The sequence below is a fragment of the Dasypus novemcinctus genome, chromosome 16 (assembly GCF_030445035.2).
Source record: "Dasypus novemcinctus isolate mDasNov1 chromosome 16, mDasNov1.1.hap2, whole genome shotgun sequence".
Taxonomy (NCBI): Eukaryota; Metazoa; Chordata; class Mammalia; order Cingulata; family Dasypodidae; genus Dasypus; species Dasypus novemcinctus.
The window spans coordinates 19,680,431-19,752,519 of NC_080688.1; the positions used below are offsets into that span (position 1 = coordinate 19,680,431).

The window sequence follows — 72,089 nt, forward strand, 5'->3', positions numbered from 1 at the left end:
CAACCCAAATGCCCATCAACAAATGAGTGGATCAATAAAATGTGGTATATACATTCAATGGAATACTACTCGGCTTTAAGAACAAATACACTACAAACATACGTGATAACGTGGATGAATCTTGAAAACCTTATGTTGAGTGAAGCAACCCAGGCATTGAAGGACAAATACTACATGACCTCAATGATATGAAATAAGCAAGCTGCCTCAGAGAGCTAGAGACTGGAAGATAGGCTTACAGGAAATCGGGGGGTAGAGGAAGGATGTAAGCTGACATCTACATGGGTGAAATCTATGATAAGCTGGAGGTAAGTATGTGTACAAGGAAGGGATAAAATGGGGGCATAGGATTACTTTTGGGGGGGCTTTGCGGGTTTGAGGGGGGCTAGGGATGGGCGGATGTGTAATATTGCCTAAGAAATTGGGGGGAGATTGGGGCAACATACGAACATAGGAGATTGTTAGGTGTTGGTTGAGAGTATAATGCTGAGAAAACCTTTTGAAAATATAATTAGGAAAGTTACCTGTTTAAGATACTCAAAGGGGATAATCTGACGCAGGTCAGACTCCTAGGGAATATCTCTATGCTCATTTTGACAGAGTGGATTATACCATTGTGTAGAGACCCATATAATGAGAGTGAAGGTAGACCTACATCCTGGGGAGGACTAATACCATCAAATGGAGGGAGCTGTATATCTCAAGAGAAAGGGTGGCTCCCAGGGCATTAGGGCAGTTGAGCAAGTCAAGCCCTCAACACTGTTGCAAGTATCTCTGAACATGGCTCCTCAAGAAATGAAGATTGACTGTCACTGTGGGCCCCAAGGGGAGTGGGAAATAAGTATTGAATAGATGGAACCAATGTAACTGTGTGGGCAATAGAAGTGTTTCACAAGAGTACACAAGGATGGATATAAAACATGTAATATTACAGCCAAAACATATAGGGGACGACAGACTAATAATGTAAACCATAATGTAAAACATAGGATAACTAAAAAATTTTGAAAACTGTATAGCCTAAAGTATAAACCACAATGTAAACACAAATGTTATCTTGTTTGAAAGCTATTGTCTCAATATCCGTACATCAGTTTCAGTAAATATGATGTGAATAAGTTAAAAGATTATCGCTGTGGAAGGGAAAAGGTTTTATAATGGATATGTGGGAGTACTGTATATTGTATATATGAATTTCTGTGATCTAGGGCTCTTGTGAAGAGAAGTTCAATAATTAGGAAAAAAGAAAAGAAAAAGATAGGAAGTAGAATTTTTCCAAATCAATATGTATTCTATATCTAACCTTTAAACTCATTGCTATATTCCATTTTACTATTAAGAGAACCTGGCATTATATTGGGCTTCTCTTTTCAGGACGTTTTGGATCACAGAGTAGTTTAACAGTGGCAGCAGAGGAATACTGGTATGGGGTGTTATTGACAGGGGACATATGGTTGACAGGGAGTTATACAGGGCATGTGTCCAGGGTGCATGGAAATGTTTGGATATACTCATAGTGGAAACAATTAAAAACAACAGCTGGGGGGTACTGGGTTCCTGGCGGGGGGGGACTCTGTCGTGGTCCCTAGGGGAGCAGTGGCAGTCCCCCGGGTGCAACGGCAAGGACCAGGAAAGAATGAGGGTCCAACAGTGAGCCCCTGATACTAATGGCTATGCTTGTGAGCCTATACACCTGAAATAAGAACAAGACCTAGAGCAGCACTGTGCCTAAGAGTTCCCTCGTGACAGCCTCCGTGTTACTCATATGTGGCCAGTCTCAAAGCCAAACTCAGCATGTAAATGCAATACCTTCCCCCCAGCGTGGGACATGACACCCAGGGATGAGTCTCCCTGGCACCGAGGGATCACTACCAAGTACCAGCTGATGACGTAACTAGAAAATGACCTTGAATTAAAGATTCAACGTGGACCAGCAGAATATCCTTGTCTACATATAATAACAGGAGTTAAAAATGTTGTTTGACCTAAATTAAGGGGGAAATGGAAAGGACAAATGAGTTTATATGGCTATGAGTCTCTAAAAAAGAGTCTGGAGGTTGTCAGAAGGATTGCCCTTATGCACACCTGAGCAGAGTCTCAGAGACAGATAAAGTAGATACAACCCCAGGTATTGGTTCTTTTGAGGGCTAAAGAGACCCACAGGTTCTATGGTCATGGCAGATGGAGTTCACTGCCATGTCAGTTGGCCCTTCTTTGGAGTTGATGTTTCTGCGTGATGGACCTGGACTCAGATGTGATCTCTTTTCACAAGCCCTTCATGCTACTTTACTGGAATTGTAGTTGGTGCTGGGGTTTAAGATATATCTAGGGGATTTGAATCTCTGGACTGACAATATGATAGCCAGGCCCTGAGCCTCAACAGACTTCAGCTCCTACACTCTTATTTATTGGACTTACCCCACTCAGCTATCATGGAATTGAAGAATGTCAACCACCATACCACGCAGCCTAGAGTGCCTACAACTGAAAGCAGGAGGATTGCATCCAGTATCCATGTGGAATCTATGCCCCCTCTTGACATAGGTGTGGAATGGACAGAACCAAGCCAAGGTCCACAGGAAGGAGGAATACAGTAAGGATTAGAGTGGACTTAATATTCTATTCATGAACTATTGTGGTTAATAATCGGGAAAATGTGGCATTGGTGTGGAAAAAGTGGCCATGGTTGTTGCTGGGGGTGGGGAATGGGAGGAAGAGATGAGATGTGGAGGCATTCTCAGGACTTGGAGTTGTCCTGGGTGTTGCTGCAGGGACAATTGCTGGACATTGTATGTCCTCCCATGGCCCACTGGATGGAACGTGGGAGAGTGTGGACTATGGTGTGGACCACTGGCCATGGGGTGCAGTGATGTCCAGAGATGTACTCACCAGATGCAGTGGATGTGTCATGATGATGGGGGAGAATGTTACTGTGGGGGGAGTGGTGGGGTGGGGGCGGTGGTGGTGAATGGGGACCTCATGTTTTTTTAATGTAATATTTAAAATAAAATGAATTAAAAAAAGAGAATAGCTGGAAACAGCAGCTATGTACAGTGAGGGAAGCATAGAGACTGAGAGGTGAAGAATTTTCTTGTTTGTTTCTTTGTTTTTTTTTGGTTATTATTAATATGGACATAATGAAAATGTTCTAATAATGATTTAAGTGATGAATGTACAACTATATGATATTGTACACCTTGGAGGAATTATATGCTTTATTAATATGTATCAATAAAATTGATTCAAAATTAAAAAAAAAAAATGTTGAGGAAAGTCAGTGCCCAGGCAGGGCTCACAGTCCTAATGTCACTATGTCCTCATACCTGGGTTGAGTTGTGTGGTGTGATCTGTTCCATGTTCAACAGCTCACAGTCATACTTGGTGACACCTAAGCCTTTTTTCTTTCTGCTGCCTCACATTCACACAGTCATTCAACTGACATTTACAGAATGCCTTCCTTGAATCCACAACATGAAGAGCACGTTGGGAATCCTCCATGTCTTCTTCCAGCTTACAGCTTGGAGAGAGTGGAAATGGTATATCAACAAGGTAAATGCTGACACAGTGATGAAGAGAAGCTCTTTGGGAACTCAGAAAGGCACCATCTCCAGAGAGTGTACAAATCCAAGCAGAGTTCACAGAGGAGGTAATGTTAGTGGTGAGTCACTGTGAATTGAGAACTAGTGGGGCAAACAGTGGGGAGAGCATGCCTGCCTGATTGTCAGCATGAGCAAATGTGTTCTGAACCAGGCCTTAGAAGTTACATGGTGATGATGTACTACAAAGTATAGTGGGGGAGGAGGGTGACTGAAAATATAGAAACAACATGAAGATTAAGATACAGGGGCCCCTTTGCAAGGGGGGTTTCAGGAATTTTTTAAGAGTAATTTTGTATTACATTCATTAAAATGGTACCTCCCACTTAATTAAAGCTTCAGAGACTTCAAAACATTGATATTCCTAGTAAGACTGATACCTGTGTTCTTACAAACTTCTGACCTCTGGCAGCAGGGGCTGAGGTTTCCCAGCTTGGATTCTACCCAATGTGTTTCCAATACTGCTTACCTCTTCTTTTCCAAGCCCCTAAAACTAAGCTTAGACACTTTATATCTTCCAGGTAATGAGAGTAAAATTAAGCTGGTGATAACTGGGATAAGTGTCTAAGCACTTGATTAAGACAACAAGCCAAGCAAAGTAGCATTCAAATCTTTAAGCCTGCTGTGTAAGCAAGAGACTAAATGGAAAAAGCCTTTGTTCCTTCACAGTTTCATTTTCCCCATGGACAGTGCTTGGTGAGGGTCCATCGGATTGATCAGTTCAGGAATCATCTCAATGCTGAAGGATCCCTGAACAAAAGTCTCCTGCCATTTCATGGAATACGGAGGGAAAAGGGGGTAAGAGGAGTGGATGAGAACTGAGTGCTGATTTACAGTTGAGAAAATGTGCCTTCCACCTTCCAGGTTCTCCTCTCCTCTCCCCTCATAAGGAGGTCACGGCTTTACTAGGTATGTTCAGGTGTGGGGTTCTGCCAGTTTTAGGGAGGCAACAGTGTATAACTCTTTCTGCCTTCATCACTTACCATTAGAAAAGGTGAACCTTTCCCAGGGGTGTGGACACAACTCACTAACACCCTGAGCCCCACACTGTCTCTGCCAGCCAGGCAGACGTAATCACAATATGGACCTTGGGCATCCCTTTAGTTTAAGGCTTGTAAGGCTCCCCTCCCACCATCTCTGTCCTGGTCTCACACCTTCACCTGCAAGGATGTGACAGACAGTGGCCTCACAGCAGAGAGGTTAACTCCCATGTGCATTTATTACGCATTCATAGAGGATTAGGGGAAAAAACCCAAACACCTCTCTCCAGCTAATGGTTTCTGCTTTCTTTCCTTCATGTGAGAGTGAAGATAGTCAATTAGCACTTTTCCAGTTTACCAGCTCCCCAAGAGGAGCTTAAGTAAAACCCTAGGCTATTGTTTACCTCTGGAATGTAGAATAAGTTCACCCTCACCGCCACTGCAATTTTGAATATTTGAAAGCCAGTCTGTCTGTATGTCCAGTGACTGGCAGAGCAGACATGAAAATATGAGGTTGACAAAGCCCTGATTAAAGACTGAGTACATAGCCTCTTTATAGAAAATTGCCTGAGATTCCCTTCAAGAGTGGTAGCCGGTGCAAGGGCCAGTGGCTTCACATGGGGTGCAGGTGGACTTGAAACCAGGGAAAGCCTAGCCTTGTCCATTTCAAAGGTGCTTCCAGAGCTCTGAGGGTAGAGCTGGCCATTTGCAGCTTGGGGTCTCACCATTCTCTGGACTCCTCCAATCAAAGGAAGAGGTCTGGATGCCTTTCATATCTGTGCATTAATTGAGGGAGTGGAGGTACTCAAGTGATTGGGTGACTTCCATCCACATGGAAGGTTCAGGTTTGGGTTCAATTGCCAGTGGTTCCTAAAAAAAAGAAAATAAACAGCAGGCAATGAGCATAGACAATGATGGGGAAGGGAGGGAGAAACAAATAAAATTAAAAATAAATCTTAAAAAAAAGACCAACTTTGAGGGCCATATGCAACAAAAGTGTGCACTAAAGTGCAATTTTACACAATCTGAGTAGAGGTGGAGACTGACTAGGACCTTCCAGCATCACCCAAAGGACCCCCTGCCCTGGGAGGCCTGCCTGGGCCTTGCCTGATTTAACCTTTGGTCTCCCCTCCTCCAGCCTGATCTTTCTTAAAGCTTGTCACTGTATGATCCTTGTGTTCTCCTCATGTGTGCACAGCCCTTTACAGTTTACAAAGTCTCTCCCCACCTCATCACATTTCTGTTTGTATTCTCCTGACACACTGTGAGTTCAGCTGGCCATGGTGGGTCCACACCTTTAGTTTATAAAAGTGAGACACTGGTATGGGTCATCACCACTGCAGCGACCTGGCTGCAGTTCTCTGTGTCCATGCACATGGCAGCCCTACTATGCTGTCAGCTACTTAGGCAATGGATGTTATTATCCAGTGTGGACAAGCCCATTATCTTCTGGCTGGGTAGCAGGGACTCCCTTGACACCCCAAGGATACTTGGAGATCACACTATGGAGGCTTGTGAGATTAAATGGATGTAACATGGCTTTCTTCCTGTCAGGGATCAATTGACTGTTGGTTTGTCTGCCCATATGGCCATGTGGCAGCCTCTGATTAAATTGTACATGCTGCCCACCTGCCAACCAAGAATGCCCCACCATAATAGAAGATCTGTGCGTCCAACTGATAGGTGAAAAATGTGAAAACACAGCTGTTCTCATAATGTTAGTACTGGCATGGTACAGCAGAGTAGCCCAGGAGAAAGGCTTCCACCTGGTTTCCCAAGGCCTTCACTTCCACGAGGCTCTGGAACAGATCCCATCAAGGGAGAAGAGGAGGTCCTTTTCCTGGAGCACCCTCTTTGCAATGAACTGTTGACGGTCTCCAAAAGACTTGTAAGTCTCTTCCTCCTGCAAGAATGATTCTGTGTGGGTATGATTCTGAGGATCCCAGAAAGAGCTGAGAGTGATCGTGGGGCCATGAATATATAGTTCTTCTACATCAGGTGTCCTTGATAAGATGTGGGATCATAGGTACAGAGGAGAGCAGAGGGCCAGAGTGCACAGGAGACCATTGAAGGGGTAGACAGAGAGGGCCCTAGACAAAGCTAACTCCTCTCGTCTCCACTTCCCTGTGTATTGGCCAGGTAGCTCCATTTATGTGAGTTTTTATGGGTATTTCTTTTCCTTGAAACTTGCCTGAACTGTGCAGGGGGATCAGAAAGAATGACAAGAGGGCAAGGGTCCTCCTGACAAATGCTCTTGCTGCTCCATCCTCTGAACAGCACCCTTGCCTCCCACTACCTCCTTCCAGGCCAGGACCAAGATCCTCCTATAGCGAGATCCTGTCCCCCACAAGTCCCAACACTTTGGGCGCTCTGCCTTCCCAGCTCCTCAGCACCCGGTTAGTGGCTCCATTGTGCATAACCTTGGTCCCACCTCAAATTCTTTCTCTGAACTGCTGTGTCTCAGGAGGAACCCTCTACTTCACCATCTGCCTGAGAAAACCCTTCCTACAAGGAACACTGAGAGTCCCATAGTCAGGTGCAATGGCTGATACACGTGTCAAACAATGTGCAATGGAAGATTCACTGGAAGACAATCAGAACCAATCAGAGAATGGCTGGTGGTGAGGGGAGGTGGCCCCCATACCATGGACTAAAATGAGGATAAAACGGACTCCTTACTGTACCATGGGCAGAAATGGATTGTCCACCTAAAACAGCAGCTTCATATTGCTGGTAGAAGAGGCAAGAAAGAGACATTGTGCAGGGACTGGGGTCACAGACTCTCAGCACATGGATAATGAGGAAGCTGAGATTAATCTCTAATATGCTCCCATGGGGCAGGAACCCCCAGTCCTGTGTAGACTATCTCTAACGTTCGCCCTATTTCTACCCGCCCAGTAGAGGTGGGCACTGTGCTACTAAATGCGGCATGATCTGTCTATGGTCACTGCCTTGGGGAAGTGGCAGGGCCAAGAATTTAACCTAGTGCCATTTCACTTCAAAGCAGGTGATTTGTCCACCATTTGGATCTGTTGGATCCCAGCTTTAGCTAGAAGGTTGGAAAAGCTGCACTGTCCTGGCATGCTGAGTTCTGCTGATTTCTAACCCAGTGGCTTTGAGTGATTCCTCATTCTCACACCAGCTTTCCACATCTGTTAAATGGTGGCAGGCATTCTTACCCTTTACAGTTGTTGTGTGGGGTGCACACTCCATGCCCAGCTCAAAACCAGAGCTCAGAAAAGCCAGTGTCCTGCTCCTGTTTGGCAGGCAGCTTCTCTTCAGCCTCCCCTAGCTCTAAGGTCAGACTGGGTCAGAGGAAGTGGCTCCCTGGGGAAGGGATGACAGGGCTGTAAGGACAGATGACTAGGCTCACTTGTGGTTCACACCACTACCTGGCCAAGACACCTGGGCACAGACTCAGAGTTCTTGGTTTTAGGTCCCTCATCCTTAAAACAAGGGAAAAAACCCTTCTGCACAGAGTTGATCCCCAGGTGAGCAAACCAAATCTCCTAGAAGGGAAAGTTCTGCCCATGTTCCCTGGTGAGCAGTGCCAGAGCCAGCTCCCAAGAGGACAATGTCCAGGAACCCCAAGCACGGAGTCTTAAGGAACAGTTCTCTGGGAATGGGGAGGTCTGCATGTCAGCCATGAAATTATACTGCATTGATGTTCTGAGGTACCATGAATTTCTCATTTTATTTAATCTCCTTTTATTTATTGACAGAAAAATAAATTTATATTTTGAATTCAGAAATTTGAGAATTTCCAGAAATTTTTTTTGAGGAAAAAGATTGAGGGAAGATTTATATTTCCAGATATTAAAAGAATGCATAAAATGACATTCAATGAAACAACATTGAATTCAGTCATTATAAACCTGTTTGTATTAGTCAGGAAAACAGAATAGGAAATATTTTATGTATGAGATTTTATGAAATTGTCTTATGTCCCTGAAGGGATGCACAAGTCCAAATTCCCTAGAGCAGGTTGAAAGCCATAAACTGATACAGGTCTTCAATAAATTCCCCAGGAGAAACTGACTGGTAGAGATGGAAATTCTTATGGCTGAAATCATCATTTCTCCTATTAAGGAGAGTAGATTTTCTAATTGATTTTCTTACTTTTATAGGATAAGAGTAGTCCGTTGTTCTTAGGAACCAGTGAGAGAGAGTAGAACTCTCTCATTGCTAAAGGCAATCTCCTTAGGTAATTACAGCTGTAATTAGCCATAGATATAATCAACATACTGATGATTTACGTCCACAAAAATGTCCTCTCAGTAACAATTAGGCCAGTGCTTATGTGAACAAGTAACTGGGTACAGTTACCTGATCAAGTTGACACATGAGCTTAACTGTCACTCATGTTTATACAACAGATAAGAGACCTGAGTCAGATGCATGTAAATATTGAAAACTTCACATGATATATGATATTTCAAGTAAATTAAGGAAAGGATAGGCTCAATATTGTTGGGAAGTTAATTAATTGTTGAGAAAAATAAAAGCTAGATTTCCACATCATGCCATACATACATATAATCTTTAAATACTTTCAGGTCTTAAATGGTTAAAAAAAAAAAAGAGGCCATGAAATTATAGTTGAAAATGGAATTGCTTTATATTCTTGGGATGCAAATAATTTGTAAAGAAAATGATTAACACATTCAAATGCAAATTTAAAAATTACTGTATGGAGAAGAAAGGTTGAAATTCTGTGAAAATATTTCCCACTTTTATTATTTAATAATTAAAAAAAATTTTTTAGAAAACTTTAGGTGAGTATAATCTGTAAACAAAAGCAATAATTAAAAAAAAAAGAAGCACTAATCAGTACTGTTTCAAAAACTTAAGTGAATCAATTGCTCTCTAAAGAAACACAAGGTAGGGCAAGATGGCATCTGAGTGAGTGCACCTCATAATCTCTCCTGCAAAAAAGCACCTGAGTAGGGTTGGAGTCCTGCTGGACCAGGCTGTTTCAGGTGTTTGCAGGGCAGGACGTGTCTGGATGTTGATTTGGTGGGACAGTGACAGAGGAGATCCTTGCAAGAGGTAGAATTTTGGGTCTCTTGCACGGAGGTCGGAGGTTGTGGGTGGGACCCTTCCCCCTGGGGGTGGTGGCCCAGCTGTGGCGATTCCCAAAGGCTTTGTTGAGCTGGGGTGTTCCCAAGCCCTGAGCGGGCTGTTTTGGGGGCTTGCAGGGTGGGAGGTGTCTGGAAGTCGATTTGGTGAGACAGTGATGGAGGAGATTCTTGCGAGAGGTGGAATTTTGGGTCTCTGACATGGAAATCAGATGTTGTGGGTTGAGCACCTCCCCCTAGGGTGGGTGGTCTCTCAAGGCTGTGTTGTGCTGTGGTGCTCCCAGGCCCCATATTAATGTATGTGTGGTCTCCAGGTCTGTGTCCCCTAAACCCTGGTGGCCCACACTCCAGAGACTCACACACCTTGAGTCTACAATATCATGGACTTCCCATCCCTGAATCCACCATGAGGTCCATCTGAGGTCCTTGATTACCCTAGCCCTCTGTGTTTGTGTTGTTGTTTTTTTCTCTCTCTCCTTGAGCTTGGAGGAGTGTACCAGCTGACCTGGGGAGAGTCTCGGAAGACAGGAGAGGCGAATCTGCTGAGAAAGACCAATTTACCTAAACATCCTGGGATAGGAAACTTGGTCTGGGAGAAGGTGGAGTCAGAAAATCAATTAGACCTCCCTTAGCACACCTAAGGGGAGGGACTGTAGGATGTGCTATCCAAGCTTTCAATAGCATATTTGGGGTTTCTGGTGAGATGTAGGTGATCTCACGCTGAAAATAAAGAGTTATGGTCTGCTGTGTTGAGTGGGTTCAACAAGGACCTACTTGCATCTCCTACTGGACCTCTCAGGCAGCTTTCCTGCTGCCTTGGGAGAGAAGTGAGGAAGGGAGAAAGGGGGAAGTTCAGATCCCTAAGTGTATTATTTAACTGCAAAGAGGATTCCTAGCTTGAAACGTTGGTTCTTTTTTTTTTTGTTTTTGTCGTGGTTGCTAATAATTGCATTGTCTCCTGGACTTTTAGCCCTTTTTATCCCCCAAGGTTCATTTTCATTTATTTAGTTTTTTTTCTCTTTTTCTTTTTCTTGCTTGTTTCTCCCCCTATTTCTTTGTCCCCTCATTTTCTCTTCTCTTTTTCCTCTTTTTTTATTTTTATTTTCTTTATATAATAGGTGCTGCAGAGAGCACTTCACATTTGCTGTGTTTCCTCATCCTCCATTTCCTCTTTTCTGTGTGTATTGATTTTGGCCACCTACACTATCCCCTTTCCCCTACATCTTTCTACATCTTTCTATCCTCCATCATCTACAGCTTCTCTTACATTCCACCTCCCTTTCTTTGGCCCCCAAGTTGTCTGACTTTTTATTTCTAATACCTTTGTTCTGTTTTCTGTCTTTTATCCACTCTTAATATTATTATCTTTCTTTTCTCTTTCCCTCTCTCATGAAAACACTGGCCTTTTAATTCATACTATAATTCTCCCCATATTCAGTTGACTGTCTCATTATAGGTACTCTACTTACTGCTAGAAGTTTACACAACTTACATGAGTCTAATATCCATTCTCCTAGATCTCACATTATTGCTCTGTTAACATTTATTACCAATACTACTTTATACATTTTCTTTTCTTACTCATTTTGCTTTCCCTGGCCCTAATATTTTCCTTCAAAGTGAACTTAGCCAGCAACAAGAAAATAGAGTAAGAAGAACAAAGTGACAAAGAGTAGACATAACACTTATGCATGAACAACAACTAATTAATCCCCAAGACTAGACAAAGAAGCTAAGGAACTGATTAAGCCCGCCAAGATAAAATGATGAACAGACAGCAACAAAAAACTACAAACCAAACCAATGACCAGGAAAACATGGCAGAATCCAATGAACAAACTAAAAATCAGGAAGAGGAGCAGAACATCGGACAAGTGATTAAAGATATCAAAACATATATTTGAGACCAACTTAATGAAGTAAAGGAAGAGATTAACAATATGAAGAAAACACTTGGAGAGGAAATTGCAGACATGTGCAAAAAGATAACAGATATGATGGAGATGAATACCACAGTTCAAGAAATCAAAAATACACTCTCAGCAAATAGTAGCAGATTAGAAGAAGCAGAGGAGAGAATTAGCGACATGGAAGACAGTACAGCTGAAATCAAACAGATAGAACTGATAGCAAAAATTGATTAACTAACTGCACATTTGGAGGAATTAGTAAAAAAACAACAAAGTAACCCCACAGGAAGAAGAAAGAAAGAAATAACAAAGATAATTGCAGAACTAAAGGAAATAGAAAATAAGAAAGCACTTGAAAAGAGAAACAAAACCAAGAGCTGGTCCTTTGAGAAGATCAATAAAATTGACAAACCCTTAGCTAGACTAATAAAGAAAAAAAAGAGAGAAGATTCAAATACACAAAATAAGAAATGAGAAAGGAAATATCACCACTGACCCCACAGAAATAAAGACTATCACAAGAGGATACTTTGAAAAACTATATTCCAACAAAAATGACAATTCAGAGAAATGGTCAAATTCTTAGAAACACATAAGGAGCCTATATTGATGAAAGAAGAAATTGACGATCTCAACAAACCAATCACAAGTAAAGAGATAGAATCAGTCATTAAAAATCTCCCAACAAAGATGAGCCCAGTGCCAGATGGCTTCACAGGTGAATTCTACAAAACATTCTGGAAAGAATTACCGCTGATCTTGCTGAAACTCTTCCAAAAAATCAAAACAGAAGGAACATTACCTAACTCATTCTATGATGCCAACATTACCCTAGTATCAAAGCCAAACAAAGACAACACAGGAAAGGAAAATTACGGACCAATTTCTCTAATGAACCTAGATGAAAAATCCTCAGCAAAATACTTGTTAACCGTATTCAACAACACATTAAATGAATTATACACCATGACCAAGTGGGATTCATTCCAGGTATGCAAGGATGGTTCAACATAAGAAAATCAATCAATGTAATACACCATATAAACAGATTGAAGGAAAAAAATCACATGATCATATCTATAGATGCAGAAAAAGCATTTGACAAAATACAGCACACTTTCTTGATAAAAACACTCCAAAAGATTGGAATACAAGGAAATTTTTTGAACATGATAAAGAGTATATGTGAAAAACCCACAACCAACATTGTTTACAATGGTGAAATCCTAAAATCCTTCCCTCTAAGATCAGGAACAAGACAAGGATGCCCAAGATCACCTCTTCTATTTAACATTGTCTTAGAAGTACTTGCTCAAGCACTGAGGCAAGAACCAGATATAAAAGGCATTCAAATTGGAAAGGAAGAAGTTAAATTTTCATTATTTGCAGATGATATGATCCTATACATAGAAAACCCTGAGAAGTCTACAACAAAGCTTCTAGAACTCATAAATGAGTTTAGTAATGTCACAGGTTATAAGATCAATGTGCAAAATCAGTAGCATTTCTGTACACCAATAATGAGCAAGTGCAGAAAGAAATCAAGAAACAAATACCATTTACAATAGTCAATAAAAAAATCAAATACCTAAGAATAAATTTAACTAAAGATGTAAAAAACTTATACACAGAGAACTACACAACACTGTTCAAGGAAATCAAAGAAGACCTAAATAAATGGAAGGATATTCTCTCTTCATGGATAGGAAGACTAAATATTATTAAGATGTCTCTCTTACCAAAACTGATCTATACATTCAATGCAATCCCAATAAAAATCAACACAGCATTCTTTAAGGAACTAGAAAAACTAGCTATGAAATTTATTTGGAAAGGAAAGACGCCCTGAATAGCTAAAGATATATTGAAAAAGAAAAACAAAATTGGAGGAATCACACTACCTGACTTCAAAACATACTACAAAGCTACTGTAGTGAAAAAAGCATGGTATTGGCACAAGGAGAGACAGAAAGACCAATGGAACCGAACTGAGAGTTCTGATATAGATCCTCATATATATAGTCGTATAATATTCGATAAAGCCACCAAACACTCTCAACTGGGAGAGAATGGCCTCTTCAACAAATGGTGCCAGGAAAACTGGATATCCATATGTAAAAGAATGAAAGAGGATTACCATCTCACACCTTATACAAAAATCAACTCAAGATGTATCAAAGACCTAAATATAAAGCCAACCCATAAAGACTTTGGAAAGCAGTGTAGGGAAGCATCTACAAGACCTTGTAATAGGAAATGGCTTCATGAACTTCACACCAAAAGCACAAGCAGCAAAAGAACAAATAGATAAATGGGAATTCTTCAAAATTAAAGCCTTCTGCACCTCAAGGAGTTAGTTACAAAAGTGAAAAGAGAGCCTACACAATGAGAGAAAATATTTGGTAACCATATATCTGATAGGAGATTTATAACCTGCATATAAAAAGAACTCCTATATCTCGAAAATAAAAAGACAAATAACCCGTTTAAAAAATGGGAAAAATATTTAAACAGACACTTCTCCAAAGAAGAAATACCAATGGCTAAAAAGCACATTAAAAAATGCTCCAAATCTCTAGCTATCAGAGAAATGCAAATCAAAACTACAATGAGATACCACCTTACTGCCATAAGATTGGCAGCTATGAAAAAAACAGAAGACTACAAATGCTGGAGAGTGTGTGGAGGAATGGGAATGCTCATCCACTGCTGGTGGGAATGCGGAAGGATCCAGCCATTCTGGAGGACAGTTTGGCGGTTTCTCAAAAAACTAGCTATAGATTTGCCATATAACCCAGCAATTCCACTGCTGAGTATATACCCAGCAGAACTGAAAACAAGGACACAAACTGATATATGCACACCAGTGTTCATAGCAGCATTGTTCACTATCGCCAAAAGTTGGAATCAACCCAAATGCCCATCAACAGATGAATGGATAAACAAAATGTGGTATACACATACAATGGAATATTACTCAGCTTTAAGAACGAATACACTACAAACACGAGATAACATGGATGAATCTTGAGAACCGTATGTTGAGTGAAGCAACCCAGGCATTGAAGGACAAATACTGCATAACCTCAATGATATGAAATAAGTAAACCAAGCTGCCTCAGAGAGCTAGAGACTGGATGATATGCTTAAAGAAAATTGGGGAGTACAGGAAGGATGCAAGCTGACAGCTACATGGGTGAAATCTATGATAAGCTGGAGGTAAGTATTTGTACAAGGAAGGGATAAAATGGGGGCATAGGGTTACCTTTGGGTGGGGTTTTGTGGGCTTGAGGGGGCTAGGGATGGGAGGATGGGTAATGTTGCCCAAGAAATTGGGGGGAGAGTGGGGGAACATATGATCATAGGAGATTGTCAGGTATTTGGTTGAGAGTATAATGCTGAGAAAACCTTTTCAAAAATATAATAAGGTAGGTTACCTGTTTCAGAGGCTTAAAGGGGATAATCTGATGCAGAACAGGCCTCTTGGGAGTGTGTGGGTGCACGTTTTGCCATAGTGTGTTATATCATTGGACAGAGACCCATATAATGAGAGTGAAGGTATACCCACGTCCTGGGGAGGACTGATGTTCTCAAATAGAGGGAATTTTATCTCTCGAGAGAAATGGTGCCTCCCAATGTATTAGGGCAGTTGAGCATGTGAAGCCCTCAACTCTGTTGCAAGTATCTCTGAACATGGTCCTTCAAGCAATGAAGATTGATTGTCACTGTGGGCCCTGAGGGGAGGGGGAAAGAAGTATTGAGTAGATGGAATCAATGTAAATGTGTGGGCAATACAAGTGTTCACAAGATTACGCAAGGATGGATATAAGACATGTTAAATTACACCAAAAATACATAGGGGCTGATAGGCTAAAATGTAAATCATAATGTAAAACATAAGATAACTAAAAATTTAGAAAATTGTATAGTCTAAAATATAAACCCTAATGTAAACCCAAATGTTACCTTGTTTGAAAGCTATTGTCTCAATATCTGTCTATCAGTTTCAGCACATACAGTATGAACAAGGTAAAAGATTATTGCTGTGGAAGGGAAAAAGGTTTTATGTTGGATATGTGGGACTACTGTATATTGTATATATAAATTACTGTGATCTAAAACTTCTGTGAAGATAAGCTTAATAATTAGGAAAAAAAAGAAAAAGAAAGGACGTAGACACTGAGGAAAAGATGGAAGAGGTTGCCTTGCCAATTTGCATACAGGGCAACACTTATTGCAGTGATGGAAGGCAAAACATCAAAAACAAAGCTTTTCAATTTCTAAATTTTTTGAAACCACAATTTATTTTTACCTTAATTTTTCTAAATTAATATGCTGATCTAATTTTCTAAATTAATATAGTGATCAAACTCATCACTATATTCCATTTTACTATTAATGGAACCTGGCAATATATCGGGCTTCATTTTTGAAGACGTTTTGGATCACAGGTTCAATAATGGCAGGGGAGGAATACTGATGTGGGATGTTATTGACAGGGGACACATTGTTGGCAGGGAGTTCCCCAGGGCATATATCCAGGGAACAGAAAAATGTTTGGATATTTTCATAGTGGTTACAATTAAAAATAACAACTGAGGGAATTCTGAGTTCCTGGATAGGGGAGCTCTATCACAGTCTCTAAAGGAATAGCAACAATCCCCCAAGGGCAATGGCAAAGACCAAAAAAAAGAAGGTCCAAAAATGAGCCCTTGATACTAATGACTATGCTTGTAAGCCTGTGCAGCTGAAATAAGAACAAAGCCTAGAGCTGCAGGGTGCCTAAGAGTTACCTCCTGAGAGCCTTCGTGTTGCTCAAATGTGGCCAGTCTCAAAGCCAAACTCAGCATGTAAATGTGTTGCATTCCCCCCAGCGTGGGACATGACTCCCGGGATGAGCCTTCTTGGCCCTGAGTGATTACTACCAAGTACCAGCTGATGATGTAACTAGAAAATGACCTTGAATAAAAGGGTCAACTCAGACCAGCAGAATATCTCAGTCTACATATAATACCAGGAGTTAAAATGCTTTTTGACCTGAATAAAAGGGGGAAATGCAAAGAACAACTGAGTTTCTATGGCCATGAGTGTCCAAAAAGAGCTGGGAGTTTATCAGAGGGGTTGCCCTTATGCACACCTGAGCAGAGTCCCAGAGATAGATAAAAGTAGATGCAACCCCAGGTGTTGGTTCTTCTCAGGGCTGCAGAGACTCACAGGTTCTATGGTCATGGCAGATGGATTTCAGTGCCATCTCAGTTAGCTGTACCTTTGGACTTTGTGTTTCTGTGTGATGGAGCTGGACTCAGATGTGATCTTTGTCCACAAGCCTCTCCTCTTACTTTTACTGGAACTGTAGTTGGTGCTGGGGTTTAATGTATACCCAGGGGACCTGAATCTCTGGACTGACCATGTAATTGCCATACCCTGGGCCTCAACAGACTTGCAGCTCCTATACTCTTGTTTATTAGACTTAGTTCACTCAGCTAACATCGAGGTGAAGAAGGTCAACCACCACACCAGGGAGCCAAGAGTGTCTACAACTGAAAGCAGGAGAATTGCATCTAGCATCCATGTGGAATCTAAGTCCCCTCTTGATATAGATGTGGAGTGGATATGGCCATTCTAGGGTCCACAGGATGGAGGAATAGAGAATGGATTAGAGTGGACTTACTGATTTTCTATTCATGAAGTATTGTGATTAGTAATTGAAGAAAATGTGGCATTGGTCTGCAGAAAGTGGCCATGTTGGCTGCTGGGGATAGAGAGTGGGAAGAAGAGATGTGATGTGGGGGCATTTTCGGGGGTTGGAGTTGTCCTGGGTGGTACTGCAGGGACAGTTACCAGACATTGTATGTCCTCCCATGGCCCACTTGGTGGACTGTAGGGGAGTGTGGGCTATGGTGTGGACCATTGACCATGAGGTGCAGCGGTGCTCAGAGATGTATTCACCAAATGCAATGAATGTCTCATGATGATGGAGGAGGTTTTGTTAAGGGCAGAGGACTGGGGTGAGGGGGTGGGGGGTATATGGCGACCTCATATTTTTTGAATGTAACATTAAAAAAAGAAAGAGAAAAGAAAAAAAACACAAGTGTACACTTTAAAACAAGAAAATATTTTAAATATTTCTACTATAAAAGAGACAAATTAAGTGTTGTGTTTTCTTATAATAGCGATTTTTGAGATATAGTCACATACTATACAATCCGTCCAATATGTACAATCAAAGCTTTTGGTATAATCACAGACTTGTGAATTCATCACCAAAATCAATTTTAGAACTTTTCCTTTATTTTAAAAAGAAAAGCCCCATGCATATTAGCAGTCACGTCTCAATCCCTCTCTTCTCCCCCAGCCCTACATAAACACTGATATAATTCCATCCCTATAAATTTATTTATATTTACATTTTATATATATATAATCATACATTATGTAGTACAAAGGTACCACACTATCAAAAGATGTTGTGGGGAGAGTGTGGGAGGAGGAGAGGATGGGGTATTTGGGAATCCCCTATATTTTTTATGTAACATCATATAATCTAAAGCTTCTTAAAATAAAAGAAAGAAAGGAGAATATTATTATTAATGTGGACATCAAAGGTGCATCTGCAGAGGTCTCAGAAGGAAATGAGGAACATTTAGATTGGCTGGAAACTAGAGTGGAGGTGATCCGTTTTATAAAGGGACAGAGAGTGCGTCCTCATTCATTTCTATTGCTGTATCGAATGCAGAAACTAAATGATATTCTATTTTCAAATTTTTTAAATTCCACACTTTCCTTCATTAACACATTTTTCATTAGTGTGGTACGTTTGTTACAATTACTCAACACATTTTGGAGCATTGCTACTAACCATGGTTTATAGTTTACGTTATAGTTTACACTTTGCAATGCACAATTTTATAGTTTTGACAAAATGTATAATAACCTGTATCCATCATTGCAATGTCATGCAGGACAATTCCAATGTCCCAACAATGCCTCATGTTACACTTATTCTTCCCTTTCCTTCCCCTCAGAACCTCTGGTGGCCACTGCCTTTATATCAGTGGTACAAGTTCTTCCATTGCCAGAATAATAATAAGTCTATTTTAGTCCATATATGCATTCCCCTTATGTTTGCTCATTCCTCAGTCTTGAGGATTTGGGGATGGAGATGCCCAGTCTCTTGAATAATTAGGTAAGGAGATTTCCAAGACCATTGTTAAAGGTAAAGATGATGCCTGTTTCTCCTTGCTGCTATATTAACACGTAGGGGTCAGAAAGAAACTGAGGACAGAAATGTGAAAATGAGAGCAACCAGTACTTAATGATTTAGGATGTTCTCAGTCTCCTTCCTGATCGCAAAAGATGCTAATGTTAGGAAATTCACTAGCGTGCTCTGGACAGAGGGACAAGGGCATGCCAGGACACCATTTTGCCTGTGACTCGTGGATACAATCACCCATTTTAGCAGAAGGCAGGATGGAGTGGGGCCACGCAGAAGGATCTGTTGAAGACCTCTTGACTTGTGTGAAGTCTGTCACATTCGTGGAAGAGCGATGAGTCTGTGAGAATATTTATTGAATGCAAACACTGCCAGCTTGAACTGACCAGGACAGAGGCTGGACATGGTGAGGGAGGCTTGTAGACTCTCCACATTCTGCACGCAGGAGTGGGTTGTGGAGGTTTTCTGCTGCAGACGGTTTGTACCCTTCAAGGGAAAAGAAGAATTCTCAAAGGAAAAGCCTATGTGGATGCTGCTGCTGTGTGTTCAGAGGCAGAGCCAAGAGCCACAGAGAATGATCCCCAGGCCTCGAAACCTAAAGAAAGTGCCCTCCTCGATTTTTTCCTACTTTTTTCCTCTTCAATTTTTAATTTGCTCTTGACCAATTTCTTCCAAATTCCCCTTTTGGAATGGGATTGAATATCTCATACTTTTCTCACTCTGTTATTCTGCTAAGAGGGACCTTGTTTTTAGGTTCACTGATCCAGATGTGGAGAGGAATTTTGCACCAGGATGGATCTTATCCAGAATATCACAGATATTTAGATGATAAGATATTTGACATTTCAGCTACTGGTATTTAGGTAAGGCTTTAAATAAAAGCTTGAACTTAAGAACTGATGTCATAGGGAAGCAATGTGGCTTGAGCAGTTGGGTGCCTGCCGACCACATGAGAGGTTCTAGGTTCGGTTCCCAGTACTTCTTAAGGAAGATAAGCAAGACAGTGAGCTGGCAAGAAGGCTGGCACAATGAGGAGACAACAATCAGGGGGCAGATGTGTCTCAAGCAATTGGTTGTCTCCCTCCCATATGGGAGGTCCTGGATTCAGTTCCTGGTGCCTCATAAAAAGAGGATTAGCAGACACAGAGAGCAGACAGCACAAACAATGAGGGGGTGGTGGAAATAAATATATCTTACAGAAAAAACTGTTGATGCTGTAATGGTTTAAGGCTTTGGGGATGCAGATGGGGTGAATGTATCTTGCATGTGAGATAGATGTGAATTTTGGGGGTTTTAGTTTATTCCAAGGTCATTCACCAATCCACTATCTAATTATTTCTGAAAATTTCTTCAAAAAGAAATCCTAGATCCATAAGGCCTCCTTCCCTCCCATCTCCTTTCTGAAAACTCATTTACTTTCTCTGTCTGTCTGTACACTTCAAATATTTTTCACTATATAATGTTTGGCCTTGGTCCTTGTTCTTTTCACCTACTATGCCATTGTTAAAATTCATCCTTTTATGTAGCATGTACCAGTACTGTATTACTTTATATGGCTGATAATAATCCATTGTATAGATATACCACATTTTTAATACATTTGTCAGTTGCTTGGCATTTCAGTGGCTGACCCATTTTTGCTATTATGAATATTGTTAGTCACAATATTCATGTGAGAGATTTTGTGTGAAAGGCTCAATTATTTTTATCATAATAGTGTTCAAATATTTATGAACTAAAATTCAGTATTAAATTTTTTATGTTTATGAACTTTTAAAGCTACAAAAATTCAAATGAGTTCACAAATTAAATATATTACATTCAACAAATATTTATGGAGTATTTAATGTGTTCAGTGTCATGGGGATTCAACACTGAAAAAGGGGTGGAGAAGATTTCTGCTGTCTTCAGGCTTGCAATGGCACATGGAACTGAAAGTAAACAAACAGTTAACTTTACTATTTCTGTTCTGTGGTCTGCTTTAGGTTTGTATAGCTCGCTCTTCTCCAGATTCCAAAGGTAAGGACTTACATTTTTTATTAATTTTTTAAGATATTCTTTAGACTCCTGGGTTGCTTCTGTCTTTGGGCAAATGTGAATAATGTCGCTATGAACATAGGCGTGCAAATACATGTTTGATTCCCTGCTTTCAATTCTTTGGCGTATACACCTAATACTGGTATTGCTAAGTCATATGGTAATTCTATACTTATCTTTCTGAGGAACTGCCAAACTGTCCTCCAAAGCAGCTGCATCATTTTACGGTGCCACCATCAATGAATGATTACTCCAAAATCTCCACATCCTCATCAACACTTGTATCTTTCTGAGTTTTCTTTTTTTTTCAGCTCCATGGTTGGTGTGGGTCAACCTTTTTCAGTATTCCATCATTTTAATACACACATTTAAATTTTCTTATTGGGGGAGGGGAAAATAGGAGGTTCTTGCAGATTTGAAAAGAGATGACAGACAAAATATGATCAGCATTATCCAGTTGCTAATTTGGGTTTACTGGGTTAATGGCACTTTCCTAACATAAACGCCTAATCTCAGATTTTCATACTGAGAACATTCAGATTTCAGTTGGAAGACCTCCTGAAATCCTAAGAGTAGCATTACTTTTACTACCCTCCAAGAGCTAGATGTTTGTGGAAGCTTTTAGGGGGTACCTGCTGCATTTATTGGGAAAAATCAGATAGGAAGTGGCCTTTAGGGACACTTTTACTTGGAAAATTATATTAGTATACAAGTCAGGTCTTACACATTTAAGATTTGCTTGTTGAAAGCAATGTCATAAATCATGTAAAATTAAACATGTTTTATTCTTTCCTCAAAAGAACATAAAAATTATGGAGGGAAACTTAATAGGAAAATTCACAAAGGAAATAAAATTTTTCCTCTTAGTAGTCCTTAGGTAGTTATACCAAAATAGACTATTCATGTTTAGGTTAGGACATTTATTCAGGAAAATGAATAGGCTATACACCTAATTAGAAAGACAAAATACAACACCCTCCAAACACTAGTGTATGCAATTAACTCTTCCAATTCATAAATTCAATGGATTGAGTTTGTTCAAGGGGAACAAAGAGGGAAGGGGAAGGTTAACATGGGAGGGAAACAGCACATGTTGAATCAAGGAATTGGGGATTTAAGTTTTAGTGCAGAGAGCAAATGAGGGTAAGACACCAATCAAATGACTGGGCTAGGCAGTTTCAGTTTTACTTAGCAAGTTAAACCAGTGCTTTGTGTTAAATTTGACAAGCCTATTTATTTTCCCCTTTCATCTAAAAATAACTCATACCATGGGATAGTGGGAAAAGGGAGAAGTAAATAAAGCAGGCTGCAGAAGAAGGGAAGCAAGGGAAAAATGGCCAAGAGGAAGAAATAGTGGCAAGAATAACTTTAATGTCAAGGCTACTTAAAAGGAGACTCAGCAAACCAAATTTATTTCTGCATTACCCTTTCTCCTTGATTAACTGCTATGAAAATTACAGCCAAGCAAATCACAAACATTTTAATAGTTTATGTTAGGTTGCCATTTCTCTTGTACATGCTTCCAACAAAGCAAAAAAGGTAAAACTGAAGACGTTCCTTGCCACATAAGGCACAGGACAAAATTAACTCCATTTACATACAAGGTGAAAATGAATGCTTTCTGGGCTTCTGTTTGTTTCTTTTGCTATCACGTACCTATAGATTATAGGGACTGAAGCACATTGTTCATAACAAAATTCCATTGCCGTACAAAATAAAATTGTTAATTCTAACTTATTTTCTTATAGAATTTGTAGAATAGATTTGAAGTGGTGCTGTAGGTTTTACTGTTGATACAAAGAACTTGACTCTAAAACAACTGAAATACAGTAATGAGCTCTGCAAGGACAGTTAAAAATGAAAGCACAGACATGGTTTTTCTATACATTTTTTATTTGAAGAAAATATAGTCAGCAAGTAGTCATGGTTGAAAGAACAAATAAAATAGGCGGACTTAAGATGAGAAATAATGTCATTAGGGTTAAAACTGGAGAGAGTGGTTTATTTTGCGTAAGAGTAGAAAGCCAGGTGGTGGATGGCAATTGGCGAAAGAGGAGGACACTCAGGAACATTTACTCTCCTAGCCTGCCAGGGCTCCTTCACTGCTGATAGCTACATTACCCTGTTAGGCACTTTTACAGGGGTCTATTGAAGGATATCTTCAGCTAATGTGAGGAATGCATTCTTCATGTTTGTATTTGTTTTTGTACTCATCTCAAAATATTGAAGGCCATGCTCCTTTGCAATCTGTTCTTTTCCTTTAGGTACAAATCTTTTATCATAATATTCACAACTGTTTCCTAGTAACATTCTTTCCACATTTCATTGCCAGATCATCTATGCTTCTAAGCCATTGCTGCTGTTTTCAAAACTTTTACCATTGGCAATGTCATATACTATCATGATCCCCATAGTTCTCCATAGTAGGAAGTTGTGGGGATGTGAAATCTCTCCTAGCCTGCTGTGTCCCATATCTGTAGCTTGATCTTTTTTCCTTGTGATTTTAAGTGTTTTGATCTTAAAATCTATTCCTACAATGGAAATAAAGGTGGTAGTGAAGGCATCATCTGAAAAACAAAAAAGGATGCAGGACCTTTCCATTCCCAAGTCCCCAGTCAAGAGTAGTTTGAAAAGCAGGTAGTATGTCTTCTTCACCTTGGGAGGAGTGGCTCACTCTTGACGCCGGAGGCCCAGGTGCTCAGTCCCTCTCACTAAGGCCAAATCCTCACTTGGGTGTTCTCAGGTCAGAGGACCAGGAAATCATAGGCTCAAGGAGGACTGCAGAGGGCATGGTCAACTTAGAAACATCCTCCTCTAAGAAGACCCGTGGGAGTGGCTTGAGACTCCAGGGTCTGCAACCTCACCTCCACAGCTTCTCCCAGCTGCTTTGAATGGTTCTGGGGAGCCTGAAGAAACAAGATGCTCAACCAGCGAGCAATTTATTCAGTCCTGGGAGTGTGGAGATGTGGGAAGAGTCTCACTCCAAGCTGACACCCTGAGCAAGGGAGCATGGATGGCTGCGAAGGAAGACCCTGAGCTGCCGAGCGCAGATACATAGCCACAGGAAGCCAAGTCACCCTGGCCAGAGCCACTTTTCACCTCCCAGGCCAGCTTATGCACTGCTTGATTCTGCTTTTTAAATAGTAGTCTTTGTAGTGGGTTTGAAATGGTATCTCACTTTGATTTTTTAAACATAGATTTTATTTTTTAAAAAAGATATACAAAATTACATAAATGTTACATAAAAAATTTAGGGGATTCCATATGCCCCACCCTTCATTAGTGTAGTACATTTATTACAATTGATGAACACATTTTGGAGCATTTCCACTAAGTGTGGATTATATTTAACATTGTAGTTTACACTCTCTCCTACACAATTTTATATGTTAACAAGATATATATTAAAAAATCAATTGGCCATAGACATGAGTTTCTATTTCTGAACTGTCAATTCTATTCCATTGGTCTATATTCTTCTGTTAGAACAATGCTGTTTTGACAACTGTAGCTTAATAATAAGTTTTAATCTGAGGAAATGTGAGTCCTCTGAGTTTGCCCTTTTTCAAGATCCTTTTGGCTATTTGGGACCCCTTACACTTACAAATAAATTTGATGATTGGCTTTTCCATCTCTGGAAAGCAAGCTATTGGCATTTTGATTGAGATAGCTTGAATCTATAAATAATTTTGGGTAGAACTAACATCTTAACAATATTTAATAGGACTTAGGTTTTTTTTAATATTAAAACTTTCTTAATGTTTCTTCCTCCAGCCCTGGGGTTCTCTGAGCATCCTGGATCTATCATTGAATAGTATTTGCCATTAATTTTGTAAAATACTCAGACATTACTATATCATATATTTCTTCTGCTTCTTTCTTTTATGAATATTTTCACTATACTTATGTCACACCTTTTGTAATTTTACCACAGTTCCTGTGTATTGTGTACCATTGTTTTCATTTTTTTCTCTTTTTAGTTTAGGAGTTTTTTTTTTTTCTTTGCTTGCTTTTAAAAAAAATTGTTGTACCTTTGAAGATACAAAGATCACAAAAAATGTTACATTAGAAAATATAAGAGGTTCCCATATACCCTACACCCCACCCCACCCACTTTTCCTACATCAACAACCTCCCTCATCACTGTGGCACATCCTCTGTACTCGGTGAACATGTCCTAGAGCACAGCTGCACTTCATGGACTGTAGTTCACATTGTAATTTACACTCTCCACCAGTACACCCAGTGGGCCATGGCAGGACACAAAATGTCCAGCATCTGTCCCTGCAATATCATCCAGGACAATTCCAAGTCCCAAAAATGCCCCCACATCATGTCCCTTCCTCCCTCTGCCTGCCCCCAGCAACCATTGTGGCCACTTTTTCCACATCAATGCTACAGTTTCTTTCATTACTAGTCACAATAGTTCTATAGTAGAATACCAGTAAATCCACTCTAATCCATATTATATTCCTCCATCCTGTGGACCCTTGGATGGTGATGTCCACACCACCTCTATATCGAGAGGGGGATTAGATCCCACATGGTTGATGGATACAATTCTTCTGCTTGCAGTTGTATGCACTCTCTGCTCTCTGGTGCAGTGATCAACCACCCTTACCTCCCTGCCAGATGACCTGGGTAAGTCCAATGAACCAGAGAAAAAGAGTTGCAACTCTGCTGAGGCTTAGGGTCCAGCTGGCATACAGCCAGTCCAGAGACCTAAGTTTCTCGAGTATACACCAATCCCAGCACCAACCACAGGCTCAGCAAAAGTGACAGAAGAGGCATGTGTAGAAAGGTCACAACATCTGAGTCCAACTCCATCATACTCAGAAACACAAACTCCAAAGCAGGGCCCACTGACAAGGTACTGAACTCCAGAGCCATCCACCATGACCACAGAAACTGTGTGTCTCTGCAGCCTTCAGGAGCACCAGTCCCTGGGGTTGTATCTACTTTGGCTGTCTCTGCAATCCTTCTGAGGCATGTGTAAGCATGACCCCTCTGATGACTTCCCAACTCTTTTTTGAAGACTCTTAGCCACACAAACTCATTTGTATTTACCATTTCCCCCTTTTATTCAAGGTTTTTTTCCAGTTGCATCACCAGTCAGGGATTGGCAGTAATTCCTTGGCACCAGAGAGGCTCATCCCTGGGAGCCATGTCCCATGCCTGGGAGAAGGTAATGCATTTACATGCTGAGTTTGGCCTAGAGAGTGGCCACACCAGAGCATCATGGAGGCACTCAGGAGGCAACTCCTAGCACCCTGCAGCTCTAGGCCTATTTCAGGCACACAGGCTCATAAGCATAGTCATCAGCATCAAGGGCTCATCATTGGACCATCCTTCTTCACTGGTCTTTGCCCCTGCACTTGGGGGATTATCGCTTTTCCAGGGAATGTGACAGAGCTCCCCTGGCGAGGAACTCACCTCTCTCTTAGTTGTCATTGGTAATTCTAACTACTACGAAAATGCCCAAGGAATATCTGAACATTTTTATATCCCCTATATACATGCCCTGGAGAGCTCCCTCCCAACCATGTGCCCCCCATCAATAACACCCCACAGTTTAGGAGGTTTTTATTGACATCTTTCTATTGACATGTTTCAAGCTTACTGGCTATAGTCTATCAATGAGACCAGCAAAATAATTTTCCACAGGGCTGCTGACTCTTTAGCTCCCACTTCTCCATGCCTTGTAAGATTTGTGGACCATTTCTTATCCTCTCAGGGTGAACATTTTCTTCCAAGGAAAGAATGTGCCAGGGACCTTGGGAAGACTGACAGCTATACACTATCTCTCTTAAAGGAAATACAGGTGGTTGATGTGGGAGCGTTCATGGGCTTCTAGACTGGACAGAGGCCTTGGACCTCATCTGAATCCCCCCTGTGTTAGTGGAATATTCTAAAATAAAGGCCGGAATCTTTCAACATGGTTGTTCTTAGAGATGTTTTTAAAAAGTGAGGGAGTTGGACTGTGAAGGAGGTCAGTGGAGGAGATGGAGGAAAAAGTTAAGTTTTGTTTGAAAATCTGGTAAAAGCTATGAACACTCTCCAGAAAATGTGCATTGACACGCACATGATTTTGTGTTCCATTTGGGGAGATCCAGAAACACACAGGTTATGGACTTAGTTGGGGTATAAGGATTGATGGATGCTCTTTTTTTATCATGTTCATCTGTATAGACTCACCCTATGTGTAGTTTCCTTCCAAAGCCAAACTATTCTTAGGCCATTCAGTGGCACATATACAGAAACCCTACCTTAGAATTTCATATCCCAACTCTTTTCCAATGTCATAGGTCACAGAATAATATTCATAGCAAAGTTGGGGTAGAGCACCCATGCCCTGCCCAGTGATGAACTGAGGGCCACCATGATGTTTCTGATCTAAAAGACCACCTCCAATAGGCCTGGTGAGAGCCACTTTGGGTAAAGGGAGCCACAAAAACCTGGGGACCCAGGCTTTGGGGCCCACATCTGAGATACATGAAGAGTGCCTAATGGCCCTGGCCCCTAAGAAATGGAACTCAGGTTCCATGTAGCCCCTGACCCTGTTGTAGAGGAAGCTGTTGACCAAGATCTCATCCTAGGTGCCAGTATCCCCATGGGCTGCCCACTTGGGCTGCCTGGGCTGGAAGTCAAGGCAAGATTGTCTGGATGTCTAAGACAAGACTCAGAGACCCAGAGAGCAGGGACAGCAGCAGGGTCCATATTTGCCCTGACACCATCCTTCACTGTCTAATTGCACATCAGCTTGTCCTGTCTTTATCTTCTTCATGGATGAGGGCAGGGTCAGTAGGAGCCTCTGGTCCCTGGTACCTTGCTTTGCATAGGTTAATTCACTCATCATGACCAGGCAACCATAATATTGGCAGGGGATGGCTACAAATGAAGAAGTGAAAGACTGAAGTGGGCTTCAGCAAGGATGTGTCTCCAATGATGCTGGGGTAGGAAGAGCAAGAATGTGATCACTATCAAGGAAATTCTCCCAAGGCTGGACAAGAAGAGTCAGAGATCTAGCCATAGCCCCATGATTTTCTCAAGAACAAGACTTTTTGACTTGGTTTGGAAATAATCCCTTTAGAGAATCTAATCACCTCATGGACTGTTACAGAAGGAAAATGCAGTCACAGAATAGGTCAGCTGCTGACTCGCTGTGAGACTTTGCTATAGATTATTCAATTAACCATATGGTAAATGTAGCAAATGCTAGTGTCACTTGCAATCACTACTCATTTATTCTTTTAGTAAACCTAGGAGGGTGGCTCTTCTATTAGCTTCCACTTTGCAGATGTGGAATCAAGGCAGAGGGAAGCTAGGGAATTGTTCAAGAAAGAAGCATGCTGGATTTCGGAGCTAGACTCCTGATACCAGTGCTGTGTCTTTACAACTATCTTATCCTGCCCCCAAGGAGATTCAAGGCCAAGATGCAGTGACCACTACTCCCTGCTCTGAATTCTTCTGGTTCCATACTTGCCTGTAGTCACCTGTGAGTTTGTGGAAGAGCCTTCCCAGTCCAGATTCTAGTGGCCATTTCGAACATTCTAAAACCCCATCCTTTTTTTGAGGCGCAAACTCTAAAACCACTCACCCAGCTGTCACTCTGAGGACAAAGAGGACATCAGTCAAATTCAAGTGATGGATTGTGAACTGGATCCTGGATTCCTGTCCATGTGGCATTGGGAAAGTCATCTCCTTTGTGGGTCTCAGTTTTCTCATCTGCAGATCAGTGCTGCCACAGACAGTGGGAAATCCCCAACCTCTCCAGTAACCACAAAACCAGCTCTATCCTAGCAAGATTTCTTTTTTTTTTTTTTAATTTTTTTATTTTTTATTGACTTTGTAATAATATTACATTAAAAATATATATGTGAGGTCCCATTCAACCCCACCCCCCCACCCCCCCCTCTCCCCCTCCCCAACAACACTCGTTCCCATCATCATGACACATCCATTGGATTTGGTAAGTACATCTTTGGGCACCTCTGCACCTCATATACATTGGTTCACATCATGGCCCATACTCTCCTCTATTCCATCAAGTGGGCCCTGTGAGGATTTACAATGTCCGGTGATTACCTCTGAAGCACCATCCAGGGCAGCTCCATGTCCCGAAGACGCCTCCACCTCTCATCTCTTCCTGCCTTTGTCCATTATGTCCACTTTTCCCAATCCAATGCCACCTCTTCTATGTGGACATTGGATTGGTTGTGTCCATTGCACCTCTATGTCAAGAGGAGGCTCAGATTCCACCTGGATGCTGGATGCAATCCTCCCATTTTCAGTTGTAATCACTCTAGGCTCCATGGTGTGGTGGTTGTCCTTCTTCAACTCCATCTTAGCTGAGTGTGGTAAGTCCAATAAATCAGATTGTAGGTGCTGGAGTCTGTTGAGGCTCAGGATCTGGCTATCACATTGTCAGTCCAGAGATTCAAATCCCCTAAATATATCTTAAACCCCAACATTAACTGCACCTCCAGCACATTAGCATGAAAGTCTTATGAAGGGAGATCCCATCTGAGTCCAGATTCATCACACATAAACACCATTTCCAAAGAGGGGCCATCTGCCCTGGTAGTTAACCCCATCGGCCATGACCATAACTCCCATGGGTCTCTTTAGCCCTCAAAGGAACCAATATCTGGGGGTTGTATCTGCTTTATCTGTCTCTCTGACTCTGCTCAGTTGTGCATGAGGGCAAACCTTCTGCCAGCCTCCAGACTCTTTTTTAGAAACTCGTAGCCATATAAACTCATTTCTCCTTTCCATTTCCCCCTTACTTTAGGTCAAACAGCATTTTAAAGTCATGGTATTTTATGTAGACATGGATATTCTGCTGATCCGCATTGAACCTTCCGTATAAGGTCATTTTCCAGTTAGCAAGATTTCTTATCACCAGAAAACTCCAATCTCAAGGATCCTATGAAACAAGGACCAGCCCCACCAACATGGATCCTGCCCTGTGCTTCATGCTCTCTGCTCCTTGTCACATTGGTCTTCACCCAGTGCTGTGCAATGGGTGCACTCAGCAACCCAGACTCATGAACTCTCAAAGGTGGAAGACTCGATGGGTAGACTGTGAACCTGGGCCTGTCTGACCCCACAGCCCATTGCTGAGCCTCCTGCCATACTGAAAAGTGCTGTCCTTGGGCTGGATTTAATTTGCAGGAAAATATTCCACAACCTTCATCACTTTCTGTTCCTCAGGAATGTACTGTTGTGTCTGGGAAAAAGCCTCTCCAGACATTTTATCAGTTGCATCCTTAGCTCATGGCTGATTTTAACATCAAAAGAATCATTTTGTAAAATGGCTACTAGCAAGCAGACATGGGTAGGACAACAGCCCCAATTGGCCTGTCCTCTATGGAGCACTCATCCAGCCCCTTTTTGGAGCAAACTGGGAGGTTCAGGAGCAGAGGGTCTGTGCCCACATCTACCGGTAATAATGCTCAGAGGTCAACTCCAGAGAGAGGCTATAAAGCTGTGGAGTAAAGACAAAGGCAACCCAATGAACAGGTGTGGTTTCAAGGCTACTGTGCAGGAAGTTCTTGCTTAACTGTCAGACCTTTTGGATACAATTGGAATGACCAAGAGGTAGACAAATGTTATCTGAATAGATATTAGAGACATATTTATAAATACAATCCTTGCAAATTTCCAGAATGAAAACATCTAGGTTTCACATGGGTTGCTATTTAAAAATTCAGTTAAGACAATGGTCTCTTCAGTTGAACTATGCTATACTGAAAGCCAGTTCTGAGGAAGTAAAGTTATTGATTGTTCTACTAACCTCCCCTCCTTCTTTGTTTCACTCATTCATTTATTCTCTGTATACACTAGAGTGTCACCTAGCCCATGTAATCTTCAAGTTTGCTTAAAATGTAAGGATTCAAATTTAGTCTCTACGAATCTTTCCAGGTATGTTAAAATTAATAAACTTCCTTTATAGCACTTTTAAGTTAAAAAAAATTGTTGTAGAGTACAGAGTTACCATATAATCTCTGCCCTAACACAGATTCTCTTTTTATTAACAACTTGCTATTGAGAACCAGTCTTGGTAATTTTCAGGTCCATAGTTTCATTAGAGTTCACTCTTTCCATACTGCATTCTGATATTTTAACAAATCAATGATGTCTTGCATTCAACAAATTTAACAGAATACTTTCCCTCCCTGGTAAATGCTCTGAGCTCTACCTACTCATCCTGTCCCCTCCAAGTCCACAAAAATCACAGATCTTTTACTATCTCTATGATTTTGCCTTTTCTCAAGGTTCATGTAGTTGGAATAAGAAGGAGGACCCTGGAAAGATAAAACAAATGAAACAATGATGAATGAGGTATTTAGAAATGAATTTAGGATACATACTAATTTAGAAAAACTGAAATAAAGTAAAAAATAAATTGAAGTATTAAAAAATGAAAAAAATCATCAAACTTTGTTTTTGACATTTTGCCTTTTATCACTGTAATAGATGTTGTCCTGTGTGTACAGTGGCAAGGCAATTTCTTTCATTCCTTCCTCAGTGTCTATCCTTTTTTCTTAAATTTTATCTTCAAAAAAGTTTTAGATCACAGTAAAGTCACATATACAATATAAAGGATTCCCACATATCCCAACTTTAAACCATTTCCCCCCTTCCCAAGCAATGATCTTTCTACATGTTCATGTTAATTGCTGTAGCTGATGTACAGACATTGAAGCATAGCTACCAACATGGTTCCATTTCGGATTACATTATGGTTTATATTTTAGGCTGTACACTCCTAAATTTTTAGTTACATCATGTTTTACATTATGGTTTACATTTCAGCCTATAGACTTTTATACATTTTTGGTTAAATTTAACCTGTCCTATATCCATCATTGCAGGATCTTGTGGAACACTTCCACTGCCCCCCCATTATCCTGCTTTCATCTATTCTTCCCCCTCCCCTCAAGGCCCACAGTGACAACCAAGCTTCACTGCTTGAAGAAACAGATTTATAGATTCTTGCGACAATGCTGAGGGCTTGACACACTAGACTGTCCTATTCCATTGGAAGCCACCAAATCTCTAGAAAGTCACAATTCCCTATGTTTGAGAACATCTATTTCTAATCTTTAAACTTGTCATTACCATTTCACTATCTGCTAATTGAATTTGACAATATAATAGGCTTCATTTTTTAAGAAGTTTTCAATCAGAGAGGGGTTTAACTATAGCAGCAGAGGAAGACTGGTGTGGGGTTGTTACTGATGGGGGACACATGGTTGGGAGGGAGCTCTACAGGGCATGTATATGGGGCATATAAAAATGTTCAGATATTCACTGGGTATTTTCATAGTAGTTACAGATACAAATGACAACTGAGGGAGTGATGAGTTCCTAGCCATGGAAGCTCTGTCACACTCCCCAATGGAACAGTATCAATTCTCCAAGTGCAAGGGCAAAGACCAGTGAAGAAAGATGAGCCCTTGTACTGATGATTATGCTTATGAGCCTGTGTGCCTGAAATTTCAACTAGGCTTCAGCTGCAGGGTGCCTACAAGTTATCTCCTGAGAGCCTCCATGTTGCTCATGTGTGGCTACTCTCTAGGCCAAACTAGCATGTAAATGTATTACTTTCCCCCCAGAGTGGGACATGACTCCCAAGGATGAGCCTCCCTTGCACTGAGGGATTACTACCAATCACTAACTGGTGATACAACTACAAAAAGACCTTGAATAAAAGGGTAAATAGTAAAGACAAATGAGTTTATATGGCTAAAAGTTTTCAAAATAGAGTTGGGAAGTCATCAGATGTGTCACATTTACGCATGCCTCAGCAAGATCCCAGGGACAGCCAAAGTAGATACAACCCCAGGGACTGATGCTCCTGAGGGCTATGGAGACACAAAGGTTCTAAGACCATGGCAGATGGCTCTGAAGTTCAGTGCCTTGTCAGTGGGCACTACTTTGAAATTTGTGTTCCTGGGTGTGATGGAGTTGGACTCAGATGTGACCTTTCTACACATGCCTGTTCTGTCACTTTTACTGAACCTGTGGTTGGTGCTAGCATTGGTGTATACTCAGGAGACTTGAATCTCTGGACTGGCCATGTGCCAGCTGGGCCCTGAGCCTCAGCAGAGTTGCTGCTCTTACCCTCTGGTTCGTGGACTTACTCAGGTCAGCTAACAGGGAGGTAAGGATGGTCAACTACCACACCAGGGAACTGAGAGTGCCTACAACTGCAAGTGAATAATTGCACTCATCAAGCATTTGTGATCTAAGCCCCCTCTCAATATAGAGGTGGAGTGGACACCAACAAACCAGGGTCCACAGGATGGAGGAATAAAATTTGGATTAGAGTGGACTTACTGATATTCTACTATAGAACTATTGTGATTAGTAATGGAAGATATTGTAGCATTGATGTGGGTGGAGAAAGTGGCCATGGTAGTTGCTGAGGGCAGGGAGAGGGAAGAAGAGATGTGATGTGGGGGAATTTTTGGCACTTGGAGTTGTCTGAAATGATATTGCAGAGGCAGATGCTGGACATTATCTATTGTGCCATAATGCACTGAATATACTGGGGGAGAATGTAAACTACAATGTAAACTATTTTCCATGCAGTGCAGCAGTGTTCCAAAATGTATTCACCAAATGCAATGAATATGTCACAATGATGAAAGAGGTTGCTGATGTTGGAGGAGTGGGGACATGGGGGGAGAGGTATATGGGAACCTCATATTTTTTAATGTAACATTTTTTGTGAGCTATGTATTTTAAAAAAATATAATAAAATTAATTAAAAAAGAACCAATAAAAAAAGAAATAAATTTGGGTATTTTCCTTTCCACATTATAATTTTGATCTTTATATATTTAATATTTCCACCTTGTGCTGATTGAATTCCATATTTTGACCTTGAAAATACAAGTCCCTAATTGGTCATCAAGAGACACCTCATCAAGAGAAGAAAAATATGTCCATATTTCCTCCAAAACTCTATGAAGGCAAACATTGTTCTGGCTCTGGAAAAAGCAATTGCAAATGCTATTTTGAAAAATATACAGATATTTGAGGTGGCTGCTATGCCCTGAGGAAGGTCCTATGATCTCTAATTCCAGGGAGGTCATAAGGTCAGACTGAGCACCTTGCCAGGTCACTGACACTGAAATGCACATTTGCTCTGTTTGATGCTTAGGCTCATTTGTTAACTGGGCCTGGTAATGGTGCTTGGTAGTTTGGCCAAGCAAATTCTTGACTAATTGTTATAGTGAGGACATTTTGTAACCTTAAATCATTAATAAATGGATTGTATTTATGACTGATTACATCTACAGTCAACTGAGGAGATTGCCTTCAACAATGAGAGATCTCTTATCTAATCAGTTGAAGGCCTTCATAGGAGGAGTGATCATTTCAGCAATTACAATAGAGAATTTATACATCTACTTCAGCCACGCAGCTTCTTCTCAGGTGTCCACCGAGGTCCTTCTTTGAAATTCCTGCTTTGTAGTCTGCCGTATGGAATTTGGACTTATGCAAAGCCTGTGAGGCAATCTTTAAAATTTCATAATATTTACAGATATCTTCTGTAGTTTGTTTCCCCAGAGAATCCTGAATAATGTATCTTGATACAAGGAATGGTTCTTGAGAAATAAAGTTTTGTAAAAGGGATTTCTGATTTTGTTTTGTTTTGTTTTGTTTTACAATTGGGTTTATATTTCTTTCTAGATACAAAGGTGCTAAAGACTATTTCCAATAATCAAGATGCTAGAGATATTCCATGGTATGAATTGTCAATAAAAATATACAAAATATCACCACTGGGTATGACAACTCACATGTTTGAAAAGGCAAGGCTCTTGGTGAGAGTGTTTTTGACATGTCAACAGAGTTTTGTGGAATTAAATGTTAAAATGGTATTGACAGGTCATTTCAAAATATGCTGGAAAAATTGTAAAAGTGTTGAGCCAAAAGTTTCAAACTACCATCTTAAATTCAGCATATGTATCCTGAAAGAAAATCTTGTTGCATATAGCTACAGACTTGAGATCTTTGAAAACTAGACCCTGAATCTCATTATGTAAGTAGAGTTACAAAGGAAATTAAAATCTCAACCTTGTAGGGTGTCTGCTGTTAAAGTGAAGACATTGATTAGAAAGGAATGGGATCCTGAAAACTGGAATGTAGACATATGGGTTGATAATGATAGTGTGGGGACATTGAAACTGAAATTATGCTGTATCTTTACCAGATAAATTTGTAGTGGACTGTCCTGAGAAAATAGTCACCTGACCTCCTGCCTGCCCTGAAGAAACAGCTTCCTGACCTCTGGTTTTCCCTGAGGAAACAGCTTTTGGGCCTTCAGTCTTCCTTAAGGGTTCTGTCATTTAACCTCCACCTGAAGAGTTTAATCCAGTTTTGTCAGATGAAGTTACAAAGAAGTGCTCTAAGGAAAATGGCTTGCAAGAAAATTCTAATCCTTCTTCTTACCCACTCTTAACCCTCTTTTCTTTCAGGCCTATGAATAAACTTAAGTCCCAACAGACCACAAAGGGTGAGGTAGAAATTGTCACTCATGAGAAAGTACACTATACTCCAAAAGAACTGCATGAATTTTTCAATTTATTTACACAGAAATCAGGGCAATATGCATTGGAATGGATATTAACGGTGGGGGATAATGGTTGAAGGAATATAAAGTTGGATCAGGCTGAATTTATTGATATGGGCCCAATATGCATAGATTCTTGTTTCAATGTTGTAACTCGAGGGGTTAGAAAGGGCTCTTACAGTTTGTTTGAGTGACTGGTTGATGCATGGGCTAAAAAATAGCACACATTACCTGAAGCTGAAATGCCAGAAGTGCAAGTGTCCTGGTAGACTGTAGATGAAGAGTTCCAAAAGCTTAGAGAGATTGGAATACTAGAGGGACTGTAATAAGTAAGGCCTGCTTACCTACCCTGGGAATGTCCAGAGGATACACCTTTCATCAAAGCTGTGAGGAATAAGTTTGTGGATTAATTCCAACTTCCTTGAAGAGCTCAGTGGGTGCTCTTCCTTGTAGATCAGATATTAACTTAGTAAATGCTCTCACTGAACTGGAATCCTTAAACACAATAGGAATGATCCAATCCCTGTGTTTTAGTCAGCCAAAGGGATGCTAATGCAAAATACCAGAAATGGGTTGGTTTCTACAAAGGGTAGCTATCTGGTGCTTAGATACCAGGCCATAAAGCCTAAGTTACTTCCCTCAACAAAGTCTATTTCCAAAGTTGGAGCAAGATGGATGGAAACATCTGCCAGGGTTCCCCTATTCCCAGGTCTTGCTTCCCTCTGGGTTCAGCTTCTCTGTTTTCTCCACAAGATCAGCTGTAGACTATCAGGTGAATGGCTCTGTCTCTCTCCCAGGGGTTTCTGCTGTCTCTAAGGAGCTGTCCCTAATCCTCTCTGTTCTTTCCCTGGCTCAGGTCCACTCTTCCCAGGACTTGCTTCTCCTTCCTCTGTGTGCTTACTTCCTAGGCTCCAGCTCAAGACTTCAGCATCAAATTCCAATATCAAAACTCCAACATCAGAAACCCTCCACTCTGTCCTTTGTCATGCCTTTTATCTGTGAGTCCCCAACCCCTGGTGTGGGGGGACTCAATGCCCTAATGACATGGCCCAATCAAAGCCCCAAATCATAACTCAATCATCCCCAGGTACAGACCGGATCACAAACATAGTCCAATATCTCTTTTTGGAATTCATAACCATATCAAACTGCTACACCCTGTTTTGCAGAAGCCAAGTGGCAGAACTTAATCACCAAAGACAAAGTGGGTATGGCTACAATAATGAACAGTAGACTCAAAGCAGTAATCAAAATAGTCTGAATTTCAAAAACTTGTAGTGTTGCCTAATAGATTATGGGACACCTAGAAATAAAATAAATGGACTAAATTCATACTTGATCCTTATAAGCAGAAGATTTCTAGGTCAAGTGAATAGTAGTCTAACTTGAATTACAGAGACAGAGTCATGACCCCTTAATCAGATCCCAGACTTGAGAAAATTTTCAAAGGACCACCTGAATGAAGAGAAGGCCTGGTCCCCTTGGAGAAGGACCCTATTACACTGCCAAAAAATTATACTGTTAAACTTCCTCCCAGCATTCCCCAAAGAGACCCACAGCTTTTTAACAGAGGAACTGGGTATTTGGTAAAGGAAATGATAAGACACTTCACAGATCATTAGACACTGGCTCACAAGTGAAATTAATTCTAAAAGTCCCAAAATTTCACTGTGCTTCACCAGTCAGAGTAGTGCCTTATGAAGGTAAGGTTATTGTAGCAGTTTGATATGATTATGAATTCCAAAAAGAGATGTTGGATTATGTTTGTAATCTGGTCTGTACATGGGCATGATTGAGTTATGATTGGGCTACATCATTAGGGCATTGAGTCCCCACCCCTTGGTGGTGGGCGGGGGCTCACAGATAAGAGGCATGAGAAAGGAAAGAGTTGAGAGTTCTTAATGTTGGAGTATTGGTGCTGGAGTTTGATGTTGAAGCCTTAAGCTGGAGCCCCAGGAAGTAAGCTCACAAAGGAAAGAAAAGCAAGCCCCAGGAAAGGAGGAACCCAGGAAGCCTGAACCCTGACAGACATCACCAGCCATTTTGCTCAAACATGTGAAAATAGAGTTTGGTGAGGGAAGTAACTTATACTTTATGGCCTGGTATCTGTAAGCTTCTACCCCAAATAAATACCCTTTTAAAAACCAACCAATTTCTGGTATTTTGAATCAGCATCCCTTTTGGCTGAGTAATACAGAATTTGTTGCCAGGAGTGGGGTAGTGCTTTTGCAACTACCAACATGCTGTAATGATTTTATACATGGGTATGGGATTTTTTTGGGAAAAATTTTGAGATGCTTGGAAGAAAAGATCTACAGTGCTTTGAAGAGGCTGGTGAAAGCAATATAGATGCTAAAGAGACTTTTTATGATGCCTTGAAAGTAAAGATGAAACTATTATTGGAATCTGGAAAAAAAGGCAATCCTTGTTTTAAAGTTGCAGAGAACTTAGCAAGATTAACTCCTGGTGTTTTATGGAATGCAAAATTTTAAAATAGCAAGCTTGGGCATTTAGATGAAGAAATTTTACACCTTATAGCAAAATGCTAGACAAGAGAGATATACTGAGGACTGAACTGTTGGGCACAAAGAAAACAGAAACTGATTCTGCAAATTCCAAGCTTCTGGAAATCAAGATCCGAAATGAAAGTGCCCCATTGGAGGACTTAACTAAACTTGGAGCTGGTAAATCAAGATTGAAGATGAAGTTATATCAGAAAGACTTGTGGAAAGTCTTACTGTCTGATGGCTTAGACCCCTGCTTCCTGAATGCTAAACCAACAAGGTTTTTGAGAGAGCTGTAAGAACTAAACCACTGTCAGTCTGGAATAAAAAGGACATGGAAAGGAGAGATTGAAGGAGAAAAATCTTTAAGAGGAAAGCCATGGAAGCTGAAATCTGGAATTAGGACATCACCTTGGGACAAGAGAGGAACCACACACATGTGTGCAGGGAGGGTGAGTTTGCCTCAGCAGTTGAAGAGGGTGGATGTTCCCACCCAATGTTCTGAGATAGTTTTGCCACCCCAGGGTATAGAGAGGGTGGAACACATTCTCCAAGGATTAGGCAGTTAAGGTCAGCACCCCACAGGTCTGAGAGAAGTGGACCTGTCCCCCAAAGGTAGGGAAGGCCAGGTGGTCAACTCATTGCTCTGAGAGGGTTTACCCTGTATGTGAAAGTTTATGGGGAATGTTGTCTTCATGTCACTGCACTAGGAGGGTTAAGACTCTAACCAAAGATTGGGTAAGGTGTGGCATTCACCCCAACACTTTTGGAGGGAGAGGTCTGGAGCTTTGCTGACACCCAGATGCTTGATGAAGGTAGAACCAAGAAAATAACCATTGGGCAAGCATGTGGAAATGGTGGGTTCCCATAAGGCACCAAGCAGAAGAAATTGGCATCTTAAGTATGACTCTCAGACTGAAATCGATTGGAGGATATCCTGCATAGGAGATTTATTGAACTCTAGAGGAACTGTGACTCATGTTTCCCTTCCACTTTCTCCTTACTGTGACAAAAATGTTTATCCTTTGTCTGTCCACTTGTGTATTGGAAACAAATTGTTTTGTAAGTTTCAGAGGTGTATAGAAGACAGAAATTTGTCCCAAGACAAACTATATTTCTTTAAAATTATTGTGATATGATTTAGGGCTTGCATTGCTACTAATTTAAGTTTTTTAAAATTTTTGTCTTTATTTTTTAAAAATTTTTTATTTGGATGAAAACCCATTTAATATGAGGAATTATGGACAACAGTTTTAGGCATAAATCAGCCTTTGTATTCATGAGATTTAAGTTATGTATTTATTTATTATTTTATTACATTCAGAAAACACGAGGTCCCCATACACCCCGCACCCTCCCCACCCCACCCCTCCGCCCACAGCAACAATACCCTCCATCATTGAGACATTCATTGCATCTGGTGAACACATCTCTGAGCACTGCTGTACCTCATGGCCAATGGCCCACATCATAGCCCACACTCTCCCACGTTCCATCCAGTGGGCCATGGAGGACATACAATGTCCAGTAATTGTCCCTGCAGCACCACCCAGGACAACTCCAAGTCCCCAAAACGCCTCCGCCTTTCATCTCTTCCTCCCATTCCCCACACCCAGCAGCCACCATGGCCACTTTCTCCACACCAATGCCACATTTTCTATGATTACTAATCACAATAGTTCATGAATAGAATATCAGTAAGTACGCTCTAATCCATATTCTATTCCTCCATCCTGTGGACCTTGGAATGGTTGTGTCCACTCCACATCTATATCAAGAGGGGGCTTAGATTCCACATGGATGCTGGATCCAATTCTCCTGCTTTCAGTTGCAGGCACTCTTGGCTCCCTGGTGTGGTGGTTGACCTTCTTCACCTCCATGTTAGCTGAGTGGGTTTATGGAAAGGACAAATAAGTTTTTTTTTTTTTTTAATATTGTGATGTCTTTTTGGAATTCAGAGGGTGGAGTGTAGTAGTTTGATATGGTTATGAATTCCAAAATAGATATTGGATTATGTTTGTAATCTGGTCTGTAACTAGGCATGATTGAGTTATGATTAGGGCTTTGATTGGGCCATGTCACTGGGGCACCCCTTGGTGTGGGGGGGGGGATTCACAGATAAAAGGCAAGGCAAAGGACAGAGTTCAGGGTTCTTAATGTTGGAGTACTGATGTTAGAGTTTGATGCTGAAGCCCCAGGAAGTAAGCACGCAGAGGAAGGAGAAGTAAGCCCCAGGAAGAGAGGAAGCCAGGAAGCCTGAACCCTCACAAACATAGGAAGCTGTTTTGCTCAAACATGTGAAAATAGACGTTGGTGAGGGAAATAACTTATGCTTTATGGCCTGGTATCTGTAAGCGCCTACCCCAAATAAATACCCTTTACAAAAACCAACCAATTTCTGATATTTTGAATCAGCACCACATTTGGCTGACTAATACAGTTCTTATCAATGGAGTTTTAGCTCAGATACACTTGAGAATTGGTGCCGTGGTTCCCAGGGTGAATTCTCTGGTCATTTCTCCAGTTCTGAAATGCATAATTGGAATAGACATAGTCAGTAACTGGTAGAATCTCTACATTGGTTTCTTGACCTATAGAATGAGGGCTACAACGGTAAGAAAACCCAATTGGAATCCAATAGAACTGCCCTTACCTAGCAAAATAGTAAATAAAAAGCAAAACCATCTGTCATAAAAATATATTTAAAAAATAATAATAGGGTAGATTGGGGGAAAAATACACCAAATGTAAGATAAGGATAATAACTAGTAAGATTTTGACAATATCCTTTCATATTTTATAACAAATGTCTCACAACAATGCAAGGTTTTGGTGGAAAGTTGATGTATGGGACTGCTGCTGTATTATGTTATGCATATTTGCTTTATAAGTTCACAACTTTTACTATATACTTATTTTATGTATGTTCATATATAAATGATATAAAATATTAATAATAATAGGGTGGTTGGGGGAAAGTACTTTGGTTAGTTGTTAAAATTTTTAGGATGCTTTTTAATCATTAATTAAAAATGTTTAACAACAATGGAAGGTATTGATGTTAGGGTGAGGTATGAGAGCCCTGTATGATGTTATATATGTTTGTTTTGTAAGTTCCCAACTATTACTACTATGCACTTATTGTTTATATATGTTCATGTATGAGTGATATGCTTCAATAAATTTTAAAAAAAGCAAAAGCAGGTATCTGGAGGGATTGCAGAGATAAGTGCCACCAAATACATAAAGGGTACATTGGTAGTGATTTTCATTGCATCCCTTTTCAACTCTTCTATTTGGCCTGTATAGAAAACAGATGGATCTTGAAGGATGAGAGTGGATGTTCATAAACTTAACCAGGTGGAGACTTCAGTTGCAGCCGCTGTCCCAGATGTGGTATCATATCTTGAGTAAATCAGCACATCACTTCAGGCCTGGTATGCAGTTATTGATCTGGAAAATAATTTTTCTCAAGTAATGTTAGTAAGGAGCACATGAAATAGTTTGCTCTCAGCAGGTAAGGCAAGCAAGATACCCGCACTATCCTACTTGAGAATAAACCAACTCTTCAGGCCTACATCACAATGTCATATTCAGGGATCTTGATCATCTCTCTCACCCACAAGACATGGCACTGATACATTATATTGATGATATCATGTTGAGTAGACCTAGTGAACAAAAGTAACAACTATTCTAGAATTATTGATAAGGAATTTGTGTGCCAGAGGATGGGAGATAAACACAACAAAAAAACAGGGATCTTCCACATTGGTGTAATTTCTAGGTGTCAGTTGGTGTGGGGCATCTTGAGATCTCCCTTCTAAAGTGAAGGATAAGTTTTTCCATCTGGTTCCTCTTGCAACCAAAACAGAGGTACATCGCCTAGTTTGCCTTTTTGGATTTTGGCAATAAAATATATCTCCTTATGGTGTGCTCCCCTAGCCTATTTACTGAGAGAGACCAGAAAAGTTGTGAATTTTGGATGGGGAACAAAACAAGGGGAGGGTCTTGCTGTGCAAGCTGCACTGCTGCTTGGGTTTTATGATCCAGCAGAACCAATGGTGCTGAAAGTGAGTGTCAAATAGAGATGTCACCTGGAGTCTTTGGCTGGCCCCTGTAGGAGAATCACAAGACAGACCCTTCAGATTTTATAAGCAAAACCATGCCATCCCCTGAAGAAATACTGCTCTCCTTTTGAGAAACAGCTTCTGGCTTGCTACTGGGTCTTAGTAGAGACCAAACGCTTAACCTTGGGTCACCAAGTTGTCACGAAACCTGTGTTGCCTATCATGAGGTGGTTATTGTCTGACCCACAAAACCATAAAGTTGGGTGTGCACAGAAACACTCCATCATAAAGTGGAAGTGGTATATATGGGATAGGGCTCGAGTGGGTGCTGAAGGCACAAATGACATAAGGAAGTGCCCAAATGTGCATGGTCCTTACTCTTGTCACATTACCTTCTCTTTCCCAGTGCACAGCTATGGTCTTTTGAGGAGTTCCTTAAAATCAGTTGACTAAGGAAGATGAAGCTTAGACTTGGTTTACAGATGTTTCTGATAATATGCTGGTACTAGCCAAAAGTGGACAAGTGAAGCATGGCAGCCCCTTTCAGGGAGGTCCCTAAGTTGTGAGAGGAAACCCTCCCAGTGGGAAGAACTTTAAGGTATCTACCTCATTGTTCATTTTGCTTGTAAGGAGAAATGGCTGGAAATGCATTTGTACACTGATTCACGTGCTGTCACCAATGGTATGGCTGGATGGTCAAGGACATGGAAGGAACATGATTGGAAAATTTGTGACAAAAAGATCTGGGGAAGAGGCATGTGGATAGACCTTTCAGAGTGGGCAAAAAACATGAAAATCTTTGTGTCCCATTTGAATGCTTACCTGAGGATGACATCTGCTGATATCAATTTTAATAAGCAGGTAGACAAGATGACCTGTTTTGTGGATATCATTCAGCCATGGCTGTCATTGCCCAATGGGCATGTGGACAAAGTGGCCATGGTTATAGAAATGGAGGGTATGCATGGGTTCGGCAATATGGATTTCCACTGACCAAAGCTGATCTTGATAAAACCATTGCTGAGAGTTTAGTCTGCCAGCAGCAGAGGCCCACACTCATCACCAATATCTCCATTCTCCAAGGTGACCAGCCTCCTAACTCATGGCAGATTGATTCCATTGGATCACTTCCATTATGGAAGAGAGAGTGATTTGTTCTAATAGAAAAATACACATACTACAGACATGGGTTTGCCTTCCCTGAATATAATCCTTCTGCCAAAACTACCACACATGGACTTATGGAATGCCTTTTCCACTATCATGGTATTCTTCACAGCATTTCTTCTGATCAATTAAAACATTTCATAGCAAATGATTTGTGGAAATGAGCATATGCTCATGGAATTCACTGATCTTAACCATGTTCCCCATCATCTTGAAGCCACTGAATTGAAAGAATGATGAAATGGCCTTTTTAAGACTCATTATGGTGTCATTCAGGTGGCAAGACTTTCCAGGCTGGGACAATGTTCTCTAGGAGGTTGTATATGCTTTAAGTCAGCATCTTCTCTATGCTGATGTTTCTTCCATAGCCAGAATTCATGGGTCCAGAAATCAAGGAGTGGGGATGGGATGGGAGTGACACCACTATTGCCTTTAGTGATCCATTAGGAAAATTTTTGCTCCTTTCCATGCAAACTTAAGCTCTGTTGACTTACAAGTCTTGGTAACAAAAGGAGTGCCTACACCAGGAAGCACAACAATTCCATTGAACAGGACAGAAAGGTTGCCACCTGGCCACTTTGGGCTCCTTGTGTCTCTTAATCAACAGGCAAAGAAGGGAATTATTCTATCAGTTGGGCTGATTGATCCTGACAATCAAATGGAAATAGGACTGCAACTTCAAAATGGAGGTAAAGAAGTGTTTTCCTGGAATACAGGAGATCCCCTAGGGAATCTGTTAATACTATCAAGCCCTGCATTTAAAATTAGTGGAAAAGTGCAACAACCCAATCCAGGCAGGACAACCTGAGTGAATTTTTGCATCAGAAGAAGAGCCATGCTCAGCTGAAGTGCTTGCTGAGGGAAAAGAGACCAAAGAATAGATAGTCAAAGAAGATAGTGATACATATGATTTATGACAATACCACCATGGTCAGAAATGCAGACTGCATAGGTTATGAATATTTCTCCCTTTTTTAGCTATGAGTATGTTTGTATATGTACATAAAGAAACTATCTTTGTTTTCTTCACTATCTTATCTCACTGTCACATGACAACTCATTTGTTTAAGTTATAGGATATCAAATCATAACAGTTAGGTTATATGATATCAAGAATAAGAGTGAATATTACCCAAGGATTTGTAACTTATTCTGGAGAGTTTCATTTATTTTCAATTGTATGCAAGACAGCCGCCTATTGCTAGGTGAACACTATATTATTGTTTTTACTTAGAAATTAATTATGGTGTTAGATGTTGTGTTTGGCAGCTGAGGTGACAAGGGGTTGAATGTGATGGTTAGGCTCATGTGTCAACTTGGCCAGGTGATGATGCTCAGCAGTTTGGTCAAGCAAGCACTGGATTAATTGTTACCATGAGGATATATTGTGGACTTAAATCATTAGTAAGTTGTGTCAATGGCTGTACATCTACAATCAATTGAGTGATGGCCTTCAGCAATGAGAGACATCTCATCCAAACAGTTGAAGGCCTTATAAGGAGAAGTGATGATTTCAGCAGTCAGAAGAGAAAGAATTTTCATCTCTACTTCAGCCAGCCAGCACCTCCTGGAGAATTCATCAAGGACCTTCATCAGAGTTCCTGACTTCCTGTGAGCCCTATGGCATTTGGACCTGTGCATCCCTTTAGTGGTGTGAGACAGTTTTATAAAATCTCCTAATATTTATGATATCTCCTATCAGTTCTGGTTCCCTAGAAAACTCTTACTAGCACACTCTGGGAAAGGTGGGCTTGTGTTTGCTTCAAGAGCCAGGAAACATTCATTGGCCCTTCTCTTACTTCTCTCACATACAATAAACTGATGACCATGCATGATTGCTTGCTTGAAGGAACATAAGAGAGCAGGTATCTCATTCACATCAACACAGTACAGGAAAAAAACAAATCTCAACTTCTAGGCTGGAGTAGGAATGAGATATAATATAATATTCAAGTAAGGAATTTGTTTATAGCAAATAAATATTACCCCAACCCCATAGGTAATTTTTGCCTTTTATACAAAAATTCAATAACTCTCTTATCCCCTCAAATATACCCTCCCACAAGCCCCATGTCACATGTTCCCCAATCCCCAGGAAGGAGTGGCACATGGCTCATACATCTGAGGGCGAGGCTTGGCATGTTCTCATTCACTGGTTTACATATTGGCTGGTTAAGACGGCCACTTCCTTCTCCCTGAGGGTCTGAGGTGAGGGTGCCCATAGAAGCATTCACTCCTGGGAGGTCCTTTATGGTAGAATGATTGGTGCAGCCTGAGAAAGTCTTTAGTGTGGCAATGTGGAGCTGGGGCCACTGGTAATGTCATGGGTGGACTCTCAAGGGTCCAAGAAGAGTAGAGTGTCCCCTAAGGAATCAAATGATACATAGGAGACCAGGTCAACCTGTCAATGGGAAGAGTCATACCTGGCAGCAGGAGAGATTCAGGCTTGAAACTAGAGTATGTGGGGGGTAGGTCCATCCTGGCTGGCTGGGAGGGAAGTGCCTGCTTGGCTTGGCCTATTCTGGTTGGGGTTGGCTAACCTACAAGACCAGTTAGATCCTGGGAGGGCAACCCTGAAGCTGGCAGGCACCAGGGTTCATTGGTAGTTTCCCTTTGAGAATTTGAGTCCCTTCTTCCTCTGCAGAAGGGTTGAGTGGGTTCCTTTCTTGACCTTGGTGTCTATGGGGAAGGTACACTTAATGAGGAGAAAATGGTAGTTGCCTGAAGAATCCATTGCATAGAAAACATTGACACTATCTGGACTCTTCAGCTCTGGTGGAGGTGGAAAAACGAGCAGTCAGCTCTGCTAACAGACTCAGAGGCCACCCTGCATCTTGTGGCCCTCTCAAGGGCCTGTCTGAGACTGAGACATGAGTCTCCCAATTCAGTCCAGGAACACAAAGTACTCTTCTGAATGACACCGGACCAAAGGCAAGACTGAGGATGCTCCGAACCCAAGGAATCTTGTTCAAAAGTTATTCTAATTCTACCACTGGAAACTTGGGCCTAGAGCTGTCAAGGGGTACTTTCATCTGGCCACTCTGCTCTTCAATCCCAGATGCCCACACTGATGGGGATCGGTGAGTTGGAATAAGCCTTCTAGAATGCAAACATCTCCCATGAATCCTGCACTCCTCAGGCCAAGACTACTGAATCCCAGGAAATGGTAGGTGAAGTCCAGCTCTCCTAAGCAGGGAGCCAGGGAGGTCTCCATGCCTTGGGGTAGTGCAAAGAGAGCAAGGACTTCTCTCTGATCCTATTTTCTACCTGTTTCTTCTGGCCTAAACCTTGCTCCTGCCACACTTATGTGCCTCATTTTCTAGGTCTTTATCCTTTCTAGGCCTCAGCCTTCCTCTACTGTAGGATGCAGTCCCACACACCCTGACTTCTCACCAAAATGGTGACAGAAGAAGAGATGATTTAGAAAACAACTTCCAGGGAGTCAGGACTGGTTCCCAACGTTAATGATTGATAGAAGATGATCAGCTTACCAAAAAGGAAATAAAATACTCCTTTATGTGTATGGACATACTATGTGCTCTCACATAGAGGATTTTCCTCACCCATTGGTGAGGAGAAACAGACAGAGAAGTCATAAGTGACTTTTCCATGGACCCAGACTACAGACTACCTAGCTTCAAGTCTCTGCTGTGAATAATTATTTGGTTCCCTAAAAGCTCCAAAGGGGATTACAGTGATTTTGCTTTGTTTTAGCATCATAAATGCATGGATTTTAATATTTGTTATTTGTGTCCATAGCAGTCATGAGTTTTGGGTGCACAATTCATCAAATCTTGGCCAGAAGATGCTCTGTGAGAGGTGCCTGTAGACTGGCTTTGTGGCCAATGGACCAAGTACAGAAGGCCTTTGTTTTGGATACTCAAGGATGTCAACATTCAACTAGGATCCCCACTGCCTAGGTCATGCCCTAGTAAGGTACATGACTGTGAGATGGAGCCATGCACTAAGGGCTTCCGTGGTTCTGGTGGGGGTATATGCAAGATCCTGACCACTACCCATTTGGCAGGTTTTATAGGGCAGATGGCCTCTGTCCCAAATTCTGGGAATGTGGTACTGAGGCAGCTTTGTGACCTCCCACCTAGTACCCCCATAGACCCCAATATCCATTCTAGTCAGCTCCAAGTGATGGCTTTTGACAAATCACAAAGTTTATATGGTTGCTAGACATTCTCATCCCCAAATACGCCTTGAACCAGTCACTCCCAAGGCCTTGCTTTAATTAACTACAAGTAGTGCCTCAATATCAATATCTCTTATTAAAACAAGGCCTTTGGGGTTCAAAGTAAATCACATCTAATGGAGATTTTCCAGACTCTATGACCCCAGGAAGGAGAGGTGCGAGAAGGAAGTGCTCCCCATGCTGTTGGAGGCAGGTCCCACTCTGCTCCTCCCTTGCCTCAGGCACACTCACCTTCTCCAGCTGCTGCATCTGCTTGGTTCTTTTTGACTTTATCTTCAGGGTGGAATCCTTGGAGTTCCCATCCTTCCAGGGTTGAGAAAGGTCAGAGAGGCCATTCTCCCCTCACCTCATATCCTTCCTGCCTGACCCAGGGCTTGGACAGCCTGCCTATTGCTGCCACCAGCCATGAGCTCTGATTAGAGATGTGAAGCCCAGCAGTAACCCTCTCTGGATGTGTGAATTGGGTGGGTAGTCTGGTCCCCCTGAGCCTCTTGGCTCATCTACAATGTACAGATGAGAAATGTACCCAAGAAGACTCAGGTTTACACCCTGTTATCGTGGTGTTCTCTCCAGCACCTTCTCCACCTTGGATCCATGGGAAACCTAGTCCACATTCTTGTCCTCCCTTACACTTTCTGTGAGGAAGGCACCACATTTTTTCTTTACTCCTTTTTCAGATGATCAAACAGTGGGAAAAGATGGTAGCAACTTGCTTAAGCTCCCGCAGAAAGTTGGAGGAGTCACTAGCTCCATCCTCTCAATCTTAGGTCTTGTCAGAGATGAAAGCACCTCATCATGCACCACTGCTGATGAGGTAATGAGGGTTCAGTTTCTCCCTCACAGTGTGTGGCTGGGACCCCACCTTGACAACCCACAGAGGGAGAGGGAAGGGGTGTCTCTGGAAACCTGGTTGAGCAGCAACTCCTTCCCCAGCCCACTGGACTCTCTTCCACCAATTACTGTCCAAAATCATTCCAAAAGTAGACCTTATCCCAAGCAATCTCTCAGGAAGTCTCCCCTGCAGAAAACTCTGTGTCAACCTAGGAAGGGCCTCCTGATATGTCAGCTCTGACTGGCCAGGTAGGACAGATGCTACTGCCATCACTAAGCTTTGACATTTTTCTTCCTGTTTTATGGGAAGCTTTCCAACAAAATGAGTCTCCATGAATTCATAAATCTCCCAAATAATTCTTATAGCCATCTGGGACCTATGTCACTGCTGATGAGGCCCCAGGATGAGAATCCTACCCATGTAGAGGAGACCTGCTAAATCTTCTGTTTCAACATCTCCTCCTGGAAAAGCTCAGCTGCTACAATCACATCTGGTGTCCAGGGCCTACTGACCCCCATCTGCCCCCACTGTGCATGGCCAAACACTCCCTCTTCCTCTTGGTCCAGACACTACCAGACTGAGTTTTTTCAAAGAAGCATTCACTGTAATACTAAGAGCCTCACAGTTCACCCTGATGGCACCGTCTTGTTTCCACTTTACCTGGATCAGCAGGTCCTTGCTCAATGAGGTATTCTTCATAGATTGGAACTGAAGGATGTTGTTCCTCTAGGGTAAGAAAGAACAGAAAAACTAGGGACTGGTGATGAGGAGTGAGAAAGCAAGTCTGTTTGATTTTGGACTCAAAGGATCCCGACTTCCTGGATGATTGGTTATGAAACTGGGTGATTCTGACCCCTCCAGGGACACAGTGTACTGAAGGATGAGCTCTCAGATGGCACAGCTTAGACCCTCATGCCATGGCACCTGAACAGCTTGTTTTCACCAAATTTGATCTCAAGTGGACAAAGAATTGTGGGGCCTTGTAACAAAAATTTGGGAAGTTCCCCTGTGACTCAGCTCTGCAAGACAGGTAAGGTGACCAACTTATTCTCAGACAGTACTGCTGCCCTCAGTTCACCTCATGTCACATGGAGACTGAGAGTCCCATCTCCAGCTGGCCTTGGCCTTAAGATATTCTGCCTTCCAATAAGACCCAGTCCACTGAAGCACAATTACCCCCCACCTTGGACAGGGAACTGGTCCACCTGGTGCTCCTCTGTAGAGAGGTCAGTCTACCTGGAAATTTCCTCCCAGGTCTGCTTCAGGCAGTGAATAAATTTTCTCTGATGATCAGAGAGGATGGCAAGGAGGGATGAGAAATTCCTGAGGATCTGACACAACTGGAGAAGTGGAAAGGTGTGAGTTGAGAGGTGGAGCTGAGCTCCTTCCTCCTGCAACATAACTCTACCATAGCCGGTCTCTACCCTCCTGGATGAAGCTAACAGCCTGGGAGACCCCAAAGGCACACCATGGGCCCAGTAGGTGACACTCATAGGGAGGAGGACTTTAGCTAAACCCAATGATGGAAAGTAGGTAGGAAGTGAGTGTCCTCATTCAGGACTTGAAAGTTAAGGACTGTGCAACTAGACAGGGAGGGTATGCAGATGGTGGAGGGACCAGGACAAGAGATTCCAAACCTGAGAACTGATGAAAGGGAAGAGTGAGATCCAGGACCCAGGGTGGGGTTAAGCAGGGTGGGCTTACCCTGGCCACCTCAATCCAGTGCTCCACCACCCTAGCCATGTCTGGGGCCCTCGTACTCCAGTCCCCAAGGCAGGTGGTGATGACTCAGTTGGCCACATGGCTGAACTGGGTGATGGTAGTGTGGATGGAAGGTGCCAGATGCTGGGGAAAACATTCTTCTGTGTAGACATGATTGGCATAAGACTGGGGTTGAGGTAACCATTTTGATGTATACTAAAAATTCACTTCCAGAGGGCGGGGCAAGATGGCATTTGAGTGAGTGCACCTTATAATCTCTCCTCCAAAGAAGCAGCTGAGTAGGGTTGGAATCTTGCTGGACTGGGCTGTTTCAGGTGTTTGCAGGGCAGGAGGTGTCTGGACGTCGATTTAGTGGAATGGTGACAGAGAAGATTCTTGTAAAAGATAGCATTTTGGGTCTCTTTCATGGAGATCGGGGCTGCATGCCAGATGCTTCCCCCTGGGACTGGCGGCCAAGCAGCGGTGATTCCTGGAGGCTTTGCTGCACTGGGGAGTTCCCAAGCCCTGAGTGGGCTATTAGGGGACTTGCAGGGTGGGAGCTGTCTGGAAGCCGATTTGGTGAGATAGTGATGGAGATTTTTGAAGACGTGGAATTTTGTGTTTCTGACATGGAGATCAGAGCTTCTGGCTAGAGCCCCTTCCCCTAGGGTTGCCAGCCCATCTGCAGTGGTTCCTGAACTGTTTGTAGTCCAGCGACGCCCCCAGCAGGTTGTTTCCAGGGCTTGCAGGGCAGGAGATGTCCTGAAGTTGATTTGGTGAGACAGTGACAGAAGAGACTCTTGTGAGAGGTGGAATTTTGGGTTTCTGACACAGAGGCCAGAGTTTGCAGGCATGACCCCTCCCCCTAGGGCTGGTGCCCAGTTGTGGGGATCCCTGAAGGCTGTGTTGTGCTGCGGTGCTCCCAGGACCCCTGTTAACCAGATGTGGGGTCCCAAGGTCTGTGTCCCCTAAACCACAGTGGCACACACTCCAGAGACTCACACCTCTTGAGTCTGCAATATCACAGACTTTCCAACCCTGAATCCACCACGCCTTGAGGTCCATCTGAGGTCCTTGATTGTCCTAGCCCTCAGCATTTGTGGGTTTTTTCCCTCTCTCTTTTTCCTTTATTTTATTACCTTGCTTGTTAATATTGCATTATCTCCTGGTCTTTTCTCCCATTCTATCCCCCAAGGTCCTTTTTCATTTATTTAGGTTTTTTGTTTCTTCTTTTCTTTTTCCTGCTTACTTCCCTCCCTTTTCTATGCCCACCCACTTTTGTTCTTCTCTTTCTTTTCTTTTCTCTCTTTTTCTTCTTATTTTATTTTATCTTATTTATACAATAGGTGCTGCAGGGAGCGCCTCACATTTGTTGTGTATCCTCATCCTCCATTTCCTCTTTTCTGTGTGAATTGATTTTGGCCACCTACACTATCCCCTTTCCCCCACATCTTGCTATCCTCCATCATCTACTGTCTCTCTTACATTCCACCTCCCTTTCTTTGCTCCCCAAATTGTCTAACTTTTAATTTCTAATACCTTTGTTCTGTTTTCTGTCTTTTATCCACTCTTGATATTATTGCCTTTCTTTTCTCTTTCCCTCTCTCATGAAAACACTGGCTTTTTAATTCATACTATATTCCTCCCCATATTCAGTTGACTATCTAATTATAGGTACTCTACTTACTGCTATAATGCTACACAACTTACATGAGTCTAATATCCATTCTCCCAGATCTCACATTGTTGCTCTGGTAACATTTATTACCAATACTACTTTACACATTTTCTTTTCTGGCCCTAATATTTTCCTTCAAAGTGAACTTAGCCAGCAACAAGAAAATAGAGTAAGAAAACAAAGTGACGAAGAGAAGACATAACACTTAGGCAAGAACAACAACTAATTAATCCCCAAGACTACACAAAGAAGCTAAGGAACTGATTAAGTCCGTCAAGAAAAAATGATGACCAGACAGCAACAAAAAACTACAAACCAAACCAATGACCAGGAAAACATGGCCGAATCCAATGAACAAACTAAAAACAAGGATGGGGAGCAGAACATCGGACAAGTAATTAAAGATCTCAGAACATATATTAGAGACCAACTTAATGAGGTAAAGGAAGAGATTAACAATATGAAGAAAACACTTGGAGAGGAAATTGCAGACATATGCAAAAAGATAACAGATATGATGGGAATGAACACAGTTCAAGAAATCAAAAATACAACCTCAGCAAACAGCAGCAGATTAGAAGAGGCAGAGGAGAGAATTAGTGACATGGAATACAGTACATCTGAAATCAAAGAGTAGAATTGATTGATAAAAAGAAAAAATCCAGCTAGGACTTAGGGACCTGAATGACAATGCAAAATGCACAGACATACATATTATAGGAATCCCAGAAGGAGAAGAGAAGGGAAAGGGGACAGAAGGGGTGTTGCAGGAAATAAGGGCTGAACACTACCCAAATATACTGAGAGAGATGGATGTACATGTCCAGGAAGCACAATGCACCCCAAACATCATAAACCCCAACAGGCCCACCCCAAGATATATACTTGCCAAATTATCCAATGCTCAAGGCAAAGAGAAAATTCTGAAAGCAGCAAGAGAAAAGAAAACCATCACATGCAAGGAAGGCTCCATTAAATTACGTGCTGATTTCTCATCTGAAACCATGGAGGCAAGAAAGCAGTGGTATGATATAGTCAAGATACTAAGAGAAAAATATTTCCAACCAAGAATACTCTACCCAGCTAAACTAGCATTCAAAAATGATGGAGAGTTTAAAATATTCACAGATAAACAGAAATTGAAAGAGTATGCCAACAAGAACCCTGCTCTTCAAGAAATACTAAAGGGAATTCTGTAGGAAAAAAGGAAAAAGCAGGACAGGCAGAGTTGGAGGAGAGTGTAAGAGCAACAAAAAAGACAAAAAGAGAAGGAAAAAACATGCAAAATATGACAAATACAAGTCCAATCAAAATATGGCTATCATAAATAATTCCTTGAAAGTAATAACACTGAATGTCAATGGATTAAACTCACCTATCAAAAGATTCAGACTGGGACATTGGATAAGGAAATATGACTCATTTATATGCTGTCTACAAGAAACACATCCTAGACCCAGGGATTCATGAAGGCTGAAAGTGAATGGCTGGAAAACAATCTTACAAGCAAACAATAACCAAAAAAGGCAGGAGTAGCTATATTAATATCAGACAAAATAGACTTTAAATGCGAATCAATCACGAGAGACAAAGAAGGATACTACATATTAGTGAAAGGGACAATCTTTCAAGAAGAATGGACAATCATAATTTTTTATGCTCCTAACAAGGATGCCTCCAAATACATGAGGCAAACACTGGAAAAACTAAGTGAAAGAATAGATGCCTCTACAATTATAGTGGGAGATTTTAATACACCATTATCAACTTTGGACAGAACATCTCAAAAGAGAACCACTAAGGAAAGAAAAACTTTGAACAGTATATTAGAGGAGCTGGATCTAATAGACATATACAGATCATTACACCCGAATACAGCAGGATATTCATTTTTCTCAAGTGCACATGGATCATTCTCCAAGATAGACCATATGTTAGGCCACAAAGAAAGGCTCAATGAATTCAGAAAGATCAAAATCATACAAAATAATATCTCTGACCACAGTGGAGTGAAGCTGGAAATCTGCAAGGACCTGAGGCCCAGCTTTCATACCAAGATATGGAAATTAAATAGCACACTCTTAGAAAAACAGTGGGCCAAAGAGGAAACCTCAAAAGAAGTCAATGACTACCTTGAAACTAATGATAATGTTAAAACAACATACCAAAACTTATGGGATGCAGCAAAAGGAGTACTGAGAGGGAAATTTATAGCCATAAATTCATACATCAAAAAAGAAGAAAGGGCAAAAATTAAAGAAGAAACTGCATATTTGGAGGAATTAGTAAAAATCCAACAAAGTAACCCCATAGGAAGAAGAAAGAAAGAAATATCAAAGGTCAGAGCAGAACTAAATGAAATAGAAAATAAGAAAGCACTTGAAAAGATAACCAACACCAAGAGCTGGTTCCTTGAGAAGATCAAGAAAATTGACAAACCCTTAGCGAGACTAACAAAGACAAAAAGAGAGAAGATGCAAATACACAAAATAAGAAATGAGAAAGAAGATATCACCACTGACCCCACAGAAATAAAGACTATCATAAGAGGATACCTTGAAAAACTATATTCCAACAAAAATCATAATTCAGAGGAAATGGACAGATTCCTAGAAACACATAAACAGCCTATATTGACGAAAGAAGAAATTGATGATCTCAACAAACCAATCACAAGTAAAGAGATAGAATCAGTCATAAAAAACCTCCCTACTAAGAAGAGCCCAGGGCCAGATGGCTTCACAGGTGAATTCTACAAAACATTCCGGGAAGAACTAACACCAATCCTGCTGAAACTCTTCTAAAAAATTGAAACAGAAGGAACATTACTGAACTCATTCTATGATGCCAACACTACCGTAGTACCAAAGCCAAACAAAGACACCACAAGAAAGTAAAATTACAGACAAATTCCTCTAATGAATATAGACTCAACAATCCTCAACAAAATACTTGCTCATCATATTCAACAACACTTTAAATGAATTATACGCCATGACCAAGTGGGATTCATTCCAGGTATGCAAGGATGGTTCAACATAAGAAAATCAATCAATGTAATACACCATATAAACAGATTGAAGGAAAAAAAATCACATGATTATATCTATATATGCAGAAAAAGCAATTGACAAAATACAGCACACTTTCTTGATAAAAACACTGCAAAAGATTGGAATCCCAGGAAATTTTTTGAACATGATAAAGAGTATATATGAAAAACCCACAGCCAACATGATTTACAATGGTGAAATCCTAAAATCCTTCCCTCCAAGATCGGAACAAGACAAGGATGCCCACTCTCTCCCCTTCTATTTAACACTGTCTTAGAAGTACTTGTCTGAACACTGAGGCAAGAACCAGATATAAAAGGCATTCAAATTGGAAAGGAAGAAGTCAAAATTTCATTATTTGCAGAAGACATGATCCTATACATAGAAAACCCTGAGAGGTCTACAACAAAGCTTCTAGAACTCATAAATGAGTTTAGTAAAGTTGCAGGTTATAAGATCAATGTGCAAAAATCAGTAGCATTTCTGTACACCAATAATGAGCAAGCTCAGGAGGAATCAAGAAACAAATACCATTTCCAATAGTAAATAGAAAAATCAAATACCTAGGAATAAATTTAACTAAAGGTTTAAAAAACTTATACACAGAGAACTACACAAGACTGTTCAAGGAAATCAAAGAAGACCTAAACAAATGGGAGAATATTCCCTGTTCATGGATAGGAAGACTAAATATTATTAAGATGTCTATCCTACCAAAACTGATCTACACATTCAATGCAATCCCAATAAAAATCAACACAGCATTCTTTAAGGAATTAGAAAGACTAACTATGAAATTTATTTGGAAAGGAAAGAGGCCCCGAATAACCAAAGACATATTGAAAAAGAAAAATGAAATTGGAGGAATCACACTACCTGATTTCAAAACATACTACAAAGCTACAGTAGTGAAAACAGCATGGTATTGGCACAAGGAGAGACACACAGACCAATGGAACTGAATTGAAAGTTCTGATATAGATCCTCATATATATAGCCATAATATTCGATAAAGCCACCAAACCCTCTCAACTGGGAGAGAATAGCCTATTCAACAAATGGTGCCTGGAGAACTGGATATCCATATGTAAAAGAATGAAAGAGGATTACCATCTCACACCTTATACAAAAATCAACTCAAGATGGATCAAAGACCTTAATATAAGAGCCAAGACCATAAAGACTTTAAAAGCAGTGTAGGGAAGCATATACAAGACCTTGAAATAGGAAATGGCTTCATGAACTTCACACCAAAAGCACGAGCAGCAAAAGTAGAAATAGATAAATGGGACTTCCTCAAAATTAAAGCCCTCTGCACTTCAAAGGAGTTTGTCAAGAAAGTGAAAAGGGAGCCTACACAATGGAAGAAAATATTTGGTAAACATATATCGAATGGGAGACTTATAATGTGCATATATAAAGAACTATATCTTGAAAATAAAAAGATAAACAACCCATTTAAAAAATGGGAAAAAGATTTAAAGAGACACTTCTCCAAAGAAGAAATACAAATGGCTAAAAAGCACATGAAAAAATGCTCCAGATCTCTAGCTATCAGGGAAATGCAAATTAAAACTACAATGAGATACCATCTTACTCCCATAAGATTGGCAACTATGAAATATAAAGAAGACTACAAATGCTGGAGAGGACGTAGAGAAATGGGAACACTTGTCTACTGCTGGTGGGAATGCAGAAAGATCCAACCATTCTGGAGGACAGTTTGGCGGTTTCTCTAAAAACTAACCATAGATTTGCCATATGACCCAGCAATACCACTGCTGGGTATATACCCAGCAGAACTGAAAACAAGGACACAAACTGACATATGCTCAACAATTGTTCATAGCAGCATTGTGCACTATTGCCAAAAGTTGGAATCAAGCCAAATGCCCATTAACAGATGAATGGATAAATAAAGTGTGGTATATACATACAATGGAATACTACTCGGCTTTAAGAACAAATACACTAAAAACATGTGATAACATGGATGAATCTTGAGAACCTTATGTTGAGTGAAGCAACCCAGGCATTGAAGGACAAATACTACATGACCTCAATGATATGAAATAAGTAAACTGAACTGCCTCAGAGGGCTAGAGACTGGATGATAGGCTTACAGGAAATCAGGGGATAGAGGAAGGATGTAAGCTGACATCTACATGGGTGAAATCTATGATAAGTTGGAGGTAAGTATGTGTACAAGGAAGGGATAAAATGGGGTCATAGGTTTACCTTTTGGTGGGGCTTTGCAGGATTGAGGGGGGCTAGGGATGGGAGGATGGGTAATATTGCACAAGCAATTGGGGGGAGGGTGAGGCAACATACTAACATAGGAGATTGTCAGGTGTTCATTGAAGGTATAATGCTGAGAAAACCTTTTCAAAAATATAATAAGGAAAGTTACCTGTTTAAGATACTTAAAGGGGATAATGTGATGCAGGACAACCTCCTCGGGAATATGTGAATGCTCATTTTGCCAGAGTGGTTATATCATTGGGTAGAGACCGATATAATGAGAGTGAAGGTATACCCACATCCTGGGGAGGCCTGATGCCATCAAATAGAGGGAACTGTTTCTCTCAAGAGCAATAGTGGCTCCCAGGGCATTAGGGCAGTTGGGCATGTCAAGCCCTCAACACTGTTGCAAGTATCTCTGAACATGGCTCTTTAAGAAATGAAGATTGACTGTCACTGTGGGCCCTAAGGGGAGGGGGAAAGAGCTATTGAATAGATGGAACCAATGTAACTGTGTGGGCAATACAAGTGTTTCACAAGAGTATGCAAGGATGGGTATAAGACATGTAAAATTACACCAAAAATATATAGGGGCTGATAGGCTAAAAGGTAAATCATAATGTAAAACATAGGATAACTAAAAATTTAGAAAATTGTGTACTCTAAAATATAAACCACAATGTAAACACAAATGTTACCTTGTCTGAAAGCTATTGTCTCAATATCTGTACATTGGTTTCAGTTAATATGGTATGAATATATTAAAAGATTATTGCTGTGGAAGGGAAAAGGTTTTATGTTGGATATATGGGAGTACTGTATATTGTATATATGAATTACTGTGATCTAAAACTCTTGTGAAGATAAGCTTAATAATTAGAAAAAAGAAAAGAAAAACATAGGATGTAGAATTTTTCCAAATTAATATGTACTCTATATCTAACCTTTAAACTCATCGCTATATTCCATTTTGCTATTAAGGGAACCTGACAATATATTGGGCTTCACTTTTCAGGAAGTTTTGGATCACAGAGAGGTTCAACAATGGCAGTGGAGAAATAGTGGTGTGGGATGTTATTGACAGGAGACACATGTTTGGCAGGGAGTTCTACAGGGCATATATCCAGGGTACATAAAAATGTTTGGATATTTTCATAGTGGAAACAATTAAAAACAACAACTGAGGGAGTGCTGCATTCCTAGTCAGGGGAGCTCTATCACAGTCCCTAAAGGAACAGCAACAGTCCCCCAAGTGCAACAGCAAAGGCCAAAAAAGAATGAAGGTCAACAATGAGTCCCTGATACTAATGATTATGCTTGTGAGCCTGTGCACCTGAAATAAGAACAAAGCCTAGAGCAGCAGTGTGCCTAAGAGTTACCTCCTGAGAACCTCAGTGTTGCTCAAATGTGGCCATTGTCGAAGCCAAACTGAGCATGTAAATGTGTTGCCTTCCCCCCAGCATGGGACATGACTGCTGGGGATGAGCCTCCCTCGCGCCGAGGGATTACTACCAAGTTCCAGCTGATGATGTAACTAGAAAATGACCTTAAATATTAGGTTCAACTCGGATCAGCAGAATATCTCTGTCTATTTATAATAAGAGGAGTTAAAAATGCTTTTTGACCTAAATCAAGGGGGAAATGGAAAGGACAAATGAGTTTATATGGCTATGAGTCTCTAAAAAAGAGCCGGGAGGTTATGAGAGGGCTTGCCTTTGTGCACAACTGAGCAGAGTCCCAGCGACAGATAAAGTAGATATAACCCCAGGTATTGGCTCTTCTGAGGGCTCCAGAGACCCACAGGTTCTATGGTCACGGCAGAGGGAATTCAGTGCCATGTCAGTTTGCTCTTCTTTGGAGTTGGTGTTTCTGTGTGATGGAGCTGGACTCAGAAGTGATCTCTTTTCACAAGCTTTCTCTGTTACTTTACCAGAATTGTAGTTGGTACTAGGGTTTAATATATACCCAGGGGATCTGAATCTCTGGACTGACCATATGATAGCCAGGCCCTGAGACTCAACAGACTTCAGCTCCTACACTCTGGTTTATTGGACTTACCCCACTCAGCTAACATGGAGTAGAAGAAGGTCAACCACCACACTATGGATCCAAGAGTGCTTACAACTGAAAGCAGGAAGATTGCATCCAGTATCCTTGTGGAATCTAAGCCTCCTCTTCACAGAAATGTGGAATGGACACAACCAATCCAAAATCCACAGGATGGAGGAATAGAATATGGATTAGAGTGGACTTACTGATATTCTGTTCATGAACTATTGTGATTAGTAATCGAAGAAAATGTGGCATTGGGGTGGAGAAAGTGGCCATGGTGGCTGCTGGGTGTGGGGAATGGGAGGAAGAGATGAGATGTGAAGTCATTTTCAGAACTTGGAGTTGTCCTAGGTGGTGCTGCAGGGACAATTACCATACATTGTATGTCCTCCCATGGCCCACTGGATGGAACGTGGGAGAGTGTGGGCTATGATGTGGACCATTGACCATAAGGTGCAGCGATGCTGAGAGATGTATTCACCAAATACAATGAATGTGTCATGATGATGGAGGAGAATGTTGTTATGGGGGGAGTAGTGGGGTGAGGGGGGTGGGGGATATATGGGTACCTCATATTTTTTGAATGTAATATTAAAAAATGAATAAAGACAAAAATTTTAAAAAAAATTCACTTCCAGAACTTAATTGATTAGAAGCCAATGCACTTTGATTAATGTGCATATCATACTTGAAGGAGAGAATGGATTTAATCAAAATGTGAAATTATATATTCTGATTGATTTTAAGTGAAATTACATATCTCTAATTGAAACCATGAGACTGAGATCACCATGCAAAAAGAACATGAAATGGCAAGCCTTGAACTGCCTGTAACCAAAAAGCAGGAAAAGCAACAGGAAGATAGAACAGATCAATTGGGAAAAGGGAAAACTGCTGCTTGTATCAGTATTATTAAAAATGTGTGATGAACTGGAGAATCGCTGCTATACACTTTTGTTTTATTATTTTTGAGTGTGGTATTTCAGGGTCAACGGCAGGTTTTTAAAACCCAGGGCCATTTTATACTTTTGTGTCTCCCATCTTCCTTGAGTTACATAAGATTGATCATTTCTCCTCACTAATGGAACAATAGTTATATCCTATACTTGAAGAAGTTAGATAATTTCATAAACAAAATAGTTGTATTTCTTATTATAATATATATTTTGAGCACAGGAATATTAAGGAACATTTTTTTTACATTTTTCTCTAATCCCATAATTAGTAAATCAAACTAGGATGTCAATTTTAATACATTTGTTCATGGATTGGTGTTTCTATTATACTTGAAAACCTTTAAAGAGGAGATAGGGCTCTGCATTTTTTTCCCCCACTTAGGATGGCTACTTTAACTAGGAGGATTAGTTCTGAAATGATGTCATAAGTAGCTAAAAAGGAATATATGCATTGGTTAACAAATTAGAATTTGAATTAACCTATTATTTCAATAACCTGAAACAGCGCGATAGAATTGTATAAGAGGAATTATAAATAAGACTATTGAGACATCAGTTAAGTTAAAATTCATCATTTTATAAGACTAAGACTAAGCAATAATGTTAAATATCACTTCTTCTGTCACTTTTACTGGACCTGTTGTTGGCTTTGGGGTTGGTGTATACTCAGGAGACCTGAATCTCTGGACTGTCTATGGGACAGCCAGGCCCTGAGCCTAAGCAGACTTGCAACTCCTACTCTCTGGTTTATTGGATTTACCCTGGCCAGCTAACAGGGTAGCCAAGAGTGCCGACAACTGCAAGCAGGAGAATTGCATCCATCATCCATGTGGAATCTAAGCCCCCTCTTGATATAGAGGTGGATTGGACATAACCATCCCAGTGTCCACAGGATGGAGGAATAGAGTATGGATTAGAGTGGACTCACTGATATTCTACTATGGAACTATTGGGGTTAGTAATGGAAGAAATTTTAGCATTGATGTGGAGAAAGTGGCCATGGTAGCTGCTGAGGGTAGGGAGAGGGAAGAAGAGATATGATTTGGGCACATTTTCAGGACTTGGAGTTGTCCTGGGTAGTACTGCAGGGACAGATGCTGGACATTGTATGTCCTGCCATGGCCCACTGAGTGGACAAGGGGAGAGTGTAAACTACAACGTAAACCATTATCCATGTGGTGTAGAAGTACTCCAAAATGTATTCACCAAATGCACAAATGCAGTGAATGTCCCATGATGATGAAAGAGGTTGTTGACGTGGGAGGAGTGGGGTGAAGGTGGTGGGGGTATAAGGGGAAATATATTTTTTGAAAGTAACATTAAAAAAAATAAAGAGAGAGCGAAAAAAATATGATGCCTGGTTCTCCTTACTGCTATACATGTAGAAGCAAAGAGAAACTGAGTTCAGAAATTGGAAAATGAAAGCAACCAGCCCTTGATAATTTAGACGATTCTCAGTCTATCCTGACTGCCAAAGATTTTACCTTAGGAAATTCACAGCTATCTGCTCCACAGAGGGTCAAGGGTGTGACAGGACAAAATTCTGCCTGTTACTCAAGGATCCAGTCATTTATCTCAGCAGAAGGCAGGATGGAGTGGGGTTAGGCAGGAGAGGTCTGTGGAAGATCCTCCTGTCTAAGCTGTGAACCCCAGTCATATTCCCTGGGAAGCAACAGTGTTTTTGAGCATATAATGGATGTAGACACTGCCAGTTTAAAATGAAAGAGGCAGACAGAGACTGGAAAAGGGGAAAGAGGATTGCTGGGTTCCCCGGATTCTACAAAGAGGAGTGGGTTAATGGAGCTATTCTGCTGCATACATGCACACTTTCCATAAAAGGCAGAATGTCTTAGAGGGCAAGCCTATATGGAGGATGCTGTCATGCCTCCAGAGTTGGAGTTGAGAGTCACAGAGAATTAATCCGTGGCCTTGAAATCTAAAGGAAATTGCCCTTTTTGATTTTGAACTTGCTTGTGACCAAAACCCTTTTATTTCTTCCATTTTCTATCCTTTGGAATGGGACTGACTATCCTATGCGTTTCTTACTCAGTCATTATGTTAAGAGATATCTTGTTTCTAGGTTCACTTGTCCAGGCATGGGGGCCTATTTTGAACAAGGAGGGATCATACCCAGAGTTTCACAGATACCTGATTTTATATGGTTTAGATGATGAGATTTTTGACTTTTTGAGTTAATGATGTTTAGATGAGATGGACTTAAAGAGATTATGCTGTAATGACTTAAGACTTTTGGAGATGTTTGGATGGGGTGAGGTATCCTGCATGTGGGATGCATGTGAATTTAGGGGGGGGAAGAGGTTAGTTTATTTCAAAGGTGTTCAGCCATCACCACTATGCAACTTCAGAAAATGTGTGACTTATGCTGGATCCATAAGTCCTCCCTACTTCCCAGCTCCTTTCCCCATTCTCTAGCCACCACCCATTTACTTTCTCTATGGACTTACTTGCTCTGCATATTTTGAATATTTGCCATCATACACCATTTGGATGTGTTCTTCCTTGTTCTTTCACCTAGCATACGATGGTTAGGTTTCATCTACTTTGTAGCATGTATCAGTACTTAATTACTTTATATGACTGATAACAATCCATTGTATAGCTATACCACAATTTTCATTCCATTCACCAGTTGATTGACATTTTAGTTGTTGGTCCATTTTGACTATTAGGAATAATGCTACTCTCAATATTCATGCAAAAGATTTGGGTTGAAAGGCTTAATTGTTTGCTTTATTGGAATTGTAGTTGGTGCTGGGTTTGCATGATAATATTGTTCAAATATTTATGAGCTAAATTTCTGGCCTTTATAAAGCCAAATAAGTCAGTTAAGTTCATGAATTAAATCTATTACATTCAACAAATATTTATGGAATATTTAGTATGTGTTCAGTATTGTGGGGATTCAGAACTGAACAAGAAATAAGCAAGATTTCTGCCATCTTCAAGGTTGTAATGGGGGGGTGGGACTGAAAGTAAATGAAAACACAGGACACTTTACTATGTCTGTTCTGTAACCTGCTTTAGGTTTATATAGCTCTTTCTCCAGATTTCTAAGGTAAGGACTTATATTTCTTCTACTTATACTTTTTTGTTAGAGAAGTTGTAGTGTCTTGGGTTGCTTCCTTCTTTTGGCAAATGTAAATAACTTTCAGCTATGAACATAGGTGTGCAAATATGTTCAAATCCCTGCCTTCAATTATTTTGGTTCTATATAACTAATACTAGGTTTGCTGGATCATATGGTAATTCTATATTTAGTCTCCTGAGGAACTGCCAAACTGTTCTCTAAAGCAGCTGCATCATTTTATGTTCTAATCAACAATGAATTTCTAATTCATTGTTCCTACTTTTCCAAATCCTCTCTAACTCTTGTAATTTTCTGTTTTTTTAATAGTAGACATTCTACTGGGTATGAAATGGTTTCTCATTGTGGTTTTGATTTCCATTTCCCTAAAGAGGTTGAGACTCTTTTCATGTGTTTTTTAGCCATTTGAATATTCTTTTGGGAGAAATGTCTATTCAAGCCTTTTGCCCATTTTAAATTAAGTTGTCTTTTAAATGTTGAGTTGTAGGATTTTTGCTTTCTGACTATTAAACTCTTATCAGGTATGTGATTTGAAAATATTCTTTCCCATTGTGTAAGTACTTTCACTTTCATGATAAAGTCCTTTGATTCAAGAAAGTTTTCAATTTGATAAAGTGACATATATTTGTTGCTTTTCTTTTGTTGCTTGTGCTTTGGGTGCAAAGTTTAAGAAAATATTGCTTAACACAAGATCCTGAAGATGCTTCCCTATATTTTCACTTAGGAGTTTCATAGTCCTAGTTCTTATATTTAGGCCTTTGTTCAGTTTTGACTTAATTTTTGTTTTGCTGTATATATTAGTCAGCCAAAGGGGTGCTGATGCAAAATACCAGAAACCACTGGTTTTTCATAAAGTGTATTTATTTGGGGTAGAAAATTTACAGTTGCCAGTCCATAAAGCATAATTTACTTTCCCCACCAAAGTCTTTTGCTATATGTTTGAGGTAGATGGCTGCCAACATCTGCCAGGGTTCAGGCTTCCTGTGTTCCCCTTTTCCCAGGGATTACTTCTTTCCAGGCTCAGGTTTCTGCTCTTCCTGGGGCTTGCTTCTCTTTCCTCACAACCAGATTCCTCTGTGTGCTTACGTCCCCACCTAACAAGAGGTGGGAATTCATCACTCTAGTGACATGTCCCAATCAAAGCCTTAATCATAATTTAATTAAGTAAATGTGAAACATCAGACAGAACAGTTTACAAGCATAATCCAGTACTTATTTCTGGAATTCATAACTATATCAAACTGCTAGACTGTGTGATAGTGATACTCCTTCATTGTTTTGTTTATGGATAACCAGTTTTCCCAGCACAACTTTTTGAAGAAGCTATTATTTACCAGTAGACTGGACTTGGCAGCTTTTTCAAAAATAATTGAAAAAAAAAAAAATAAATCAATGACCATAGATGTGAGTCTATTTCTGAACTTCCAATTCTAATCCATTGATCTATACATCTATTCTGTCAGAACCATGCTGTTTTGACCACTGTAGCTTTTTAACAATTTTTAAACTCAGGAAATCTGAGTCCTCCAAGTTATTTCCTTGTCAAGATGGTTTTGGTTTTTCGGTTGCCCTTAAACTTAATAAACTTGATGATTGGCTTTTCCATCTCTGCAAAGCAAGCTGTCGGAATTTTGATTGAGATGGTGTTAAATATATAAATAATTTTGGGTAGACCTGACATCTTAACAATATTTAGTAGGGCTTACATTTTTGATATACCTTTTTTCTAGTGTATACATTTCATGCTCTAAACTTCCTATTAACACTCCCTTCATTGATTCCAACAAATTATGAGTTGTATATTCATTTTCAAAATTTTCAAAATATTTATTAATTTCTCCTGAGACTTCTTATTTGACCCATGTGCTAATTTGTAGCAAGCTGTTTAATCCCCAGATATTTTGGATATCCAGCTATCTTTCTGTTTTTGCATTACAATTTAATTCCATTGTGGTCTGAGAGCATACTATGTAAGATTCCTATGCTTTTATTTTATTTTATTTTTTTAATTATTTATTTATTTTTAAAAATTACATTAAAAAAATATGAGATCCCATTCAACCCCACCGCCCCCACCCCCCACTCCCCCCACAGCAACAATCTCTCCCATCATCATGACACATCCATTGCACCTGGTAAGTACATCTCTGAGCATCACTGCACCCCATAGTCAATGGTCCATATCATAGCCCACACTCTCCCACGTTCCATCCAGTGGGCCCTGGGGGGATCTACAATGTCCCGTAATTGTCCATGAAGCACCACCCAGGACATCTCCTCATCCCGAAAACGCCTCCACATCTCATCTCTTCCTCCCATTCCCCAAACCCAGCAGCCATCATGGCTACCCTTCCCACACCCATTCCACATTGTCTCTGTGGACATTGGATTGGTTGTGTCCATTGCACATCTATGTCAAGTGGGGGCTTAGATTCCACATGGATACTGGATGCACTCCTCCTGCTTTCAGTTGTAGACACTCTAGGCTCCATGGTGTGGTGGTTGACCTTCTTCAACTTGATGTTAGCTGAGTGGGGTCAGTCCAATAAATCAAAGTGTAGGAGCTGAAGTCTGTTGAGGCTCTGGGCCTGGGTGTCATATTATCAGTCCAGAGATTCAAATCCCCTAAATATATCTAAAACCCCAGCACCAACTACAATTCCAATAAAGTAGCATGCAAGTCTTGTGAAAAGAGATCCCCTCTGAGTCCAATTCCATCATGCAGAAACACCAGCTCCAAAGAAGGGCCATCTGCCATGGCAGTGAACCCCATCTGCCTTGACCATAGAACCCGTGGGTCTCTCTATTCCTCAAAAGAACCAATACCTGGGGTTTTATCTACTTTATCTGTCTCTCAGACTCTGCTCAGTTGTGCATAAGGGCATTCCTTCTGACAACCTCCAGACTCTTTTTTAGAGACTCATAGCCTTATATTCTCATTTCTCCTTTCCATTTCCCCCTTACATTAGGTTAAACAGCATTTTGAAGTCATGTTATTATATGTAGACAGGGATATTCTGCTGATCCGTGTTGAACCTTTAATTCAAGGTCCTTTTCTAGTTCCATCTTCAGCTGGTATGTGGTAGTGATCCCTCGGTGTCAGGGAGGCTCATCCCCGGGTGTCATGTCCCACGCTGGGGGGAATGCACTGCATCTACATGCTGAGTTTGGCTGTGAGAGTGACCACATTTGAGTAACATGAAGGCTGTCAGGAGGACACTCCCAGGCACAGTGCTACTCTAGGCCTTATTCTTATTGCAGGTGTATAGGCTCAAAAGCATAGCCATTAGTATCAGGAGCCCACTGTTGGGCCCTCCTTCCTTCCTGGTTCTTGCCGTTGTACCTGGGGGACTGCCGCTGCTCCCCCAGGGTCTACAACAGTGACCCCAAGGCCAGGGGCCCAGTGCCCCCCCAGCTGTTGTTTTTAATTGTTTCTACTATGAGTATATCTAGACATTACTATATACCCTGGGCATATGCCCTGTATAACTCCCTGTCAACCATATATATCCTGTCAATAACATCCTATATCAGTATTCCTCCGTTGCCATTGTTGAACCACTCTGTGATCCAAAACTACCTGTAAAGTGAATCCCAACATAATGTCAGCTTCACAAGAGTCTTAGATCACCGAAATTCATATATACAATATACAGTACTTCCCCAGATTCACCATAAAACCTTTCCCCTTCCACAGCAATAATCTTTTAAGTTGTTCATATCATATCTCCTGAAACTGATGTACAGATTCCGAGACAATAGCTTTCAAACAAGATGACATCTGTGCTTACTATGTGGTCCATACTTTAGGTTGTACAGATTTCTAAATTTTTTAGTTATCCTATGTTTTGCCTTATGGTTTACATTATTAGTCTGTCGTTCCCTATATGTTTTTGGTGTAATATTACATGTTTTATATTCATCTTCGTGTACTCTCACAAAACTCCTCTCTTGCCCCCATATTTACCTTGGTTCCATCCATTCCACATCCATTTTCCCCTCCCCTTGGGGCCCACAACGCCAGCCAATCTTCATTTCCCGAGAAGCCATGTCCAGAGATACTTGCAGCAGTATTCAGGGCCTGACTTTCTCAACTGCCCTAATGCCCTGGGAGCCATCCTTTCTCACTAGAGATACAGTTCTCTCTATTTGATAGCATTAGTCCTCCCCAGGATGTGGGTCCACCCCAACTCTCACTTCTTGGGTCTCTTCCCAATGGTACAACCCACCTTGGCAAAATGAGCCTTCAGCTATTCGCCCAGAGTCCGTCCCACATCAGACCATACCCCCTGAGCATCCTAAACAGGTAACCCTCCTACTTATACTTTGATACAATTTTCTCAACATTTTGTTCTCAACGAACACCTGACACTCTCCCATGTTCGTATGTTGCCCCTCCCTCCCCCCAATTTTTGGACAATATTACCCCTCTGTCCATCCCCAGCCCCCCTCAAACCCACAAAGCCCCACCCGAAGGTAACCCCTTGCCCCCATTTTGTCCCTTCTTTGTGCTCATGCTTACCGCCAGCTCCTATGCTTTTAAATTTAAGGTGTGTTTTATAACCCAGCATGTGATCTCTCTTGGTAAATGTTCCTGAGACCTTTAGAAAATTGTGTCTTTGACAGTTGTTGTTGGATGAAGCCTTCTATAAATGTTAATTAAAACCGGTTGATTGATGGTTCTGCTCTATTCATCTACATGCTTCCCGATGTTCTGCTTTAGGGCTAAGCCAAGTACTGAGAGAAATGTGTTGAAGTCTTCATCTCTTCTAATGGATTTGGCTTCTTTTCCCGGCTGTTCTAACATTTTTGTTTTTGTTTTGTTTTTTTGCCATGATTATATGGATGACCTGTTGCTAGGGGCACACACATTAACTCTCTTGGAGAATTGCCCCTTTATCATTAGGTAATGTTCTTCTATTTCCCTGAAAATTTTCATAGTTTAGATGTCAGCTTTGTCTGGAATTGATAATCTAGCTTTCTGTTGAATAGCATGTGCAGATATAGCTTTTGCAGGGCTATGTGCCTAACATTGCTGGGGCATGGAAAGCAAGAGGATGACCTCTATCAGGGAAGTGCTCACAGGGCTAGTCAAGGAGACCTGAAGATCTAGCCACAACTCCATGAATTTGTTAAGAAAAAGGTTATTTGCCTTGGTTCTTCTAAGAGTAGAGAATCTAATCACCTATATGGACCTTCTCGGGAGAGAAATGCAGTTGCAAAATGATACGTACACTCTCAGGACTGCATGGCACCTATGAGCCCCATCCAAGAATTTTTGGGAAAATATATATATATTTTTAAATAGTTATGCTTCAAAATCTCCTGGGATGTTTGTCAGCACCACTGATTACCAACCTTCACACGATTCCTAAAGCAACTTATCAAGGGTTTGAATCCAGACACTATAATTGTAAACATGCTCCCCTGGATGCTTGCAAGCCCAGGAAACCCTACATAAGGACATACATAACATTGATTCATTCTGGCTCATTTCCTTTCTCCAGTCCTGTCAAGGCTCATGATGGCATAGTGTAGCTGATGTAGGATTATGGGGTAGATGAGAAGGAAGATGATGTGGAGGAAGGAAAGTCTCTTAAAAGAGTGGACAGGAGTGAGAAAGAGATGGAGATTGTGGACTATGTGTGATGGTTCCCATGGCCCAAGGCTGGTGTCTCCATGACCAGTTAAGGTGTTGCCCAGGCCTCATGAGGAATTCAGGACTCTTCATGGTTCCCTACTGCTAACACAGTAGTCAGATGACATTGGGAGAACCCACTGCAGATGTTTGGGATCCCAGCAATGCTTATAACTAATTGTGGCCCCAGTCATGAGAAGATGTTGGGCACTGACCTCCAACCCTTGTTGGATATGGATATTCCATGAAGGGTGTACTCTAGCTTGGCATGTCCATGACATAGCCCATTGTCCAGCAAGCGGAACCACCACCTACCATCCCTCTCTGCCAGAGACCAGAAAAAGTTCAAGTTGGACATGATGCAACAAGAGGAGAGGATGGTCTTGGTTTGAGTCTCCTGACTCAGGTGGCATGGATGGTGAGAGGCACCTATTTCATTACCATAGATGGCCAAAGACTATATTTGAGTTTGAGCACCATCCATTAGTGTTAGTTTTGACAAAGAGAAGCCCAGTTGGTACTGATATTTTTAAAAATTTACTTTATTTTTCTTTATTTATTCCCCCTCCCCCAAATGGTTCTCTCATTTGTCTGCACATTGTTTTGCATGCTTTCTCCAGGAGGCATCAGGATCCGAACCCCAGACCTTCCACATGAGAGGCATGTGCCCAACAACCTGAGCCACATCCACTCCTTAGAACTGACTTTTTAAATAAATTTTCCCAAAGAGTCATGGTGCCTCAGTGAGGTATAGGAGGCAGAGGAAAGTGGCCTGTTGCCTTGGAGCATTGGCACCATGTGCTGCCATCTTCATTTTTCATTCATTAATTCAATGAAGGTTGAGACCAGTGCTGATGTTCTTTCCTTTGGGTAAGTGGCATGAGAGCAGCAACAATTAACACATAATTCTGATTCCAGGGAGTCTGAAGCCCCTTGAGATCATCCATTATTTTTCCAAAGACAGGACTTTCTGAGAGGTTCACTGTGAGTTGAGGATTAAAGAGGAGGAAGGCTCACCAACAGGACTGGCTTTCCATTTGCTTTTCCAAACACAGAGAAAATCCCACTACCTTGAATGGAAGTTCCAACTCAAGAACCCCACACCTAGATGTCTCCCCAGACTGTTGTCTCCATGATAAGACATTTCAGAGTGATTTTTGCTCTTAGACAAAGGCCACCTCTAGAGGTTCCTCATTTTGGGGTTCATGTTCACTCCTCTCCACACACAGAAGTTCCAAACCCCTATCCTCATCATCCTGTGTCTCTGACTCAGTGGGCTCCAAGGGTTCCAGTTAAGGGGCAGTGGACAATATCTACCCATTCTGATGCAGTGGATAGTGTCTCCTGTCCCCAATCACACTTGGCCTGTGCTAACTTGGCAGGCCTTGACTCCACTGTAAAGCTAGAAAAGAACCTCAACTGTGGGATTTTCTCCGTATATTGTCTGACCAACTCTCCCCTTCTTTGGCAAAGTCTGTTAAGCTTCTCTATCTCTTCCTGCTAACACTTCCACTGGAGGGGTTGGGTTGCTGATGAAGTGACAGCATTAGCCCACACTAGGAACTTCATAAATATCTGACTTTTGATGGAACTGAGTCTGTTGTCCTGCCTCAGTCTATCCTGAATGCTTGAGGACCTCAATTCATAGTCTGTGCCCCAAAGTATGGCCTCCTTCTGTTTGCCATGAGTAGGTCTCTTCTTCTCACTGCTACTGTGCTCCTGAAGGCCAAGTGTGGACTTACCGCAGTCCCCTAGAAGTGGGACAAGCAGGACTGAGGTTCAAGGCAGATGTGTAGTATGTTTCTCACCACACCTCCTGATCTGTGTCTGCAGCTGGTGGAGGTGGGGTTGGGGTGAAGCAGAGCTGGGATCAGCTGTGTGGTGACAGTTCACTCATGAGCTGGCTCTGAGTCCCCAGGGTCCTCTCTGCATCCAGCAATCCAGAATTCCAGACAGAGCTCACTTGACTCTGGCTCTCCTGCAGGGGGAAGCCCTTTAGCCCTGCCCTCCAGTGGGCATCCTAGGATGTGAGAGCCCAGTCCTATCCTCCCTGCCTCAACCCCCATGCTCCCCATCCTGCCGTGGGCTAAGAGGAGCCTCTCTCTCCTCACCTGGGTCCATTGCTTTCTTGGATGCTCCAGGCATCCATGACACTGGTCCCAATGAGGGAAGATACATTCACATCTAGAGGAGATCCTGAATGTGTCATATTTTGCTTACTGGGATGCTCTGACTGGAATAAAAATCCATGGGTGACAGAATTTCTATTTGTTAGGTTTCCCAGGTTTGGCTCAGTACTGAAAAAAGTGCCAGCACATAGTAGCCACTTCTTATGTATTTGAGGAGTACAGGAGCTCTGAGTGGCCTCTCCCCAGATATCTGAGTGGTTCTGGGGTCCCTTGCTGGCCTCCAGAAATCCTAGATCTGGCTACAACAAGAAGAGATCACCCTAAATGGAACCTCAAACATCCTTTACAGATGGAAAAGTAGTTTGCAAAAGTCAAGGGTCAATGAAGGGTGAGGCAGAGCTTCTTAATGGGGGAAAGGAAAATGCCACATATGGACAACACTTGCTGCTCTGCCCACCCTTTCCACAGAGCCAGACACCATGGATGTGCTTTCCTGTTTAATATTGACAATTACCCCAGGATACTGGTCCTCTTACCACTCCACTTTTTAGGGGAGCAAGCTGAAATTACAGAATGACATGACATTCTCCAGACACAAGCTAATGGGTGACAGAGTCATCCCTGAGCCATGGAAGGAAGGGGGGTTGTGTTCACCTTTTGGACAGTAAGTGCAGGACCTGTTGGGTGGTGAGGGCTCTGTAGGTGCCCAGGAAGATGATGATATAGGACAAATCACTCTCCTGGAAAGCAGGCATGGGTGCTCCCCCAGTGTCTCTAGCCTGCCTGCGTTGAAGGCCCATGTTGTGCAGGTCTCAGCCCTGCTCAGAACCAACTCATATTCACACTGGGGTGGAACAAAGGAAAGACATACTATCAGTGGGTGCAGTGCCATGCCAGGAAGTTTTAAGTTCCTCCCCAGTCCCACCATTCCCCTGAGCTCTGTCTCTCTGTGAAGATCTGCCTCTGGGCTCAGCCATGCCCTGAACCCTCAACCCTATAAGCATGTCTGTGCAATAGGGAGAAGAGCTACAGCTCTCAAGCAGGGCAACTGGGGGGTCAAGAGGAAGAACATGCAGCAGTCCAGCCTGGTGCCTGACATTCAAAAGTGCCAGGAGACTGGCTACCTGCCAGAGAAAAACATTCAAGAGAGGGTGCAGTTGTCCTGCTGGGGGTAGGGTGGAGGGCAGGTTCAGCAGCTTTCTGATTTCTTTGCCTTTTCTTCAAATTCAGAAACCAAAACATGAATAGAAACACTCTTTGAGCTCCGGGCACCCACAGCAGAGTTTGAACACTGCAGATGACTCACATCTTCCCTGCTTTACAGTAGCAGGGACTCAGGACCAAGGAAGGAGTTCAA

The 72,089-nt window shown here is 41.3% G+C and overlaps 1 pseudogene; it reads right to left on the reverse strand.

The window, feature by feature from the left end:
- Positions 1-22,876: 22,876 nt before the first annotated feature.
- On the reverse strand, positions 22,877-49,921 carry LOC101437913 (ras-related protein Rab-10-like; annotated as a pseudogene).
- Between the last annotated feature and the right edge of the window lie 22,168 nt (positions 49,922-72,089).